Here is a 67,910-nt window from a genome sequence, read left to right as displayed (position 1 = left end):
AGAATATTCATCAGCTCTCCAGGTCGTGGTCTCCACTGATTGGTCGGCGCCAAGCGGAGGGTCCTTAGTCGACGTGGCTGGTCCCGAGGTAGCTGTGGGTCTCCCTGTCTGGTGCTGCTGCTCTTCTGGGCCAGGAGCTGAAACTCAACTGAGGCCCAGACGTCACCTCTACTTGGACCAAACCTCTGTCTGTGGTCAGCAGACCAGAGACCGTTCCTAAGATGATCTGGTGCTGACCAGAAACTCCGTGTCCTGACGGCCTGATGATTAAGGGAGTGGTCATCTTAAAGCTTGTGTGGGAGCCGTCTGAGACTCTCCTCCTGCTCCCTTCTTCTTCTAAGGGGGGGTCTAGGCCTCATGATTAGTGACAGGAAAGGGGGAGGAGGGGTCACCCTGGGGGCGAGGTCCTAGCCTAAAAGATCTGTTCTCCCAGTTTTGCCCATTTCCAGGCACCGGAGCTTTCTGTCCCCCGTGACCTTCTGTGCTCAGCCTGCCGTTCCCGGTCTGCTCACGCCGGGCTGAGTCCTGTATCACAGGGACCCCTCCTCAAGGCTGCCCGTCCTCCTGGGGAGGGGTGGGTGGAAGGCAGAGTCCAACGGCCTCAGGAAGCTGCTGCCCACATCCCCAGAGTGGCACGTCCGACCACGCACAGAGAGATGTGCCAGCTGCCCATCTCGTGAGAGGTCTAGCCTGCACCTTGTCCCCTGGACGCCACCAGAGAATGCTGACCGGGAGGTGACACCCCGGCATACGCCTCTCACAAGCGAGGCGCCACCGCCTGGCTCTCGGAGCTCTGCCACCCACAGTGCCCACCCGCAGCACCTGGGACGCCCTCTGGGTTCCCGGTCTGCGCAGACAGGCTGCCCCTCACCGTGTCCCGGGCGCCTGCTGGGTGTCACGAGCTGGCGGCCGTCCACTCCGCACAGAGATTCCCAGACAGAGTGCCCCCTGCTCTCCTCCAGGTGTTCCGAGCAGAGGGACCGGAGTCCCTTATCTCTGGCCCCTTCTTCCTGCAAGCGGCCAGGCCGGGTTCTCTGTGTCACCCTCAGCCGGCGCCTGGGGCACCAGCCCCAGCTGTGCCCCCCCCCTCCGGCCTGCTGCGCAGGGTGAGGTGAGGTGAGGCCACCCGCGTGCTCAGCAGGAATCCCTTCCTGCACTGGGAGGCTGGCAGTCCCTTTGAGATGGAGATGGGCACAGAGGGGTTTCCAGGGGTTCTCCTCACAGCTGCCCTGAAGGGGGGTGAGTGAGGCAGGGTGGGCAGAGGGGCAGTTTCTGTGACCCAGGGTGCTCTGCGCTGGGTGACGTGAGCAGCCAGGCCGGCTATTGGACATGCAGCCTCTGAGATCCAGTTGCTAAAAGCAGTTCTGAGGGTCCTTGGGCCGCGGCCCCGGCGAGCAGCGGGCACTCCTGTCCTGAAGGGTCCCCAGACGACACCCACTGTGTCCACTATACGTTTCCATCTTGACAGTGCAGGTGCCTGGACCTCTGACCTGCAGCTGCAGGCCTGGAGCCTTCTCCACAGGCGCTCTGCTGCCGCTCGAGGCCATGGCAACGGGCAGCGCTGGCCAAGGGTCCCCAGGTTCCCCTGGATGCAGGTGGCTCACTGCCAGCCCTGAATCCTGGGGTCTTCCTCTGCAGGGCTCCCCAACGGGTGCCCATCACGGCTGCCCCAGGGAGGAGCAGGAGGAGCACCACCCAGCCAAAGCAGGCCTGCGCATGAGGGCGTGGCGGCCCCGTGTCCAGCAGGCCTGCGCATGAGGGCGTGGCGGCCCCGTGTCCAGCAGGCCTGCGCATGAGGGCGTGGCGGCCCCGTGTCCAGCAGGCCTGCGCATGAGGGCGTGGCAGCCCCGTGTCCACCCGGCCTGCGCGTGAGGGCGTGGCGGCCCCGTGTCCAGCAGGCCTGCGCATGAGGGCGTGGCGGCCCCGTGTCCAGCAGGCCTGCGCATGAGGGCGTGGCGGCCCCGTGTCCACCCGGCCTGCGCGTGAGGGCGTGGCGGCCCCGTGTCCAGCAGGCCTGCGCGTGAGGGCGTGGCGGCCCCGTGTCCACCCGGCCTGCGCGTGAGGGCGTGGCGGCCCCGTGTCCAGCAGGCCTGCGCGTGAGGGCGTGGCGGCCCCGTGTCCACCCGGCCTGCGCGTGAGGGCCTGGCGGCCCCGTGTCCAGCAGGCCTGCGCGTGAGGGCGTGGCGGCCCCGTGTCCAGCAGGCCTGCGCGTGAGGGCGTGGCGGCCCCGTGTCCACCCGGCCTGCGCGTGAGGGCGTGGCGGCCCCGTGTCCAGCAGGCCTGCGCGTGAGGGCGTGGCGGCCCCGTGTCCAGCAGGCCTGCGCGTGAGGGCGTGGCGGCCCCGTGTCCAGCAGGCCTGCGCGTGAGGGCGTGGCGGCCCCGTGTCCAGCAGGCCTGCGCGTGAGGGCGTGGCGGCCCCGTGTCCACCCGGCCTGCGCGTGAGGGCGTGGCGGCCCCGTGTCCACCCGGCCTGCGCGTGAGGGCGTGGCGGCCCCGTGTCTAGCAGGCCTGCGCGTGAGGGCGTGGCGGCCCCGTGTCCACCCGGCCTGTGCGTGAGGGCGTGGCGGCCCCGTGTCCACCCGGCCCCAGGTTTCAGGCTGCCACAGGGCTGTGGTCAGGAAGGAAGGGTGGGCGGGTGTCCTGCCGCTGGCAGGTCAGGGTAGCAGGGGCCAAAGGGGCCAGGAGGGAGCCTCTGTGGGCTGCAGAGAGATGTGACCCCACCCATCGGCAAAGGGCATAAAAGTGGTGACCACAGCTGTGGGGCTCGACCCAGCCTGAGCAGCCTGGCTGTGTGCAATGTTCCCAAGGCCCTGGCTGTCCCAGATCGGTGAGTCCATCCCAAGCCAGGCCTCTCCCTCTGAAAGGCCCATCCTGCCCTCACCCCCCGGCCGCCCGCCCAGGAGCAAGCGGGGTGTCAGGCTGGCCCTCGTGCGTCCTCGGGAGTCCCAGGCTGGGGCTGTGCCTGAATATGGGAAGCTGGTCCTGAGCTCCCAGACCAAGCAGGTGGGCGTGGGGGACCCTGAGTTTTTGAAGAAAGACCATGGTCCAGTTCTGACACCCCACCCCAGAGGGACCGTGGGAGGGTGACCCTTGGACAGGCCCACACAGCCCAGGGGGACAGGGTAATTGGGCAGAGGCCCAGGTCAGCAACGGTTCTGGGTTGAGCTAATGTCTCAGGTCAAGAGGCCATGGGAGGAGCCCCCATGGAGCCCCCTGACTGGCAGGGTGTCACCGGGCAGGACAGGGCAGGTGGCTGATCCACACTCTGGGGGAGCCCCCATGGAGCCCCCTGACTGGCAGGGTGTCACCGGGCAGGGCAGGTGGCTGATCTACACTCTGAGGGAGCCTCAGGCGAGCCCCCGAGGTCAGGAGAGGAGGCATCCGGTTCCAGGCAGCGTGGGAGCCTGGGACAGGCCCAGGGAGTGGGGGAGGGGAAGGAGAGGTGGGGAGGAAGAAGGGGGGAGAGGCTGCCACATGTCCCTCCCGCCCCCAGGAGAAGCTGGGCCTGGCTGGTGCTGCCCTCACTGCTGAGCCCGCTGAAGCTCCCACCCTCCTCCCCTCCCCCCAACCCCAGGAGCTGGCCTGAGATGTCTGTGGCCCACGGCCCCGGGAACCGCTCTAACAGCTGCTGCACGGACAGGAGCTTCCCGTTGCATACGGCGAACAGCGTCTCCATCGGCCTCATCCTGGTGCGGGGCCTGCTGCTCAACAGCCTGGCACTCTGGGTCTTCTGTTGCCGCCTGTGCCTGTGGACGGAGACCCGCGTCTACATGGTCAACCTGGTGGCGGCCGATGGCCTGCTGCTGAGCCTGCAGGGGTCCTGCACACGCTGAGCAAGGGGGCGGGGTCTGGGAGGTGCCCACGCAGGGTCCTGCACACGCTGAGCAAGGGGGCGGGGTCTGGGAGGTGCCCCATGCAGGGTCCTGCACACGCTGAGCAAGGGGGCGGGGTCTGGGAGGTGCCCACGCAGGGTCCTGCACACGCTGAGCAAGGGGGCGGGGTCTGGGAGGTGCCCCATGCAGGGTCCTGCACACCCTGAGCAAGGGGGCGGGGTCTGGGAGGTGCCCACGCAGGGTCCTGCACACGCTGAGCAAGGGGGCGGGGGTCTGGGAGGTGCCCATGCAGGGTCCTGCACACGCTGAGCAAGGGGGCGGGGTCTGGGAGGCGCCCCATGCAGGGTCCTGCACACCCTGAGCAAGGAGGCGGGGTCTGGGAGGTGCCCATGCAGGGTCCTGCACACCCTGAGCAAGGGGGCGGGGTCTGGGAGGTGCCCACGTAGGGTCCTGCACACGCTGAGCAAGGGGGCGGGGTCTGGGAGGTGCCCACGTAGGGTTCTGCACACGCTGAGCAAGGAGGCGGGGTCTGGGAGTGCCCCACGCAGGGTCCTGCACACGCTGAGCAAGGGGGCGGGGTCTGGGAGGTGCCCATGCAGGGTCCTGCACACCCTGAGCAAGGGGGCGGGGTCTGGGAGGTGCCCACGCAGGGTCCTGCAGAGCTTCTGTCATGTCAACACCTACATGAGCAGGTGGCTCCTGACGGCCATCGCCGCCGACCACTATGCCGCCCTGTGCTTCCCCCTGCGGGGGCCTGGCCCACCCCCCCGCCAGGCCGCCCTCGCCTGCGCGGCCCTCTGGCTGCTGGTCACCGGGGCGGTGGCTCCGCCCGCGGCCTGGCTGTGCCCGGGGAAGACTGCTGCTTCGGGCGGGGCCGCACGAGGGGCCCCAGGGCCCTCGTCCTCTCCCTGGTCCTCTTCTTCCTCCCGCTGCTCATTCTGAGCTTCCGTTTCGGCCGGGTGCTCCGGTGTCTCCTCCGTGAGCGGGCCTGGGCGCAGCCTCAAGGCCCTCCACGTGGTGACGCCGACCTGGACACCTTCGTGCTCTGCTTCCTCCTGCTCACGTGGCCTTGCTGGCCAGGCTCGTGACCCAGTGGACGGAGGACGCCTGCCCCACCGTCCAGAGGGTGGCTGCCCTCGTGCAGGTGGCCTCCTGCCTAGCCAACGCCAACGGCTCTCTGGACGCTGTCTGCTACTATTTTGTGGCCACGGAGTTCCAGGAGCAGTTCCAGGAGGGAGCCGTCCTCGCCGGGCCGTGGCCTCTCGGGGGAGGCTGCTGGGTGCTCCTGCGTGTGACCGGCCTGGCCTGGGTGCCCAGGGAGAGGCAGCCACGGAAACCGGAGCAGGAGGGGGTCCCCGCGTGGCCCTGCAGCCTGTGGCCCGTGGCGTCCTGGGCCCCCCAGAGCCGCTCTCTTCCCACCGCCATGGGGTCTGCAAGAAACAGCCTCGCTGAGTGTAGCATGGCGTGGGTGCCGTCTCAGGATTATGGGTCCAGGGGTGGGGTTGGGGGCTTCTCCTCTGCAAGTAGAATGTAACTAAAACGTTAAAGGCCTGCCAGCCCGCGACCTCTTTCCTCCAAGTGCAGCCTCTCGGGCGCTCTGCTGTGTCCAGCCCCCAAGCTCAGTGGTGTGGAATGACCCCATGGATTTCACCAGGAGGACCTCCAACCTCCATCCTCCACTCTCTGAGCACCGGGCATTCTGGAGTGTGTGTGTGTGTGTGTGGGGGGGGTTACAGAAAAACAAGACAGTATTTCTTCTGTCCCCTGCAGATCATGATCAGACACGAAAGTCCACTGGAGTTCAGGGTCTCTGAGCTAGCCCTCACCCCCACTGCCGCGTAACCTGGACACGGCCCAGGGTTGCCGGACATCGCTCTGTCTCCGTGCCGGGTCACATTAAAGAGACACAGACGGCCCTGGAAGGGTAACTTCGTTGCTTAGAGTGTCACCCCGACACCGTAGGGTTGCAGGTTCAATCCCTGGTCAGGGCACATACGGGAATCAACCAATGAATGCATAAATGAGTGACAACAAATCAGTGTCTCTCTCTCTCTCTCTCTCTCTGTCTTCCTTTTTCTCTCTAAAAAAAAACCAATAAAAGAGTAAAAAAAAATAAAGAGACACTACCGCCAAATAACGTTAAAGAATTTTTTAAAAGTTTTTTCATTGATTTGAGGGGGCGGGGAGAGAGAAAGGCAAACATCAATCATTGTTTCACTTAGCTGTTTAGCTGTTCCCTTTAGTTGTGCACTCGGTGGTGGCTTCTCTCGTGTCCCTGAGTGGGGATTGAACCTGAGACTTCTGGTGTGCTGGTTGATGCTTTATCCACTGAGCCACCTGCCCAGGGACTAAAAAAAATTCTTTTTAAAAAAGGCTTTTTGATTTGCCCTGGCCAGGTAGCTCAGTTGGTTTAAGCAGTGGTAGTCAACCTGGTCCCTACTACCCACTAAGTGGGCGTTCCAGCTTTCATGGTGGGCAGTAGCGGAGCAACCAAAGTATAAATAAAAAGATACATTTAACTCTAGTAAGTTGTTTCTGCCAAACTTAGCAAAAATCCAACATAAAGTACTTGGTAAGTAATTATTATTATATGCTTTAACTTGCTATAACTCTGCTTTTAAATTTTATAAAGTAAAGCCTTGGCCGGTTGGCTCAGTGGTAGAGCATCGGCCTGGTGTGCAGGAGTCCCGGGTTCGATTCCCGGCCAGGGCACACAGGAGAGGCACCCATCTGCTTCTCCACCCCTCCCCCTCTCCTTCCTCTCTGTCTCTCTCTTCCCCTCCCGCAGCTGAGGCTCCATTGGAGCAAAGTTGGCCTGAGCATTGAGGATGGCTCTGTGGCCTCTGCCTCAGTTGCTAGAATGGCTCTGATTGCGGCAGAGCGACGCCCCAAGATGGGGAGAGCATTGCCCCCTGGTGGGCATGCCGGGTGGATCCCGGTTGGGCGCATGTGGGAGTCTGTCCAACTGCCTCCCTGTTTCCAACTTCAGAAAAATACCAAAAAAACAAAAATTTTTTTATAAAGTTACTTCCCTACTTTAGAAATCACCATTACTGTGGAACCAGTGGGTGGTTAGAAAATGTTACTACTAACAGAGATACAAAAGTGGGCGGCAGGTATAAAAAGGTTGGTTTAGAGCAGGGGTCTCAAACTCGCGGCCCACGGGCCGCATGCGGCCCGCCAAACAATTTTGTGCGGCCCGCAGACTAATCCACGAAGTTCAAAATATTTTGGATAAAATTAAGTAAGCCTAGGGGCCTAGTTGTATTTTTCATTTCTCTAGCATCCTAGCTAGATATTAGCTTAGTTAACAGCAGTTGTGATGCGAACTACAGTTTCTGGTCGTTTTGTGACACTGAGTAAACTGCATGTACGATTGTGCTTGTTGTACTGATTTTTTTTTGTTTTCAACTGCAGTGAGAAAAGTGTTGCGTAACAGTTGCCTTTTGTAGACCTAGTGCAGCCCGCCGAACGGCTGTGATCTTGCTCTGCGGCCCACATGCTGAGTTGAGTTTGAGACCCCTGGTTTAGAGCGTCGTCCTGATACACCAAGGTTGTGGGTTCGATTCCCTAGTCAGGGCGCAAACAAGACCACCCTGCGAACACAGGGCAGCTCTGACCACCAGGCCAGCTGACCACCCTGCGGACACAGGGCAGCTCTGACCACCAGGCCAGCTGACCACCCTGCTGACACCTGCAGGCACAGGGCAGCTCTGACCACCAGGCCAGCCACTGAGTGGCTAAATGAGTGGACAACAAATTAGTGTTTTTCTCTCTCCCATCCTCTCTCTCTAAAATCACTCACTCATTTATATTTGAAAAAAAGGTTTAATTTGGATTCTTGAAGAGCGTCAGAGAGGTCTCCTTACTTACCACTGGGGGGCTGCTCAGGCCCCTTTTCCTCCCCACGCCCCCTCCCCGGGTCCACCCCCCATGTCCCCTCTCCACAGCCCGCTCAGCCCACCGTCTGCAGGTTCCGGCAGGGCATGGGACACTCACACGTCTCCGATGAAGGGCTGGGGACCCTTCCTGTCCCCGCGACCCCGTGGGTCTCAAGTTGTGTCCACCCCGTCTGGGCCAGACCTGAACTACGGGGTCAGCACTCACACTTCATCTCCGCCCTGAGGAGCCCAGAGGGGAGCCTGTGGACACCGGCCTGGGGCTGGAGAAACAGAAGAGGGTGCTCCTGATGGCCTCAGGTGACCAGGACACAGGAGGGAGAATCGGAGCCAGACCCCGCCCCCTCCTCTGCTCCACTTCTCTCCCTTCTCCTGCCCCCACCCCCGCCCCGGACCTGACCACAGCATCCGCCCGGCGGTCCTCCTGGAGGGCACTTCAGGACCCCTCGTCAGTTTCCCTCGCTGCCCAGGGGCCAGTTCGGGCAGAGTGAGGGCAGACCAGCCTCCGGCCGGGTGGGGAGCTGGGGCACCTGCAGACACAGGGCAGCTCTGACCACCAGGCCAGCTGACCACCCTGCGGGCACAGGGCAGCTCTGACCACCGGGCCAGCTGACCACCCTGCGGACACAGGGCAGCTCTGACCACCAGGCCGGCTGACCACCCTGCGGACACAGGGCAGCTCTGACCACCAGGCCGGCTGACCACCCTGCGGACACAGGGCAGCTCTGACCACCAGGCCGGCTGACCACCCTGCGGGCACAGGGCAGCTCTGACCACCAGGCAGGCTGACCACCCTGCGGACCCAGGGCAGCTCTGACCACCAGGCCGGCTGACCACCCTGCGGACACAGGGCAGCTCTGACCACCAGGCCAGCTGACCACCCTGCTGACACCTGCAGACACAGGGCAGCTCTGACCACTAGGCAGGCTGACCACCCTGCGGACACAGGGCAGCTCTGACCACCAGGCCGGCTGACCACCCTGCGGACACAGGGCAGCTCTGACCACCAGGCCGGCTGACCACCCTGCGGACACAGGGCAGCTCTGACCACCAGGCCGGCTGACCACCCTGCGGACACAGGGCAGCTCTGACCACCAGGCCGGCTGACCACCTTGCGGGCACAGGGCAGCTCTGACCACCAGGCCGACTGACCACCCTGCGGGCACAGGGCAGCTCTGACCACCAGGCCGGCTGACCACCCTGCGGACCCAGGGCAGCTCTGACCACCAGGCCGGCTGACCACCCTGCGGACACAGGGCTCTGCAGCTTTGCTGGGACTGAGGCTGGTGACCTTACAGGAAAGCAGGTCTACCTGGGAGGCACCCCCGTTGTGACAGACAGCGGAGAGAGCTCTGATTAAACAGTCGCCTTTGCCGAGGCTGCTGCCCAGAGATCAGGTGGCAGTGCCGGCAGCAAGTGCAGGGTCCTTGTCCAGCGGGCGGGCAGGGCCCACCTCTTAGGGAAGCGGTGGCCCATCAGAGGCCCTCGGTGGCGGGAGCCCAGGCCTCGCTGCAGGACTTGGGCTGTGGGAGGTGGTTCAGGGCGTCTGCTCCGGGTTGGGCGCTGTCGGGCGGTGGGGAGGGTGGGTGGAGTGAAGTCCTTGTTTCCTCACAGACGGGGAGACGTCTCCTCCAGGCTGACCTCCAGGGCTGACCTCCTGCAGGGGCCCGGCCGTGGGCGCGAAGGTTTCTGGCAGGCACGCGGGAACAGAGGGGGACGTAGGTCCGTGACGTCAGGGTAGCCCCCGGTCGCCGTCAGCGCAGGTGATCCTTGCAAACGCGGTGACGTCAGTCCCTGTGCTGCCCTGAAACCCGGCGTCCGGCCCAGCAGGCAGCGGGCCTCCCTGGGAAGAGCCAGGGCGTGAGCAATCCTAGTCTCCTCTGCAACCGGTCAGCGCGGGCGTGGCGGCGGCCTGAGGGCAGCCAGCTGCGCCACGGGGCGGGCGAGGCTGTGCTCCAACCAGACGTGATTGACACACCGAGGCTGGTCCACACGTCCGGACGCAGTGGGCGCGGCCAGGGCGCCTGGCCAATCCGGCCACAGGACAGCTCAGCCTTTTTTTTTTTTTTAATGTAAATGTGTTGGGTGACGTTGGTTAATAACGTTACCTAAACTTCAGGTGTGCGGGATAATCTGACCTCGCTGTGCTCGACTGGGCTCTCCCCACCCTGTATTCCATCCCGTGGCCCCCGCTTTGCTGAAATGCAAGCCCCTCCCTCAGGAGCTAAGAAGGAGCTGAACTCCCCGTTTGTCCAGGACGCTCGGCCAGGGGATTTTTTTTTTTTTTTTTTTTGCATTTTTCTGAAGCTGGAAACAGGGAGAGACAGTCAGACAGACTCCCGCATGCGCCCGACCGGGATCCACCCGGCACGCCCACCAGGGGCGATGCTCTGCCCATCCTGGGCGTCACCATGTTGCGACCAGAGCCACTCTAGCACCTGGGGCAGAGGCCAAGGAGCCATCCCCAGCACCCGGGCCATCTTTGCTCCAATGGAGCCTTGGCTGCGGGAGGGGAAGAGAGAGACAGAGAGGAAGGTGTGGTGGAGGGGTGGAGAAGCAAATGGGCGCTTCTCCTGTGTGCCCTGGCCGGGAATCGAACCCGGGTCCTCCACACGCTAGGCCAACGCTCTTCCGCTGAGCCAACCGTCGGCCAGGGGATTTAAGGACAGCTGTGGGCTTCAGAGCAGCGACCACAGCCCGGGGCACAGACATGGGGTTCGGGTCTGATTTCTGACCTGCGGGGCTGCTCCCGGGCGCCCAAGGGCCGGGCAGGGGTCTCTGCCTGGAGGTTTGCAGCCCCCGCCCTCCCCAAACCAGCCGCCTGACACGGCCCCGAGCCCACAGGGAGCTTGTCCTCCTGTGACACTTGTCAGCTGAGAGAGAAGCGTCTCAGTACAGCGATTTGGTTCATTTGGGATCAAGTCCAAGTTTCTGAGACGGAAGGTTGGGATGAAAATAGGAGGGAACTCTGAGAGCCAATGGGGACGGGGGCAGGTGGGGGGGACCCTGCCTTCTGAAGCGTCTAAAGGAACAGCTACTGCGTCTGTCAGTGGGGTCCAGGGGCGTCACCGCAAGATCAGTAACAAGACAGACGGACGGGGCTCCAGGGTCCGTCCTCTGAGGGGGACCGCCTGCCGTGCAGCAGGAAGGGGTGAGGGGCGAACTCGGCCTGTGGCCTCGGTGTCTGTGGGTCACGGACTCACCAGTGCTAGTCACCCCCCCCCCCCGGGGAGGGGCCGGTCACTGAGCCTGTGCAGTTCCCCGGGTCCTGCCAGAGGTGACCAGGCCGGGAGGCAGGGCAGACCTGAGCTGTGGGTCACGGACTCACCAGTGCTAGTCACCCCCCCCCGGGGAGGGGCCGGTCACTGAGCCTGTGCAGTTCCCCGGGTCCTGGCCAGAGGTGACCAGGCCGGGAGGCAGGGCAGACCTGAGCGTCTGTGGTCGGGAGACGCCACGAGGCTTTGGAACGTGGAGGGCTCTCGGGATCGCGTGTGTGTCTTTGAGAAAGTCCGTCTGGCCACATGGCTGTGCAGGTGAGACGGAGCGGGGAGCAGGGCAGGGTGCCCCGGACTGCAGGGGACACTGGTACATGGATCCCGGGTGACATGAGAAGAGGGGGAAAGCAGGTGCACAGGGAGATGTGGGGGTGACATGGTGGTGGGAGGGGAGGGGACAAGAATGTCCCCTGCCTTCTGCTTTTTTTTTTCTTTTTTGTATTTTTCTGAAGTTGGAAGTGGGGAGGCAGACAGACAGACTCCCGCATGCGCCCGACTGGGATCCACCTGGCACGCCCACCAGGGGCGATGCTGAGAGAGGCCACGCTGCCCACGGTCAAGCCGGGCAGGCAGGGCCTCCGGCCAGCTGTATCTCAAGCCCTGCCCCGCAGTCTAGACTGCCCCCTGGCCTGGCCAGGCCACGGCTGAGGTCAGAGGGGCCCTGCAGGGGTGAGGAGCTGACACAGTGACCTCCGAGGTTCTTTCTGAAGGCAAGGCCAGACCTGCGGGCAGGGGAGGGCAGTCAGGGGGTCCTGGACCATCTTGGTCACCTCCCTCATTCTCCTGGGGCAGGTCTGGCTGAGGAGTGGCCGTTTGACCTGTGAACTCCGTGTGGGACCAGCTGGGGCACTTCTCCGTGCTGAGGTCAGGGTTGTGTCCCAGCAGAGGACCCTGGCAGCTGGGCCTGCACATGCTGGGTCACCGCTGAGCTCAGGGCCTCGCTGGACGGCCCCAGGGCCCCCTCATCTGCAGGAGCCCCTGATGTGTGCCCTGGGAAACCCCGTTCTGAGAGGTGCCACTCAGGGTCAGAGTGGGGCGGAAGGAGACAGCGCCCTGGGGACACACGTTTGGGAGAAGGCAGTCCTCGCCCGGAGCCGGATCTGGGCCTGAAGGATGGAGGTGGGCGGCAGCGTCCCCCGGGCGGGCCCCCCAGAGCCGTCAGCGTGCTCACACGATGAGTCCTCACAGTGTTGCCTCAGCTTTGTTTAGTCCAAAATTTACTTAGCTGACCATGTTAGTCTTCTGAGCTAATCCTACTCTTGGTCCACCCCAAAGTTCCCGTTCTGGGGCCTGCAGAGCCAAGCACACCCAAAAATGGTCCTTCCCTGTCCTGGGTGGGGGAGGGGCGGGTGGGGACGGCCCTCGTTGTCCCCCCCCCACCCCCACCCCGTCCAGAAGAGCGCCGTTGGGAACCGCAGCCCTGCAATCACAGTGATGTCCGGCTTTGGCGTGAGCCCGCCGGTCATCACCCGGCCACAGCGCTGAGATCACGGGTGGGGGACATGTCACGGCTGCTCTATATGGGAACCAGACAGACGCCTGCGTGTCTGGGTCAGCAGAGGGATTTATTTGAATGACCCTGATAAAAATGTCCCATCGAGAAACCAAACAAGATGCAAACGACTTACTAGTGAGAGTCACGCTGATAAGAAGGCCGGTCTATAAAACACACCCCGTATGGTCCTTCTCCGTGTGAAAGGCCCGGGGAATCACGTGCGTAATCACAGTATAAACCAAGAGGAAAACAGCAAGGCTGGTTTGTTTTTTTTTTTAGAAGACAGCTCGACATCCTAGTGACGTTTCTGGGCCGTTTGATCCCACTGGTTAGCAACGATGAAAGACAAACAGAATGACCGGGGTGGGGGAGGGGGGCCCTCCAAGAGTCGGGTCCAAGCTGCCTGCCTGGGTTCCAGACATTGCCTGAGAATGATCACCTAAGTGGTGTCCATCGGAGCCACTGAGCGGTCACTTAGTAAGAGAGAGAGGAAAAGGAAAAGACAGAATGAAGACCGTGGCAGGGGAGAAGTGTCCGGCCGGTGACATCTGGGACTCCCTGAGGTGGGAGCCCGGGCACCGGGACTCCGAGGCCTCGGGACAGAGTCTCTCAGGAAGCCCAAGTCCGAGCCCTGGCCGGTTGGCTCAGCGGTAGAGCATCGGCCTGGCGTGTGGGGGACCCGGGTTCGATTCCCGGCCAGGGCACACAGGAGAAGTGCCCATTTGCTTCTCCACCCCCCCCCCTCCTTCCTCTCTGTCTCTCTCTTCCCCTCCGGCAGCGAGGCTCCATTGGAGCAGAGATGGCCGGGGCCCTGGGGATGGCTCCTTGGCCTCTGCCCCAGGCGCTAGAGTGGCTCTGGTCGCGGCAGAGCAACGCCCTGGAGGGGCAGAGCATCGCCCCCTGGTGGGCGTGCCGGGTGGATCCCAGTCGGGCGCATGCGGGAGTCTGTCTGACTGTCTCTCCCCGTTTCCAGCTTCAGAAAAATACAAAAAAAAAAAAAAAAAAAAAAAAGAAGCCCAAGTCCGGTCGGGAGGCTGTGGGACTGCAGGGTGGACGGGGTGGACGGGACCACGGTCAAGGCAGGGATGCAAACTGGGCTGCGGGCGGAGATCATGGGAGGCGAAGGGTTTCCGTCCTGGGGACCTGGCGTGGGGACTGCCTCCCCGCCGGACACTGTACAGCAGAGGCACGCGCCCCGCCCTTGGGCAGCATTGATTGGACCTAGACGTGCTAAGTGGGCCCCGTGGGCTGGCCCGAGCCCGTGGAGGTTGGTGAATTGCAAAGTATTCGAGTATCTGCTGGACTAAAGGGGTTTAGCGCTGTTATTAACAGCCTGTGAGACTCAGACAGGTGGGGACGCACCGGTCAGTCCTCTGTGCTTGGCCCTGCGTGGAGCAGGTGGACGGCCTCAGGGCAAGCGCCGGTGAGCGCCACCCAGTGGTGACCACTGGGATACAGGACGTGAAATTTTCCACTGGAGGCCGCCAGCTGGCTGTTTGTTGATGGAGACTGTCCCGTGACCAAACGGAGGTCAAGTATTCCCAAAATCTGAAAGGCCCACACGTCCTCAGTGGTGGCAGAGGGATGAGGCAGTGGGAGGTCAGTGAGCAGAGCGCTCTGGACTGAGATGGACGATGTATGTGCTTACACGGTGCTCACGGCCCTAAGCAGGGCGCTCTGGACTGAGATGGACGATGCATGTGCTTACACGGTGCTCACGGCCCTGAGCAGGGCGCTCTGGACTGAGATGGACGATGCATGTGCTTACACGGTGCTCACGGCCCTGAGCAGGGCACCTCTGCCCCGGCACTGACTTGGGGATCCCCTGAGGAGCTGCGGGTTCCGCTGCCAGGTGGCCCACGCCCTGGGGGCGGCTCTGCGGTCACCAGCTGCTGCCTGGCTTGTGGACTGCAGCCCGGCTGTTGATCTCACCGTCCCTGGGTGAGCCCCCAGGTCCTGCCACGGTGCTGGGCGCCAGGAGACACGGTGGCCGGAGCTGCACCTGGAACGCACTCGACTGGGCTCTCTCTGGACACGCAGTTCACCCCCGCCCGGGCTGCACCCTTGCCCTAGGCACGGGGAGGCAGAGATGTGGCCGCTGCCCAGCCACTGCCTGTGTCCATCCCGGCTTCGAGCTGCGGCCAGGCCCCCACCCCCCAGCGCACCTGTGCATCCCAGTCACCCCGACTGCGGTTCGAGGGCGCCCCTACCTGCATGGGGGCAGGAGAAGGGCCCTGGCCTCCCCCTGGGGGAGCGGAGGCCCCATCCAGGGGTCCCCAAACTTTTTACACAAGGGGCCAGTTCACTGTCCCTCAGACGGTTGGAGGGCCGCCACATACAGTGCTCCTCTCACTGACCACCAATGAAAGAGGTGCCTCTTCTGGAAGTGCGGCGGGGGGCCGGATAAATGGCTTCAGGGGGCTGCATGCGGCCCGCGGGCCGTAATTTGGGGATGCCTGCCATGCGCTGGGTCCCAGTACAACAATGAGATCGAAACCTTTTCACAGGGCAAGAAAGGGGGGCTGTGAAGGTCCTAAAACAGAGAAAGCTTTTCCCTTGACGCATCTGCGGAGGGGACCATTGCTGGAGCTGCGCAGAGGACTTAGAGGCTGTGGCAGCTTCTGGGACCCTTTCTAAGAAATTAATGTTGCAACATGAGTCTTAGTACATGTAGTGTGGTTCTGACAGAGCAATTTTTTTTTTTTTTGTATTTTTCTGAAGTGAGAAGCAGGGAGGCAGAGAGACAGACTCCTGCGTGTGCCGGACCGGGATCCACCCGACATGCCCACCACGGGGTGATGCTCTGCCCATCTGGGGCGTCGCTCTGTCGTGACCAGAGCCACTCTAGCGCCTGGGGCAGAGGCCAAGGAGCCATCCCCAGCTCCGGGGCCATCTTTGCTCCAATGGAGCCTTGGCTGTGGGAGGGGAAGAGAGAGACAGAGAGGAAGGAGAGGGGGAGGGGTGGAGAAGCAGATGGGCACCTCTCCTGTGTGCCCTGGCCGGGAATAGAACCCGATACTGAGCAATTAAAAAGAAAAAAAGATTTAACTCTGTACAGATCAGTCTGGGTAAGTTTAAATTTAATTTGAAGTGCAGATCAACACAGTGTCACTTTAATGTTCCCTCTGACATTTCTTGTAAGGCGTGGGGACCATGTAAGAATCCCATTCATGCTTACGTACAATTGGAAACGGTGGCTGGTACATTTTATCCTTGACGCTTTATCATGGAAAAAACTCATTTCCACGGTAGCCCTTGGTCCAGCGAAGCTCTCTGTGAACAATGTGTTCCTCTCCGTCAAATGCAGAGGTTCTTACATTTAATTTGAGTTTCCCCATCTTAGTGGGCTCTGCTTTTACCAGGTTGAAGTCTTCTGTAGTAGAGATGCTAGCTCCTCAGATAATCCTAACACTTTGCCGATGGACCCGCTCTGTTGCAGTGTCCACGTGTCTTTTTCTTGCACTAACTTTACTGGTGAAGTTTGCCGCCTGCACACCGGCAGGTTCTGCCTTGGCAACGGCTGTGCAGAGACCGAAGGGAGGCAGACGTGACCTGGTGCTGTCCCCCCAGGAGCCCCTGTTTCTTCCCGGGCTACACCCCCTGCTGGGAGGGCGGCTGCCGTGACCGCCCCCAGCCCTCCAGCCTGGCCCCTCCCACCCTCCCGTCCCACACAGACCCTCCCTCCAGGGCGGCTGGCAGGCCCCCACCTTGTCACTGTCACTGCCCCTGTGTGCTCTCTTTCTGGGAGCCTGTGCCCAGCCCCGTCAGGACCCCTGCAGGACACACAGGGCCGGCTCTCGGGCCCTCAGGGGCCCTCAGGCAGGGTGTCCGCTGTCCACCCCCTTCCAGGCGGCCACTCCGAGGAAAGGAGGAGGCTGGGTCTCAGACAGAACAGCCGCACAGCCAGGCTGGGAGGGGAGCCCCAGGAGGAGGGGTGGGGGTTCTTTTTCCTCTCCTCGACCTCCACTCGGCATCCCAGAGAACGGCTGACCTGGGCCTGTCCTTGGGCCTCTCTCTTGTTTCTCTCAGCTGGACAAGAGAGTGGGAGGGTGGGCATCGGGCTGGCTGGGCTTCGGGACCCCAGCTGAGGGGTTCGTCCTCTCGGGCTGAAAGATTCCAGCCCCACTGTGGTCTCTGGTCAGCAAATAGGCGCGTGGGGGGTCTGCACTGAGGGCTCTGTGATGGACAGTGCTCACCGGGCGTGGAGGACCTGCGGGTCTGCTGCGTGAGGGTCACGGTGCTGGCGGGTGGGGGCAGTAGGGACCGTATATCTAGCCCAGTCCCCTGCAGTCTGGGCTCCAGGGACCACCCACAATGTACCGACAGGTTTCAGGGTGTCGTAGCCTCTCAGACCTCCCTGGGCTGTAGGTGCTGTGCTGTGTCCAGGGCCGCCAGGGGCCATCTGCGGAACCCACTACCTTTGGGACTTCTTGGGACCCGGTTGACCACCTGCACTTTGGCCTTGCCTCCTAGGTCTTACCTTTGACTCTGATTCTGTAAAGAGGAGGTAGAGATGCCTGAGGCCCGCCTCCACCGGGCACTGCCCCTGCAGAAGCCTGTCGGCCAGTGAGACAGGCAGGGCTGAGGCTGTTTATTGATGGGTGGTTTTGGGGGGAGGAAACAGGGGTGGGTCTCAGTCCAGGGAGGTCCCAGGGTCCAGCCAGCGACCTGGCCCCCTTACAGAGCACACACGGGGCACGTCCACTCAGCTGGACCCTAGCGGCTGCCGTCCCACCCCCCTCCGCCCGGGCTCCTGGCCTCGGCTCCCCTCGTCAGGTCCTGGGGCTGGCTTCCCTTTGGGGGTTCGATACTTGTTCTTCTGACTGTAGAATAGGTTCCTCTGGAAAAGGCGGGGAAGGTGGCCACGGTACAGCAGGACAGCCAGCAGCATCCCTGCAGGACACAAGCGTCAGGCCACAGGACCCCCAGGCTCGCTGCAGCCCAAGACAACCTGGACATTCACACACAGACGCCTCCAGCTGCCAGGGCTCCAGAGAGCGCCCCCTGTGCCCAGTGTGCCCGTAGTGTGCCCACAGCGTGCTGCGCCTCCTTTGACCCTCGAGGTGGACGCTGTCACCCCTGCCACCCAGGTCGGACAGGCCCAGAGGTGCACCACTGCACTCCCAGATCCGGCCACCAGGGGGCGCTGCCTCCAAGCCTCCCTTGTTCTTAAGGCAAATTCCCCTTTGTTTCCTGAAACTGCTCTAAAACGAAAAAAAATAAGATTTCGTGAACGTCGTCAGCGCACCACGATGGCGTGGGCGTGGGGTGGGGGTGGGGGCGCCTGGTTGAGAAGCGAGAGGAAGACGGACCGTGGGAATCAAGGAGGCAGGTTCCTCCATCCGTGCGTCCGTCCGCAGGGTAGAAGGCAGCCTGGGAGGCGACCCCTCCTGGTCCGAGTCCCAGCAGGGCCAGCCCAGCCCCCGCAGGAATGGGGCACACCTGGGGCAATCCTGGGAGGATGGGGTGCCAGTCTGAGTCCCGAGGCCCGTTCCTATGGAAACGGCCGGGGTCGCGGTCCTGACCCTGGCAGGAGATGGCCGTTCTCCCAACGTGTGTGGACGTGAGCTCCGGAGGGGGGTTCCCCTACCAACTAAGGGCGACGTGCTGAGCCTCCGGCCTGGCCCACTCGGCCCCGAGGGCTCCCTGGCAGCTTCGGACGACCCAGGGCGGGTCTGGAGGCCGGTTACCCCAGCTGGCACGCTGCCCCGCAAAACCCAGGTCCTCACAGAGCCTTGAACTGTGACCTTGTGTGACGTACACCCTTGGCAGACGCAAGCGGTGGAATTAAAACGAGGTCATGCTGGAGCAGAGGGGACCTTAAATCTCATCTGACTGGGGCCCCCCCAGGGGAGAGGCCGGGCGGAGTCTGGCAGAGAGCAGGGTGATGCGGTCACAAGCCAAGGGACGCCACGAGCGAAGGCCACCACAGAGGACAGGGAGCCTCTGGGGCCCTCAGCCTGCAGAGAGAGCACGGCCCGCCCCCGGTTCTGCGTGCTTGCCACAGGCCTGTGTGGGGGGCACAGCCTCCTGTCCACACACGCACCTCCTAAATTTGAGGGAGTGTGACCCCCACCCAGCCCAACAGGCAACCAAGCGGGGGCAGAGCCCAGACGTGTGGAGCCGGCACTGCCAGGACCCCGGCTCAGGACACCAGCTGGGAAATGTGCCTTCCGCAGAGGAAAAGTGACCCAGATCGGACACGGGAGATGCAGCCCAGGACTGTCCCCCAGAGGGGAGGGACGATGGGTCCATGCATCCCGGGTGACACTCACAACAGGAGAAACACACAGCCCCACGGAGCAGAGGGGCCCGGGCCCAGCCTGCCTGCGGGACGAGCACCCCACCGCTAGGGGAGCAGGGACTTCGGGGTCCTGTCAGCCCCGCTGTGCCCAGTGTGCCCCGTGGGGCCCCACCTCCACCCCCGAGTGTGAGCATGGAAGGATGGAGGCGGAGGGGGAAAGAGCCCCGACCCTCCCCGCCGTCGGGAAGCAGCCCAGCTGGACCCCACATGCCAGTCCACCACGAGGCTGTGTGCGTCCCTGTCCCCTACCCAGGAGCCACTCACTACCCAGGGCCAGCCTTGCCCCCTGCCCCTGGGAGCTCCCGTGGACACCAGTGACCCCCGCCAGCCTTTACCTGTCAGAGGGCCCAGCCAGTACACCTGGGCGTACTCCAGCAGGGTGTGCCCCGAACAGTGGAAGGTGACCGAGGCCGCCAGGGCGGGGTTGAAGAAGGCGGACGTGAAGGGTCCAGCTGTGGAGGAAGCAGGCGGGGCCGCGTCATGGTCCTGCCTGTGCCTGGCCCGGGCGGGCTCTTGGCACACAGGCCAGGGGCTCCAGCCGTCTTCACCCCCTTGTACTGACGAGGATGTGGGCAGGAAGTTTGCTCGGCCAAGCAAATGCTTTCGTGGTCAGGACGCGGCCAGGGGGAGCCTCTCTAGGGACATCCAACACCATCCCGGACTCTCGAGGGACATCCAACACCGTCCCGGACTCTCTAGGGACATCCGGCACCGTCCTGGACTCTCTAGGGACATCCGGGTCATCTGCCCGCAGACCCCTGCCCCTGGCAAGCTCTCCGCTCAGCTGGGCCTCAGTTTTTCCACCTGCACGGGGGCTCTAGGGCTGTTTTCTGGCCCTTGGGGGCCCAGGTCCCACAGACTGTGCCATACTCTGGGTGGGGTCAGCAACACGGCAAGTGAGCATCAGCTGGCTCTGCCTCCCCGGGGTCCCCTGAACGAGGGCCACAGGCAGCTCAGCCCCTGCCCCTCCCTGCTGCCCCCCCCCCCGCGGGGAGCCCCCCGGCCGGCTGCCCGTGGATCACTCTGCAGTTCAAGGCCGAATGTGGGTGCCCTTCCCAGGTCGCCTGACGAGTGCAGGGCTCCTGTCCAGCCCAGCACAGCGGGAGCCGCGGCCACCTTCCTGGAAGGCCCTGCAGTCTTACCCCAAACCCGCCCCTGGTGCTCAGGGGCAGAGGCAGCATGCAAGCCAGCAGGAGCCCCCTCGGGAGCAAATCCCACGGACAGACGGCTCCCCTGCCCGCCGGCCAGCTGTCCACAGCCCAAGCACAGCTGGCCAGTGGCTCTCCGCTTCTCCACAAGGGTGAGAATCATGCCCCTGTCATGCTGGGGGGGAAGCCCTCCTCGGGCACCCCAGGACAGGTGACTTATGTCTAAGGGCCAGATGCAGAGCCGGGTGCTGGCTGAGGCCACGGCTGGGGGTTCAGGGTAGCTGCCACAGGCTGAGGGGCCCCGTGAGAGTTAGGTCAGGAGGCTCGCCTCGGTGTGGGGGGGTTGTCACCCCAAAAGAGAGGGAAGGCATCCGCTGGCACCTCAGGGTTAGGGTTCAGATCAGTGCCGAGAGGGGAGAGGGAGGCTCAGGTGAGGAAGAAATGCCAGGACCCAGTACTCTGGGAAGAGGTGACAGGGGCCAGCAGACCAGAGCCTGGGCCGGGCCCCAGGGAAGCTGCCCCGGCCACCCGCCTGCCCGGGTGTAGACCTTCTGGGGTGAACACAGAGAGCTTAGGCTGTGAAGCAGCCCAGCCAGAGAGGACGGCCTGACAGGCTGTCCAGCCCCATGGGTCACCCCCCCCCGCCCAGAATGGCCCCCGAAAGCCAGTGGCTGGCCCGCAGACCCCCTCTGCCAACAGCCCTCTCCCAGGGGCCCACAGGAGCCAGCGGCAGGGCAGCCACGGGGGCAGAGGTGCTGAACGGCCCGGCAGGGACCCGCAGGCCTCACCTACGTAGGCCATGGCGGTGACCAGCAGGGCCACGGCCGGCACCCTGTAGACGGGCAGACTGCTCTGGAGCCGGAGGAGGGTCAGGTGGAAGGCGAAGGCGCAGGCGCCCTCCACCAGCGCGCCGTGGGGGACGGTGGTGCGCAGGGCCGAGCTGCAGTGCGCGGCCATCAGGTTCTGCAGGACGTGCAGGTCGCTGAGCTCCCAGGCCCAGTAGAGCTGGGTCAGGGTGCCGGCCGCCCGCAGGCCCAGCCCCTGGGCCGCCAGCTTCAGCAGCGTGCTGGGCAGAGAGGCCTCAGCCAGCAGCAGCTCCTGCAGGGCCACGGCCGGGTTGGCCGAGGCGCCGTCGAAGGTGGCCCCGTGCGCCAGGAAGAGCAGGAAGAGCAGGGTCAGCAGCAGGTCGGGCCCGAAGCCCCCGGCCCAGGGGCCCAGCTCCACCAGCACCCGCATCTCCAGGCAGCAGGCCCCCAGCTGGGCCGCCCCCGCCGCCTCCCGGGCGAAGCTGGCGTAGACGCCCGCCGGGAGCAGGGCCTTGGACCCCCTCCTGGCCACCTGGCAGAGGGCGATGGTGGCCAGGAAGAACGAGAGGGACACGTTCAGACCCGCCATGGGCCTTGGGGCTCCCCGAGGAGCTGAAGGGAACAGGGGACCTGAGCTGCCTGCCGGGTCAGGGGCTAACCCCACCCCCACGCCCCAAGGGCGGGGCAGCCGTGGAAGCGTCCACCTGGGCCGGCATCCCTGGGAACACCACACCTGCACCCTCCCCTCCTGCCCCCCTGCGGCCCGCCCATCCCGGGAGCAGGGCCAGGAACGCCCACAGCGGCCTCGGTCAGGCGTCTGCCCCCAGGGCGTGAGGCACACCAGGACGCTCACCCCACTGGGCCAGCCCCGTGCTGCAGCACGGCCCCAGCTCTTCAAAGCCTGCGCGGGGCTCCATGACTCACTCACGGGGCTCAGCCCAGGCTCCGGGCTCCACAGCCACGCTCCCTGCACCTGGGCCGAGCCCCGTGGGTGGGATTCAGCCGGCTCACCCTGGTGCGGCAGAACCGACACCTAATTTTTGCTGAGTTCTGTGAACCGGCGGTTACAATGGTGCTTGTCATCAGTTCTCTCTGAGGTGGGCGCCTGGGCAGCCGCCCTATGTAAACATCACCAATTGTCATTTCTTACTCTTTTTCAACGTTCATCTGCGCAACAGTGTATGTTCTAAATGCCCATAGGAATGTTCATTCCGTCCACAGGTGAAAAAAAAATTGCAAGTGAGGACGCCAATCAAGAAGTAATATGGAGCCCTGACCAGTTGGCTCAGCGGTAGAGCGTCGGCCTGGCGTGCGGGGCACCCGGGTTCGATTCCCGGCCAGGGCACACAGGAGAAGCGCCCATTTGCTTCTCCACCCCCACCCCTCCTTCCTCTCTGTCTCTCTCTTCCCCTCCCGCAGCCAAGGCTCCATTGGAGCAAAGATGGCCCGGGCGCTGGGGATGGCTCCTTGGCCTCTGCCCCAGGCGCTAGAGTGGCTCTGGTCGTGGCATAGCGACCCCCCAGAGGGGCAGAGCGTCGCCCCTGGTGGGCGTGCCTGGTGGATCCCGGTCGGGCGCATGCGGGAGTCTGTCTGACTGTCTCTCCCCGTTTCCAGCTTCAGAAAAATACAAAAAACAAACAAAAAAACAAGAATATGGAAACATCTTAAATAGCAGTTTCATTGTTTTTTTTTAAATCAGGTATTATTTAATATTTTTTCATTAATATTTTAAAACTCTTATAATCTAGTTTTGTGTAACTCTTTTGTTGTTTTTATTTAAGTATTAAACGCACGAAATAATAAAGTACCTTTCGGTATATCTTTTTTTTTTTATTGTGTTAACATGGATTCAAGTGTCCCACTGAATATAACACCCTCACCCCCCACCCTATGTCCCCCCTCCCTTTTTTTTTTCTTCAGAGACAAAGAGAGTCAGAGAGAGGGATAGATAGGAACAGACAGACAGGAATGAAGAGATGAGAAGCATCAATCATCGGTTTTTCGTTGTGACACCTTAGTTGTTCATTGATTGCTTTCTCATATGTGCCTTGACCGTGGGCCTTCAGCAGACCGAGTAACCCCTTGCTTGAGCCAGCGACCTTGGGTCCAAGCTGGTGAGCTTTTTGCTCAAACCAGATGAGCCTGCGCTCAAGCTGGTGACCTCGGGGTCTCGAACCTGGGTCTTCCGCATCCCAGTCCGACGCTCTATCCACTGCACCACCGCCTGGTCAGGCTCATTTTTTTTTTTTTTTTTTTTAATTAAATACTTAAAACAGTCATTAGGGCAGAGACTCGGTGGTTAAATTATTTGAATCCCACCACCGGCCCTGACTGGGTATTGAACAGGCATCCTCTATGCTTCAGGGTGATGCTCCAATCAACCTAGCTATCCCGTCAGGGCAGAATTTTTTTTAATTATTATTATTTTTTAGTGAGAAGCGGGGAGACAGAGAGACAGACTCCCACAGGTGCCCCAACCGGGACCCACCCGGCAAGCCCACTAAGAGGCGATGCTCTGCCCATCTGGGGCTGTTGCTCTGTTGCTCAGCAATGGAGCCATTTTTTAGCACCTGAGGAAGAGGCCATGGAGCCATCCTCAGCGCCCCAGGCCAACTCGCTCAAACCTATTGAGCCATAGCTGCGGGAGGGCAGGAGAAGAGAGAGAGAGAAGGGAGAGGGGTGGAGAAGCAGATGGTCGCCTCTCCTGTGCGCCCTGACTGGGAACAGAACCCGGGACATCCCTGCTCCACTGCCCTACCACTGAGCCACCCAGCCAAGGCCGATTTTATTTGTTTAAATCGAGTTGTTCTGTCTTGTTACCGAGTCATGTCTTTTCATTTTCTCCGCAGCGTCTGTCAAATAGGAGCACTTTTCTGTTTTGATGAACCCTGCTTTCTCTCTGTACTTTTTCCTTTTATGGGCCATGGCTTTTGTTTCCTACCAACGAGGTCTTCATTGACCTCAAGATCGCAAAGCTTTTCTCCCAGAAGTCTGATAGCCTTTGAATTGACATTTATAGCTATGACCTAGTTTGAGCTGATGTTTGAGTGTGATTCTTGGTTTATTTTTCCACAGACATTCCAACACCAATTAAAATAATAAAAAAAAAGACTGCCCTTTCTTCATTGAACTGTTTTTAATTTTATTTTTATAGTTTTTTAAAAATTTTTAAAATTCATTTTAGAGAGGAGAGAGACAGAGAGGGAGAGAGAGACAGAGAGAGAAGGGGGGGAGGAGCTAGAAGCATCAACTCCCATATGTGCCTTGACCAGGCAAGCCCAGGGTTTCGAACCGGCGACCTCAGCATTTCCAGGACAACGCTTTATCCACTGCGCCACCACAGGTCAGGCCTGAACTGCTTTAAAAAAAAACAACATTAAATTTTGGCCCTGGCCGGTTGGCTCAGTGGTAGAGCGTCGGCCTGGCGTGCAGAAGTCCCGGGTTCGATTCCCAGCCAGGGCACACAGGAGAAGCGCCCATCTGCTTCTCCACCCCTCCCCCCTCCTTCCTCTCTGTCTCTCTCTTCCCCTCCCGCAGCCAAGGCTCCATTGGAGCAAAGATGGCCTGGGCGCTGAGGATGGCTCCATGGCCTCTGCCCCAGGCGCTAGAATGGCTCTGGTCGCAACAGAGCGACGCCCCAGAGGGGCAGAGCATCGCCCCCTGGTGGGCAGAGCGTCGCCCCTGGTGGGCGTGCCGGGTGGATCCCGGTCGGGCGCATGCGGGAGTCTGTCTGACTGTCTCTCCCCGTTTCCAACTTCAGAAAAATACAAAAAAAAATTAAATTTTTAAAATGATCAAGAAGTGACTTTGTGAATTTCAAAATACATATAGAAAAAGGCCACCACCAGCGCGACCAGGGTATAAAATCATCCCCTCACCTAAAACACATTCCCCAGCCGTGACGCCAGTGACCACCACCAAGGGGCTCTCTGCTGCTACAGCTGGTGTCCTTTTCTGAGAACGTCATACAGGTGGTGTTCTACAGAACGCTACCATCAGGGACGAGCTCTCTGACTCGGTGACATGCCCTTGGGATCACCCACGTTTCCGCCTGTGTTTTCCACGATGGGTGGGCCGAACCGCCCACCCGCTCACTGCTGACAGACGGGCGGAGCGCCCCTACGTGCGGAGAGCAGGCGCGTGCGGAGGGAGACGGGAGGCGGGCACTGCGGCGGGAAACGCCCCGTGGGGCCCGCCCGCCGCCCCCGAGGTCCTCCCCTCTCCCTGTGCCGCCCTCGGGCGGTGCCGGACACCTAGCTTCTACGACCCGACGCGTAAATAACGCACAGGAGAGGCCGCGGCGGTGGCGTTGCGTTAGGAACCACGTTTATTTCTTAATTGGACAGAGCCTTAGGTGCACACATACAGAGCACAGGGGCCTAACACTCGGGTTCAGGACGTCAGGGAGCTAGAGTCGTTACGTCAGGAATGGTGGTTACGGTACAGGGAGGGGGGCCCGAGGTGTCCCACACAACCACGTATGTACAAGCCACAGGGGACCTCAGGGGGACAGGCCTCTCCTGCAGGAAGCACAGGCCTGGGAAGACGTCACAACCTGTTGTGTTTGGAGGACCGGCATGGCAATGGTGCTCACACCCACCCGCCCCAGAGGTGCCGAGGAGAGACCGCCTCACTGCAGCCCCCGGGGGGTGTGCCTGTGTGTGAGCCTGTGTGTGTGTGAGCCTGTGTGTCAACGAATGAAACGTTGGCGTCTTGAGTGGTCACTCAGAGCGGGGAGGCCTGGCAACTCACGAGCATCTCAACACACCCTGGACACCAGACAGGTCCTCTTCCTAGAGCCACAAGGAAGGAGCTCACCGGGGCCTTGGAGGGGACAGAGAGCCCGCTCCCGACGAGAACGGCCGTCCCTCCCACGAAACGAGGCTGCAGCCCGAGCAGCATCGAGCATTCAAACAAGAACCGTCAGGAGGAGACGGATTTCGGGGTCTCTCTCCCGGTCCCCACTCAGCGGAGACAGCAGCCACAGCCAGACCTGACCTGGCCCTCAGGGACCTCCCTCCGGATCAGCCTCGCTGGTCACAGATGTGGACACTGCGTCCTAGTTTGTTAAACAACTTGTCCCAGCTGATGTGACGTGTGGGGAGCTTGGGGCAGGGCTTCCTGGTTCCACATGGCTTTTCTCTCTAGCAGCTCGGGGTGTCTGGACTCTGGGCCAGGACCTCCCACTGCCAGGGCCTGAGAGGGGACTCCCGCTAGGTGGGCACCGTGACAAACAGTCCCCGGGGCCTCCATGGCTGTGGAGGCTCCTGAGTTTGGGGCAATCCCTCACGTGGGCTCCGTCCCTCCGCCCTGCCCAGGAAGTAGGTGCTCTGCAGGTTGGGGGGCCTGAGACACCTGCACGCTGACACAAGGGCCTCGGACCCCCCAGAAACCATGGCATCAGGCTGGTTGACCTGATTGGGCCATGGCATCAGGCTGGTTGACCTGATTGGGCCATGGCATCAGGCTGGTTGATCTGATTGGGCCATGGCATCAGGCTGGTTGACCTGATCGGGCCATGGCATCAGGCTGGTTGACCTGGTTGGGCCATGGCATCAGGCTGGTTGACCTGATTGGGCCATGGCATCAGGCTGGTTGATCTGATTGGGCCATGGCATCAGGCTGGTTGACCTGATTGGGCCATGCTGGGGGAAGCCGACTCAGAGCCGCCCGCCCCTCCCTGTGTCTCCTCCCTGCCCACAAGGCTGTCACGGAAGCCAGAAAGAGTCCCTGCCCCAGACCACTGTCACCTCTTCTCTGCATCTCAGCCCAGCCCCAGAGAACACGTTTCTGGACGCTTGAGCTCAGTCCACAACGTGACCCTCGCCTGGAACCTCTCGAAACAGCTGCTGAGCCCTGCACTTCACAGACATGGTCCTGGCTTTTCCACCAGGAAAAGCTGTCCAGGATGGTGAGGAGGGCAGCCAAGGTGGCCGCCGCTGGCTGTGCCCGAGACCGGGCATGGAGATCGTCTTGTCCTCCGGTCGGGCTTGTGCCAGCTGACGGGCACAGGCCCGGCTGCCACAGGGGCCCGGCCGCCTGACCCCGCGTCTGAGCCGAACCTTAAGGGGCCTGAACAACTTTCCCACAGGAAAACCTCAACTGGAAGCTCATCAGTCGGATGGGAGCCACCACGACACGTACCCGGAGGAGAGAGCCGGGCACTTCTGGTCTCAGCACACAGAATCGCAACAATGTCCACGTGCCAGTGTCAGCGCCACAGGGACATGTGGGACAGACAAGTCTCAGAACCACGGACTTAAAGGGTCAGCTGGGGTCATCCGAGCCAAGTGGAGGTCAGGGGCCAGCGAGCGGCGCCCAGCAGGAGCTGGCGAGGGAGGCGGAAGATGCCGCAGGACGCCGTGGGCCCCCTGAGGTTGGGCATGAGCGTGGGGCCGAATGAAACCGGTTCTGGCGGGTCGTGGTGGGGGCAGTTTTACAGCTCCTTGTGGAGCTGAAAAGAGGCCCAATGTGCCCTTGGCTGTGGGGACAGGAGACCCCAGGTCCCGTGGTTGCTCCAGTGGCTTATACCGCCTGGGCATGCCCTCAGCCAGACTCTGCGCCTGGGCTGACTCCTGTGCCGTCCTGGCGACCCTCAGTCTCAGGGGCTTCCGAGGGGACCAGCGAGGCCAGAACAAGACAAGGGCAGCACCTCCAATGCACAAGGGGAGCCCTGGGGGGCAGGTGACCCCACCGCCGTCCACTGTCACTGTACCTCAGGGCCTCTCCTCACCAGCACGCCCGGGAATGCTCTTCTCTCGGGATCAAGAGGGAACGTCACCGACTTTCTGCCCAGAAGCAACCTCAAGCTCACCCCACTTCTCACAGTACCTGCAGGGGCTGCACCCCAAGCCACCTGGACCAGCACCCCGGACAACCTCTAACCCCTGCCGGCCTGGACATGTGACCCAACCGCGGGATCTGGCCTCTTCCGGCCCCCCCCCCAGCCCCGTCTGCCTCCCTCGCCACCCACACGCCCCCAGGAGCGGCGCTGGCACTGCCCAGGGGGTCGCATCTCCGGCAGCTGCCCCGCAGGTGAGCTGTGGATTGCACCCCCCGCTAGAAGTGACACACGCGACCTTCTGTGACACACGACCTTCTGTGACACACGCGACCTTCTGTGACACACGCCACCTTCTGCGCGGCTCGGACTTGTGACACCAGGTCCCAACACAGGCACGCAGCCCAGGACGAGGGCCCGGGCGGGCACTCCCCGCGGGGTGCCAACCTCACCGTGGTCTTCCGAGGCGGCTGCCCTGCCCTACCCTGTCTGTCTGTCCGTCTGTCCCTAAGAGGCTTGGGGGATGTGGTGAGAGCAAGCAGGAGTGGGATCCGTCTCGAGCCCTACGGGTCGTTAGAAATAAATAATAAATAGAACACAGTCTTATCGCTAAGTTCCGAGCGGACTGCCTCCCGGTCGCTAACTACTGAATGTTACTGATAAATAAGTCTGTCTATGCTTAAAAAAATATCCGGCCGTCCGCGACGCCCCCTGCCCGATGCCCTGCGGCCTCGCCGTCCGCTCCTCCCCCCCAGCGTGCGATCTCCAAGAGGAAATGACAACAGACGGGCGTCCACCAGGAGCAGCACCAGTCCTGTGGTCATGCGGTGCGAGTCCCCTGGCCCAGCGGGCGTCCCCCGGAGGAGGGGCTTGTGGCTGTCTGGTGGGGAGGGCTGGGCGGCGAGGACAGACGGACGGCGAGAGGGAGCAGGCCGGGCCTCGCTGGCCGTCCAGAGGCAGGGTGACTCCACTCAGACCCTCATCTGGGCAGACCTCCTTCTGGAGAGCTTGGACCTGAGGGGGACAGAAGCAGAGGTCAGCATGGGAGCGGGCACCGCAGGCCTGCGCTAGGGAAGGTGTGACAGCTCGGTGGCCCGGAGAGGAAGTGACCTCCGCGTCTGTCACTGTGACTCCTGTAAGACATGATGTCGGGGGACGGTGCTGGCTATTGACTCCCTACACAAAGGTGCTGTCCCTACAGGAAGGTCCACCCCAGGAGCATGGGAAGTTGTAAGATCTTGGTATTTTTATACCCTGCTTGGGCAGCAACGACGAGGCCATGCAAGGAACCCAGACGCCCTGGAGGACGCCCCGCCCCCTGCCCCTGCCCCGCCCCCAGCTCCCCGCCCCCCCGCCCCCTCCTCCGCACCCAGGTCCCCAGCAGCCCTACCGGATGGACCCGGCCAGGAGGGGGTTGAAGGCGTAGAGCCAGTCGTGCATGTCCTTGTCGCTGCCGGCCTGCAGCAGGATGCCCCGGTGCTCTGTGCACACGGCGAAGGTGTGAGGCGTCTGCAAAGCACCGCCCTGTGAGGAGGCGCCAGGCTTGCGGGTCGGCCCTCTGCCCCCCCCCCCACCGGGCTATCACGTCACGCGGGGGCGGGTGGTGTGCACGCACGGCCCGCCCCAACCAGACAGGCTGCGCTCCCTTCCGGAAGGTTCTGCCGCCCTGTCTGTTCTCACGCCCTGGGGCCACCATGCCACTTCGGTGTCCCCACCCGACAGGCCCAGGCTCCTTCTCCCGGGACCCTGGCACAGCCGTGGTCCAGACGTGTCCACTGGGCCCCCCCAACCTGGCAGACGCTTCCCTCAAGTCTGAGCCCTTGCCTGATGGGTTGAACTCCCACCCCAGGGAATCAAAAGTCATCTAGTGGCCACTGCGGTGGCCGCAGGAAGGGGCTGGGCTCCCGGCAGTCTCACCCAGGGCTGCTGCTTGCTCCAAAGAGGAGCAGGGCCCCGAGACAGGGGACAGGGGGCTGGGCTCCCGGGCTCACAGCACCTCAGTGGCTCAGGCCCACCCACGTGGGCGTCCCCAGGAGGAGCGGACAGACTTATTGGCTCTTGAGTGGAAGAAGGTGAAGCTTGTCCCACCCACCACCCCTGGTGGTCACCAGGACTATGAACCCCAGGGGCCAGTAGAGACCCCGGTATATGAGAGACAGAGGGACAATGAGACTGCCCCCATGTCCCCACGCAGGAAAGACAACACTGGGTGGCTGCAGGGCCCGCTGAGGAGGATGAGGCCTGGCCCCTGGCTCCCCCACCCCATCTGGGACTCCGCGCCCTGGCCAGCCAGGGCCCGCCCACCCCGTTCCTGGGGCCGCACCTCGAGCATGGCCTGGCGGTCCTCGCTGTACTCCACCTGGGCGGTGGAGAGGTTGAGCACAAACCTCTCCACGGCGTCCTTGTCACTGTTGTACATGTAGGCGTAGGGCCGCCGCACCACCACGAAGCGCTTGGCCCAGCCGTCCGTGTGCGGCTCCCGGAACTGCAGGTAGCCCTTCTTGGAGACGATGGGGCTGCGGGGGGGCAGGGACGTCCGCTCACGCCTGCCTCCTCCGCAGCCAGCGGGGGCGATCCCCACCCAGGAGCCAGCCGTCCACCCCAGCCAGGCCTCCCGCCACGCCAGGGGCAGACCTGGCAGGACCCCCGCCCGGGAGGCCAGAGACCAGAACCACCGACCCAGCCCTGAGCAAAACGGAGAAACATTACAAAAGCTGCCCTGCCCTGTCCACCACATCCCACGACCACCGTCCGTCAGCTGGACGCTCTCAGGGCCGCAGGGGCCCACAGGCATTTGCAAGGTGGACAGACTGGCGGTTTGTGGACGCATCCCGACCGCCCACCTGCAGGGCTGTGTCCGGGCCTCGGCACCGACCCCCCCCCCCCCGCCCCAGGGCAGGAGGCAAGGCTCACGGGTGAGGCTCCAGCAGAGCCCGTTCTGGGCAGCACCCCTGCGCACCTGACCCGGACCTCCTGGATGTCGGGGACCAGCAGGCGCTGGGGCTCCTTCTCTGCTTCTGCGGCCCCGACTGGGGGAGGGGACTTCTTGGAATCCACCTCTGGCACGGGCTCCGGTTCCGGGCTGGCCGGCCGGGAGATGGGCTGGGGGGTCCTGGGAAAGACGAGAGTGAGGCTGGTGTTTTCCCGCTGAGAGGCCGTTCTTGGCCAGGCCCGGGACCGTCCCCACAGGGCTCCCCAAGGGAGCGCGTGCTCTCGGAGCCGCTGTGGGCACCTCTGACCGTCTGCCGCCCACACCCACCGTCTGGCCCACCCGCCTGATTCCATGATTGTGCCAGACACGGTGGGGAGGGTCCCAGCTGCAAGAGATTCGACACCCTTCTCCTGTGGCTCTTTCCACACACCCCGCCCCCCCCGTAAGTGTCTGCAGCCACTTGCCACCTCCAAAACGGAGCTGACGTGGACATGTGGCTCTCAGGGAGGGCGCGGCTGGCCTGGGACACCTGGCAGGCCCCAGCGATGGGACCTGGTGGCCGCGAAGGCCGTCTCGGGATGACGGCCAGAGGACTCAATGCCGTTGTTCTCGTGTTCAGAGAAGAACTTGGAAATGCGGACGGGTTTCAAGATCGGATCATCAGATACAAGCAGTGTCAGTGGCGTGGGTGTATTGGGGGGCCCTCCCCAGCACTGCTCAGAGGCCGCAGGTCCCCGTGGGCCGTGGTGGGCTCAGTGGCTCTCGCAGCTCAGGGTGTATCTCCTGAGCTCCGTGAGGCAGGTTTTTTGATTTGTGCTGTTGTGTTGCCTTTTTTTTTTCTTTGATATATAACATTGTATCAGTTTCTAGTGTACCTACCGACATAATGATTCCATATTTATACACGTCATGAAATGATCGCTATCATGAGCCTGAGCCCAGTTAACATCTATTTCCAGATAGTTACCCATTCCTGCTTTTATTCACGGCTGATTTTAATGTAGCAGAAAACGGTCTCAGAAAGGAGGTGAGGACCCAGGTTCGCACAGGGACAGGGGGCGGGTGCAGAACAGGCTCTGGGCACCGTGCCTGCGGACTCCACGCCTCCACCCTGGATGTTTGTGGCCGTCCCGAGTTACGGGACCACCCGAGTCCCCGTCTCTGCGCTCCGTGCGGGGTGCACTCACCTCAGGTCGGCCACTCCGTACCGGCCTTCAATCAGAGAGGGGCAGGTGGAGGAGGGGGTGAGCGTAGCCACCCCTAGAGGGGACATGGATGGGTCCCGCATCAGGGTGACAGACATCTCAGAGAGCTGTGGAGATGAGAGAATGTTTGGCAGGGGACACGGAGGAAGGGACAGTCTCCGGGCCCTCGTGATGGGGACAGCCATGCACCTTTGCTGGCATTCTAACTCTCATTTAGGGCACCACCACCCCAACGGCAGGCACCCTTTTCCTAGTCCTCCCGAGCCCCCTCCCAGCCCACCAGGGGCTTGCGGCTACAGAGCTCCCAAGAGCAGCGAGGCCCCCAGTGAGTGAGACTGGGAAGAGGCGGTGGAGCCCCCAGCTCAGGGCCGGGGGGAGAGGCCAGCAAGCACGCAGGCCGGCATGGCCAGCAGACTAGAGGGCCAGGAGTGAGGACCCGTGACACCGGAGTGCCGTGGGGACATGGGGCGTGGAAGGCTGGGGGCCAGGCGGGGGCTCGGGGGGCTCGGGGGACGTGGGGCGGGGAAGGCTGGGATCCAGGTGGGGGCTCGGGGGACGTGGGTGTGGAAGGCTGGGATCTAGGCGGGGGCTCGGGGGGCTCGGGGGACGTGGGTGTGGAAGGCTGGGATCTAGGCGGGGGCTCGGGGGGCTCGGGGGACGTGGGTGTGGAAGGCTGGGGGCCAGGCGGGGGCTCGGGGGACGTGGGGGGCTTGGGGGATGTGGGTGTGGAAGGCTGGGGGCCAGGCGGGGGCTCGGGGGACGTGGGGGGCTCGGGGGACCTGGGGTGGGGAAGGCTAGGGGCCAGGCGGGGGTTCGGGGGACGTGGGGGGCTTGGGGGACGTGGGTGGGGAAGGCTGGGATCTAGGCGGGGGCTCGGGGGGCTCGGGGGACCTGGGGTGGGGAAGGCTGGGGGCCAGGTGGGGGTTCGGGGGACGTGGGGGGCTTGGGGGACGTGGGTGTGGAAGGCTGGGATCTAGGCGGGGGCTCGGGGGGCTCGGGGGACCTGGGGTGGGGAAGGCTGGGAGCCAGGCGGGGGCTCGGGGGACGTGGGGCGGGGAAGGCTGGGGGCCAGGCGGGGGCTCAGGGACGCGGGGCCCACCTTGCTCTCGCTGGCGCTGATGCAGACGTGGCTGTGTGTGTACTCTCTGTTGAACGTGTGCGTGAGGAGGCGTAAACACTGCAGGGACAAAGAACGTCGGGTCAGGAGCCCCCCAGGGTCCAGTCCAGGGGAGGGCTCAGTCCCCAACAACACAGTGGTCGGCCAAGCGGCCTGGCACTGGGGGTCAAGGCCCACAGCACCTCCAGGCCTCCCCAAAGAGGGGTGGGCTAGGACGTGGTCGGCAAACCGCAGCTCGTGAGCCACATGCGGCTCTTCCGCCAGCTTAGGGGTACCCTAATTAAGTTAATAACAATGTATCTATATATGTTTAAAAAATTTGGCTCTCAAAAAAATTTTCAACCTTTGTACTGTTGATATCTGGCTCTGTTGACTAATGAGTTTGCCGATCACTGATAGGAAATCCTCTCAAGGAAGGTAGGGGGTGCTGAGACGAAGGCCTTCTTGGAGGGCCCCCAGTGGCAGAAAGGGCCGGGATGGGTGGTGAGCTCCCCGTCAATGTGGGTATTCAAGAGAGCCCATGCCGCTGCGTGGGGAAGAGGCTGCAGAAGACCCCCCAGTCCCAGTGGGGGCAGCGGGCACGGAACCACGCCTTCTCCCAGCTCCCGGCCGGGCCAGGAGCCAACACGGACCAGGTCAGGTCCATGGAGCCCTGCGGGGGCCGCGTCCTGGCCGCGCTGCCCGCCCACGCTGCGCGCCCGCCCACGCCGCCCACCCGCAGCCCTACCTTGACGGCCAGCTCCCGCTGCCTCTCGCTGGGAGCCTCCAGGGGCGACGGCCGTCCGTCCGCCGAGAGCGGGGAGGAGGCGGAGGACATGCTGTGGGACTCGGAGTCCTCGCTGGAGGCGGGGGACAGCGCCTCGGGGCCGGGCCGCTGGGCCGTCTCCAGCTTCTCCCGCAGCAGCAGGTAGTGTCTGGTCTTCTCGACCTGCACAGGAGCCGGAGGAGGGCCTCACCCGCCGCCCTCGAGGGCAGGGGCCTGGCCGGCGGCCCCACACACACCAGGGCCCCAGGCCAGACCCCGGGAGAGCCGACCAACCTGCTGGCGGCACACGGCCCCGGCCGGAGCAAGCCCTGCGCCCAACGCACTGCCCCCCTCTCTGCATCCGGGCCTCGCGCCCGGCATGTGCGGCCGTGAGCAGAAGGACACCTGGCCTCCCAGCACCAGCTTCCTGGTGTCCACTGTCTCCCTGACCTTAGCGAGGGAGGGCCTCGCCCACCCCGATGTGCTTTCTGGTCGCTGTCTGCCAGCCAACCGCCCTCTGCGGCCGGGTCGCGAGGAGCCCGGCGCCCAGTCCGACCTGGTCTTGGTCCCCGGGCCCCCCACAGACTCACCTCCTGCAGCAGGCTCAGCTTCTCCAGCTCCCACTGGTGGTCCAGGATGAGGCTGTCACTGCGAGGTCTCCAGCCCGCCAGGTTCTCCTCGCCTCGCACGTAGGCCACGGACGTGTCCAGCACCCGCCGGCGCCGCCGCTGCATCCCTGCCGGGGGCGCCCGTCCACCACGTCCACCCCTGCCCGTGGCCGCCAGGACAGGGCTCCTGGGCAGCCCCTTCCCGGACCCCCCCACCCGCCCTGGCCCACCCCCGCCGCCCGCCCTGGCCCACCACCACCGCCCGCCCTGGCCCACTCCCCCCCGCCCGCCCTGGTCCACCCACCCCCGCCCGCCCTGGTCCACCGCCACCGCCCGCCCTGGTCCACCCCCGCCGCCCGCCCTGGTCCACCCCCCCCCGCCCGCCCTGGTCCACCCCCGCCGCCCGCCCTGGTCCACCCACCCCCGCCCGCCCTGGTCCACCGCCACCGCCGGCCCTGGTCCACCGCCACCGCCCGCCCTGGTCCACCCCCGCCGCCCGCCCTGGTCCACCCCCGCCGCCCGCCCTGGTCCACCCACCCCCGCCCGCCCTGGTCCACCCACCCCCGCCCGCCCTGGTCCACCCCCGCCGCCCGCCCTGGTCCACCCCCACCCCCTGAAGGGGCCTGCACTGCGTCCCCATGGGGGTCCCCGCTGTGGCCCTTGGCGTGCTGTGGTGGACTGCAAGTGGCAGAAGGCTGAGTGCTCCCCCCTCCACCTCCATATTGGCTGTGAGGCTGAGTATCGGCACTCACTTCACTTGCTTCCTTAAGTTGCTGGAAGCAATTTACATGCCCTTCCTCTCACTCTTTGTTCAGATGTTGGTTGATTTCACTTATGCAAGGTGGGGGGATTCCACTTTATGCCTTAGGAGAGCTCCTGTTTTTGCCTCCAATGTGTAACTTTGTATCAAGGACTTCCTTGATTTGCATGTAGCTATATAATAAAGCAAACTAGGGCCATGGGGCACTCGGATATTGCTATCAGCATTGAAGAGTCCTCCTGGTCCCATCCTGTTTTCTTAATACTGTAAGTCTGTTTTCTTCATCCGGCACCGTTCTCCCTCCAGACCCAGAATTTCTAGCCGCACTGGTTTGCAGCAGCGAGCCCTCCCCTCGTGGAACCCTCCCCTCGCTGTCCTACAGCCCCTCGGAACCCTGGAGAAGTGCGTGCGTCTCACGGGGAGGGAACTCCCCCACAGGGCGGCTTTGCGGAGGTCACTCAGAGTGACGCAGAGAGCCCCAGGGAACTCTCAGCAAAGGGCCACAGCGAGCAGGGCGGACGCCTACCTGGGCTGCCCGCGTCGGCCACGTAGCACAGGCTGAGCTCATACAAGCCCGTCACACGGTTGCTGTGGGAGGCAGGGGACACACCGTCACCGGGCACGGCGATACCCAGAACCGACAGGCACGGCTCTCCAGCGCACACAGCGCCCGCCTTGCCGCGCCCACGCAGGCAGCCCTGCATGGACAGCTCCCACTCTAGAGCCCCCTTTCCGCGGGACCCCAAGGGGCACCCCTCCGCCGTCCCGGGGACTTCCCGGATGACAGGGTCGTGACCTGACCTCCTTCCTCCCAGCTGTGCCCAGAATGGCCTGGATGTGGGGCCACAGACAGAGTGTGGGGAGCCTCCCGGCGTGGCCTCGGCCCCCTCAATGCCAGCAGGTGGAAGCACAAGGTCCACTGGTCCTGGCGTCTGAGTCCAGCTCTGGCGCCACCGGCCTCGGCCAGCACCCCCTCCCAGCCCAGCCCCACACTCATCCATCCCGTCCTGTGTGCAGCCCAGCAGCCCAGATCCCCAGGACCCCAGGACCCCAGGGGAAGAAGGTCGCCTGGCGGTGGGGTGCAGGGCGGCTCCCCAACACGCCATTGGTGTCCCCGCACGTGCTCTGTGACCTCCAACAACCCCAACATCGGGCGAGGGAGGCAGGGAGGCGGGCCAGCCAGGCCGCTGTGCCGGGCGCTCCCCAGGAAAGCCCGGTCCGGTTCTCGCACCACCAGGACGCCCGGCCCGCCCGGGCCACTCACCTCTCCGAGGCCCGCAGGCTCCCGCTGCCGAACAGGTTGCGGATGGAGCGCGAGGCGGGCAGCTTGGCGTCGCGGGAGTAGAAGACCATGCAGAAGTCCTTGGTGATGACGGCCGGCTGGGCACAGTTCTCCATCTGCGGGGGGCAAGGAAGCCGGGGTTCAGGCACAGGGACGCCCCCACTGGCAGAGAGAGAGCCAACAAACACACTGACCACACACAGCCCAGGCCTTCCTGGCCCCAGTGTGGCCCCAGACCGGGCGGGAGAGTGTCCACTCCCCACTGGAGCCAGCCCTTGGCCGGGCCCCGCCTCCCCAGGCCGCCGAGGGCCCAGTTACTGTGCAGGGGCCCCGAGGGTGCCCGACACGCACCTCTCCGTCTCAGGCCTCAGAGCTGCCTCACCATGACAATGGTGACACACAGCACAGAACACCGCCTGGGAGGACGCACCCACGCTGTGAGCCTAACACCACCACTGCGTCCCGGGACAGACGCGGCACCCTGCTCTTTCCCTGAAGCTCCGCCCTAACTGCCACGGAAGCGGAGGGGCGCTGGGGGTTTGCCCAACAAAGACCACGTGACGGGCAAGCAACAGGCCCCGAGGGGAGGCCAGCCGCCCACCCTAGACCTCCAGACTCCCGGCTGAGCCTGGAGAAACGGCCCCTGCCAGCCTGCTGTGCTCAGACTCCGGGGGTGGGGAGGACACTTATGCTGCCCGGAACACAGATGCGACGTCCAGTGGGCTGCGGCCACCTCACCACGCCAAGAACACACATACACGGCCGAGACGGTGGAGCGGGTTGACTGGGCACTGCCCTTCCGAGGACATGGGCGTCACGAGGACTGGGAGACAGCCTGGGCTTGCCCAGGGCTCACTTCACTCTCTCCGCCCCGGGCAAGCACCCCAGGCTAGGGGGACGGGTGATTTCAGGGGCGCGTCCTGGGCTGGGGGGGGGGGTCTTGCCTCAATGTACGCAGAGAGGGTCATGTAGATTTTCTCTCGGTACGGGGTGACCCGGTTCAGGAGGAGAGAGTTGTGCATGGAGCTGTCCCACGCAGCCTCGAACTGGTAGAAGGTCCTAGAAGGGAGCAGAGAGAAGATAATAACAGACAGGCCACGCTAGGCTGGGATGGGGACACGCAGGCAGACAGACGGACAGAGGCGAGTGGGCAGCCCCCAGGGAGTGTTGCTGGGGCCCCAGGTCCGGAGGCCTGGGTGGCCATGTCCCAGAGGACAGACCCCCTCCTTACTCAGGACCTGGGAGGGGGGGGGCTCCAGGTGCCACCAACAGGCTGAGCCAGCTGTCACCCCCACCGTGGACAGATGGTGGCATGTGGAGCCCACAGCTCTCAGGCTGAGTTGCCGGGAGGGTAGAGAGGAGAGAGAGGAAGGGGCACAGGGTGGGGACAGGGTCTGAGTAAGGAGGGGCCATGGTCTCTCCTGGGACCCCGAGGGACCTGCCCAGGTTTGCAGAACCCACCTATCTCCTCCACCACTGACTCGCCCTGGGGGGCAGGGGGCCCCCCTCGGGGAGGATGCTGGGAGCAGAAACCAGGCCACCCACTGCGGAGGCTCTGCTGCCCACGACGGCAGGGTCTGCCCTCAGGCAGGGGGGGCTCTCCCTTCTGCCGCCCGTGTCCAACCCAGAAAGCCAGGGGCCCGCAAACCCCTCCCTGGAGAGTTGGGGGGCAGCTCGGGCCATCGACGGCAGAGCTCCTGAGCCCTCGCCTGCACACTAGAGGCGGGGAGGTGCCTCAGTGCCCCTGTGGCCGCCCTGCCTTGCCCGGGTTCCATCCCAGCATCCTCAGACACAGCGGAGAAACACATCAACACGGCAGCCAGGCAGCAGCCCGGCCCCCGCACGGCCAGGCCCAGGGGCGCGGAGGGCGCGGGGAGCCCAGCCGCGGGCAGGGCTGCTGTCAGACACACGTCACCGAGGACAAGACCCGGGGGGAGGGACGGGAGGGAGGACAGCAGGTGACAGAAAGGCAGACGGCGGAGGAGGAAGGAAACTGAGAAGAGGAGAGGGCAGACCCAGCGAGTGCGGAGGAAGAGACGGCTGTACCTAGTGTCGTTTCCGAGTGAAACGCTAAAGGCAAGGCAGGCAGGACACACAGGTACACACAGAGAGATTCGTACGTCAGAACAGGCGCCGTCCCCTGCCAGGCACGGGCTGACACGGCCCACGCGCCGCTCCAAGCCCGGCCCACACACCGAGTCCACAGGGATGGCCGTGGGTCCGACCCCAGCAGGACCCAGGCAGGCACCCCTTAGCTGCAGCCACGACTGAGGGACGCCGCCCGTCCTGGGGCTCCCCGAGGCCCAGGCTCTGTCCGGGCACAGCCAGGTGCCCACTGCAGCCCAGCCGGGCACGAACGTCCCCAGGCCGCCCAGCTTCGAATGCCACATCGCGGCCACGTGACCTCGGCGGTCAGCAGACATCTCTCCCGGCCTCACCGAGCTGCCCCGCGGGTTAAATGAGCCCGTGCTCCAGGGGGTTGGCCCAGGGCCTGAGCGGCACATGTTAGTATCACCACGGTCGTGACCAGCCCCCCAGGAAGCCCCAGACACACTGGGTACGGCCTGGCCTGAGGGCCCCGGCCCGGGAGGCCAGGATGGTGGGCTGTCAGAACCTGGGTCCAGGCTGCGAGAAGCAGCAAGCCCACCTGCACGCGAGGACCGCTGGAGAGGCCGGTGGGGGGGCCCTCTGTCTGGTTGCATGTGCTTTGTCCTGAATGGATGCTGGTGACTTAGAATGTCTCCAAAAACCCAATTGAGGTGGGTCTCACATGTGGGGTGCAGTGGTGGGTCTCACATGTGGGGTGCAGTGGGGGGTCTCACATGTGGGGTGCAGTGGTGGGAGGGACCCTCCTCGGCCTTTCACTGCCCCACCCCCCAGGTACCAGGACCCAACATCTCCCCCACTCTCTGCCAACGGACCCGGGCCCACCCTTGCACAGCCGTGCTGCGGCCCCTGCTTCGTGCTCTGACCTGCAGACCAGCCCTCGGCCCACAGCCAGCGGCGACCTCACGGACCACAGGTGCCAGACCCTGGGTCCAGCAGGAAGGGTTCTGGACACCTGCCCTGAGTCCCATGCCACCCGAGGCCTCTAGAGCAGGGGTCCCCAAACTTTTTACACAGGGGGCCAGTTCACTGTCCCTCAGACCGTTGGAGGGCCGGACTATAAAAAAAACAACTATGAACAAATCCCTAGGCACACTGCACATATCTTATTTTAAAGTAAAAAAACAAAACGGGAACAAATACAATATTTAAAATAAAGAACAAGTAAATTTAAATCAACAAACTGACCAGTATTTCGATGGGAACTATGCTCCTCTCACTGACCACCAATGAAAGAGGTGCCCCTTCTGGAAGTGCAGCGGGGGCCGGATAAATGGCCTCAGGAGGCTGCATGTGGCCCGTGGGACGTAGTTTGGGGACCCCTGCTCTAGAGACTAGGGGAGGGGGTCTCACCCAGACCCCAAGTGACAGCCAGCAGACGGTGGCGGGTGCACAGGAGGTGGGGCGGGTGGCAGAGCGCGGCCACACGGGGCGCCCCAGGCTCGGGGGGCACAGAGTGCAGCCACACGGGGCGCCCCAGGCTCAGGGGGCACAGAGCGCAGCCACACGGGGCGCCCCAGGCTCGCGGGGCACAGAGCGCGGCCATGCGGGGCGCCCCAGGCTCGGGTGGCAGAGCGCAGCCACACGGGGCGCCCCAGGCTCGCGGGGCACAGAGCGCGGCCATGCGGGGTGCCCCAGGCTCGGGGGGCACAGAGCGCAGCCACACGGGGCGCCCCAGGCTCGCGGGGCACAGAGCGCAGCCACACGGGGCGCCCCAGGCTTGCGGGGCACAGAGCGCGGCCATGCGGGGTGCCCCAGGCTCGGGGGGCACAGAGTGCAGCCACACGGGGCGCCCCAGGCTCGCGGGGCACAGCGTGGGGGTACAAACGGGTGTCCCTCGTCACACAGCAGGAACGAGGGCCAGAGAGCCCAGGAGAACGGGGCTAGGAGGCCAGGCCAGGACCACTGCTCTGGAGCAGCAGAGTCCTCTGGGGGCCTCTCCGGGCACCAGCCACCCCAGGAAGGGAGCCCTACTCCCACAGCTCCCATCACTGTCCCACACGACACCCAGCCGTCCCCAGACACAACTGTAAGGAGAAACGCACGAGCCAAACAGAGTCCCTGGGCCTGCGGCACCAGCATCAGTGGGGACTCGTTAGATGCTCAGACTCCCAGCCGCCGTTCCAGACCCCCAGGGACCCTCTCCCCACCACCCACCAGGCACGGGGTCTAAGGTACAAAGTCTCTAAAAAGATCCCACGTCTGTCTGGACCCTTCCTGGTGAGGCTGGGGCCGCCTTCGGGGTGCCAGGCTGGGCCTCCAGTTCTGGGAAATCAGATCCCACACCTGCACCCGGTGGGGGTCACCAGGGGCCACGGGGCTGTACCCCAACACCGCGGAGCTTGAAAAGGTCCCGTGAACCCTTCTGCTCCAGGTGGGGTGCGGGCCCTGGGTAAGACAGAGGAAGGGGTGGTGGCCCGTGCCCGCCCAGTGTGGGAGACCTCATTTCTCTGTGTGTTCCCTCGGGCAAGATAGAGTAGTTAGCACAAAGAAAAACCCATACTTTTTGCCTGAATTAAATGCTAACTAGGCACTACTGACAGTCACGGGACTTATAGTTACATATAGGTGTGCAAGTCCCCATGCTGAGAGCTTTTCTTACATCATGTCACTTAATCTCTCAGCCTCACGCAGGGGCTGATATTACCGCCATGGGGGGAGGGGGGGACAAGGTTCCAGAAGGTTCTGCCACTCCACCACACTCACACAGCCAAGGGCGCAGCCGGGCTGTGCTGGGTCCCACCTCACTCCAGGCGTCCCAGACGAGACCCTACCTCCATCGCGCCAACTGTCCACTTGCCCCCAGAACTGCCCAGCCCTCCTGTGACTCCTGCCCCATGGAGTAGGCTCAAGCCCGATCGTGGGGACCCCCTTTCCTCTCAGTGCCTTGAACCTCATCTTGCAGGCCCAGCCCCCAGGGCCAACGAGCCACCCTTGGAATGGGGAGACGGTTCCTGCTCGGGTGCAGGGGCAAGGCTGATAAAGTAGCGGGGGTTGAAGGCAGCTCTACTGACAAGGAACTCAGATCCCCTCTCCTCCCCAGGTGTCATGCCCCCCCCCGGGCCACGGGGTACCATCAGTCCTTTACCCAGAGCCCTCCTGGAGGCCACCATGTCTGAGAGGGGATGTCTGACATGGCCACACCACCCAGGGACCAGCCTGAGCGCCCCTCTATCACCCTGAGCTGGTTGCAGAAAAACAAACAAACAAAATATTCACACACACACACACCCCATGCAATCATACTGACAGGCCTGGAAGTTTCCATTCATCAAGGAAATAGCTCTGACATTGGGTCCCTTTCGGAGATGAGACGGAGGCAAGGAGCTCTTGCCCACACCCTCCGAGGACAGGGAGCCACCTGGGCCAGCCCGGCCCACCTCCAGGACCAGCTGGCAGGACACCGCCTCCTGCAAGCCCTCTCCACTGCCGGGGGAGGCAGGTCCCAGCTGCAGGCCCTGCAGGACCGCCTCAGGGCAGCCTCACCACTGCAGGTCTCTGCCTCCCCAGCTGGTGCCCAGGGGGAGACACACAGCCTGTCACTGAGCAGGAGCCTATGTGGGCATGTCTTCATGGACACACCTCAGGGACCATGCACACACAGTAGCCATGGGACCGACCAATCACAGCCTCAGACGGTCCTGCTGTGCACCCACCCCACCCCCCTGCAGCTGGAAATAAATCTTCCTGCTACCCATGTCCTCTTTGAAGACAGCAGACAACAGGGGACCCCCCCCTTGGGACCACCACACAGAGCCTGGCCACACCCACAGGGACCCAGGTGACAGCCTTGACCCTCTGCTCGGAACAGACCCAAGTCTCACGGCACGGTCCGGGTTGGGGATTGGGGACTGAGGATGCACGGCCACCCTCAGGGCCTCGAGTGGGTTCAGCAGAGAGCGGAGGCCCCCAGCCTGGGACCCGTGTCTGCAGGGCGTCTGGACCTCGGATCACCCCCAGTGAGTCCAAAGACTTCCTGGGCTCCTCATAGCCTCAGCTCTCACCCGCATCCTAAAGGGTGTGCGGCGGCCATGCCAGGCGAGGGCTCACACCAGGGCTGGAGGGGGCACCGGGGAACGCCTGGTGGGCAGCTCCTGTCTGCCCCCCCCTCCCTCCTTCTTTTCCCTGTCACCTTCCAGGGGAGCCTGGCCAGCATGCGGGCACCTGCTGCCCTCCGGCAGGGCGGGGCAGGGCGGGGCGGGGCGGGGCGTGGTCGGGTCAGCACAGGACGGGACAGGGGCAAGGTCAGGTCGGGCGGGAGGAGCAGGAGCCAGCCAGCGTCTATCTACGGGAGGTGGGCATCGACCAGAGCAGCCACAATCAGGAGTGGGGCAGGAAGGACTCAGCCAGGGGCGGAGAAGCAACCACAAACCAAAGGATGTATTCCAAGAAAATAAACTATAAAGATGAAGAAACAGGCAGGTGAGAGGAGCAGTTGTCAAAGGATCCAGAGAGCGGAGACTGAGTTTCAGGGCTGGGGGGGGGGGGCTCGGAGGGTAAGGGGGGGTCAGGGAGAGTCTGAGGGGGAACCAGGGGCTCCAATGGTACCTAGGCATGTCCGAATCAAGAAACTGCCTGCAAAACACAAACGTCACAGGTTAGTGAGGCGCGGGGCAGCGGGGCAGCCTGGAGGGACAGCGAGGGCAGGACGGGGGTGGGGGGGTGGGGGGGTGGAGGTGACAGTGAGGAGAAAGAGCAGGGGGGGAACAGCAGGGGAGGGGAGGGCGGGGCGGCTGCCGGGGGGAGGAGAGGGTGGGGCAGCTGCAGGGGGTGGGGCGGGGAGGGCGGGGCAGCTGCAGGGGGGAGGAGAGGGTGGGGCAGCTGCAGGGGGCGGGGCGGGGAGGGTGGGGCAGCTGCAGGGGAGGGGGCGGGGTAGCTGCAGGGGGCGGGGTGGGCGGGGCAGCTGGGGGTGGGGTGGGGAGGGCGGGGCAGCTGGGGGTGGGGTGGGGAGGGCGGGGCAGCTGCACGGGGAACAGTCCAGTCCCAGCTGGGAGGCTGCAAAGCATGAAGCCTTTCAAGCAGGGGCCTCAGCTGCTGCGAAGCCTGTGGTGGGCGGCCCGAGGCTGGAGCCGGGCCTGGGGCCGCCGAGCCTGAGCATCTGAGCGGGGAGAAGGGCCCCCGGTCTGCCCACAGAGCAGCCAGGTCCATCGTGAGGACATCAGCCAAGGTCCCGGAAGAGGAAGGCCCTGGGGTGGGGGGGCTGCTGGCCTGTCTGGGGCTGCCCGCTGAAGAGGACCCCCCTCTTCAAGGACCCCCCTTTCCCAGGGCAGGGTGGGACCTTCCTCTGTCCTGGGACCAGGACCCTGACCCCAGCATGGGGGCTGATGGGCCCCAGAGCTGCCCTGGGACACCCAGGGTGCAAGAGCAAAGCCCACGCGAGATGGATCCGGGGCCACCAGGGACAGGGACAGGGAGAGCCTGTTCAGCTAAAGCCCCGCTGGCCCGAGGTCCAGTCAGGAGCCGCGGCCTCCTCAGCTACCCTGGATTAAGCGCAGGGCCCAGGCCCCCAGTAGCCGGAAGACACACACACCCCTCAGTGCAGGGAGCCCTCACCCCTTCCCTGTGCCTCCCACTCCCTTCCTGCCCCGAGAATCTAGAAGTTGCCAGAGGTTGGGGGAAGGCTAGGTCACCCCCAGATCCAGAGCATCACTCAGCGTGGCCCACAGATCCTCCCCAGGGCACACTCCCTCCTGGGGGACCCAGTCCCACGGCCTGGCAGGTGGCCCCGTGTGGGTGGGTGCCAAGCCTTTGCTGCCAGTCTCGCTGCCAGTCTCGGGTGCGTTCTCAGTGACGCCCCGCCCACTGTCAGCTGCGTTCTCAGTGGTGCCCCGCCCACCACGGGCTTCACCCTCTCACTCTCTCTGGTGCCGCCCCGCCTGCGGTCGGTGCTGCCACCCATGAGAACTCCCCCAACGCTCCCCCCCCCCCCCCGCCCAACTCCTCCCTCCTCTGGATACGAGTGCAGGGTGAGTTCCTTCTGGAAGTTCCAGGGCAGGGCTGGAACCAGAGCTTCATCTGCCCCCCAACCCCCAAGCTGCCCATCTGAGAGACAGCCCCCTCTCCGGTCGAGTCAGGAGAATGGGAGGTGACTCCACCAGGACCCTCTGTCCCTTTGATCCTGGCTCTCCCCGCACGCGGGCCCCCCCACACCTGGCGAGCGCACGCAGGCTCGCAGCCATGGGGACCCATGGAGACACGCAGCTCGAGCTCCGAGGGCCAGGCAGGGGGAGCCCTCGGAGCAGCTGGCCCGACTGCAGCACCCTGGTCATCTCCCCACAGCCCTGGACAGCAGTCCAGACACATAGCAGACCCGCCACCGTCCCCCAGGCCACGGTGGCCGTGAGCTCCCTGCCCCTAGCGGGCTCCAGCGACTCCCCTCACACCCCTCCCACCTGGGCTGGTTTGTCCTGGGGCCTGTCCACTGCCCCAGATGTTAGGACTTGACCATCACCTGGGAGCTTGGAAAGGAATAGCCCAGTGACAAGGAGTGACCGGTGGGCTCACCCCCACCCAGGATGCTGGACCGCCACCCCAGTGCGCCCCTGAACCTCCTCCAGGACCCCTGGCTCACACAGCTGCCTCAGCAGCACACTTGGAGACATAGAGGGTGCTGGGCTGCCCACTGCCCATGCCGTCCACCCACCCACGAGCTTCCCAGACTCAGCTCATCCCCCACAGCTGCCCGCAGCCCCTCTGCCTGGCGACCCAAGGAACACAAACGCACAGACTGCACCAAGGGGCTTGGAGGCCACCGGCTCCCTCCCTGCCCCACCCCTGCGGGCGTCAGAAAGGGGGCCTCAGAGCTTCAGGGTCAGGTGATGCGTCCTGAGTGGCTGGACCCGCAACACGTCCATGCCGGCCAAGGGTGCCGCAGGCCGACCTCATACCCGCTGGGTCCCGGCCCGGATGGACCCACCTCAGGACTCCAGGACAGAGCCTGCAGCCGCGGGGGGGAGGGACTCACCGGTCGTCTTGGGCTGGGCGGATGTACCCAGACGAGAGGATGTTGAGTGACAAGATGTTGGGGTCGATCAGGGACTCGTCTGTTTCTGGCGTGTTTCGGATGCGACCTAGGGCAAAGGTCACGGGTCCGCGTCACTTCCGGGGGGGGGGCAGGGCAGGTGGGGGTGCTGGGTCCCTGCTCACCGCCTCCGCCTGGGCCACAGCTTGTGAGCTGAGACCCGTCAGGGCTCTCCCGTGGCCACCAGAGCACCTGGTGGACAGAGACACTACAGTGGACAGGGAGGGACTGCGGGGTCTGCAGCGGCCGCAGCCCTCGGACAGGCAGCGCACGGTTCTCTCGGGGATCCTCCTCCGCAGTCTGAGCTCTGGGCTCCTTCTTCCTGCACCTGTCCCCAGACAGAGTCCATCACTCAGCCCAAGATGCACAGCCTCCCACCCGGTGGAAAAGAAAATCTTAGCAAGATGAGTATCCAGTGTTCCCTCTTCTCGTTATACTTTAAAAAAAGAGGAAAAAAACCCCGCTGTGTCCTGCGAGCGGCATTTCCGTCAGAGCCCCCTCAGCCACCCCCCCTCACTGGGGAGGGGCGGGCAGCTCAGTCTGTGGCCACTGAGTCTGGAATCCTGCCGGGTGGGGCTGGGGGACTCTCTCATCACTTCCTGCTCTGGCAGTGACAGTGAACTTGACCCCTCTGCTTCCTGGAGGACGCCACATTCCTGCCGCTGGGCCCTCAGAGCCCCTCTACAAGCCCCGGGGACACAGCTGCAGACACGCCCAGGGCGGGGCTTCCAGAGTCACCGGTCAGCTCAGGCTGACGACACCCGGGAATGGATCGTCTGTCCGTGTCCTCGCACAAGAAGTCTTTACAGGTTGGCGAAGGAGGTGCCTCTGGCAGACCAAGTTCACGGCGTGACGTCACAGAAGAAACCAGACTAGGGTCCCGGAAGAACTGAACTGTGTCCCCCTACCCCCACCCTGGAAGACACGCTGCAGCCCTAGCCCCCGGCACTGTGGAATGTGACCTTCCTGGAAACAGAAGGCCCTCTGTGGCAGGTGCAAATAGCTAAGATGAGTTCACCCTGGAGGTGGGACCCTCACGTAACCTGTCTTTCTAAGAAGAAGACACATGTGGACGAAGGATTGGAATGATGCGTCTACAAGCCACGGAGAGCCAAGGACTCCCCACCAGAAATGACCAGAACCCACAAGAGGCAGGAAGGGGAGGGGGCGTGGCTGCCTGCCAGCCCCTCTGTCCCGGGTTTTCGCCTCCTGAGCTCTGTGAGACCTGTCTGTGGTGTCGAGCCACATAGCGCGGCACTTTGTCGGGGAAGCCTTTGTGAGCTAACAGAGTGACTAGAGAGGTACCTGGAATCACCACTACGGCCCCAAGCTCTCCTTTTCAGGTGAGGGACTGAGGCACAGAGAGGGTAAGTGACTTGGCCATCGTCACACAGCCACAGGGGCAGAGCTGTGGTTGAAACTCTAGCATGTGACCTGGTGCTGGTGCTGGGGAGGTTCCATGTTCTTCCCACCGCCCCAGCCCCCGCCCCAAGGCCGGCCCACCGGCCGCACTCACCCACCACCAGCTCGCGCACTTCTCTCCAGCGGATGTGGCTGCCCGTCTCGTGCAGCAGCGTCACGGTTATCCGTCTCTGGATGCCCTGCCAGGAGCCAGAGGAGAGGACACTGGTCAGGAAGCCTGGGCAGGGGGCCATGGAGGGGCCGGGGAGGGGGCACGTGGCAGGCTGGGGCAGGGAGGGTCTCGAACCTGGTGGAGCAGGAAGGTCCCCATGCAAGGCATGCCGCCACGGTGGTCCACCACTGCAGGGATGTAACTGGGGAGAGGGAGAGAGAGAGGGGAGAAGGAGGTGTGAGAGAGAGAGAGGTATATGTGGGAGGCTGGGTCTCCCTCCTCCCCGCCACGGTGGTCCACCACTGCAGGGATGTAACTGGGGAGAGGGAGAGAGAGGGGGAGGAGGTGTGAGAGGAGAGAGGTATATGTGGGAGGCTGGGTCTCCCTCCTCCCCGCCACGGTGGTCCCAGGAGGGGGAGGGGTGAGGACAGGAAGAGGTCAGGTGTTCTCACAGGTGAAGATGGGGTGGCCCAGTCCGGGGAGACCAGCCAGAGTCAGGGGGCAAGGAGCCCACCGTGTGCCACTTCCACCAGACCCCGGGGCCCTCTCCTCCCCCAGCACAGCCCCTCGGGGCCCCCCACCCCCCCACCCCGGGGCCCTCTCCTCCCCCAGCACAGCCCCTCGGGCCCCCCCACCCCCCCACCCCGGGGCGGGCACACTGGGCGTGGGGACGCACTCGCCGTCGGCCTCCAGCTCGCAGATCTCGAAGTGAACCAGCAGGTCGTACTTGCAGTGGCGTGGCCCGGGGCAGGGCCGTGTCAGCGTGCTGAGCTTGGTGGCGGGCACTGGGGGTGACAGGACAAGAGCCCGTGCTGACAGGGGGGGGCTCGCTGAAGGGGGGTCTGCGGGGGGGGACAGCTCCAGGGCAGAGAGGGCGCTTCGCTCCAAGAAAACCCACCGTGGCCCCTCCATGCCCCAGCACATGACCGTTCTGGGCACAGTTAGGCCACAGCGGCCACTCACTGGCTCAGATCAGAGGTGACCACTCACTTCCCTGTGCCCAGGGAGGAGCACGCGGCCACACACCCGGGGCCTTGAGGAGAGGATGCCAGCCTGAGATGTCGTCGGACCAGCAGGCCGCAGGAACCGGCTTGCTCAGAGGCCCACAACCCGCCCGGGAGCCCCTGCTCGGCCCCACGCTGACCACGGCCCGCCGCCCGGGAGCCCCTGCTCTGCCCCACGCTGACCACGGCCCGCCGCCCGGGAGCCCCTGCTCTGCCCCACGCTGACCATGGCCTGCCGCCCGGGAGCCCCTGCTCTGCCCGACGCTGACCACGGCTCTGCCCCACACTGACCACGGCCTGCCGCCCGGGAGCCCCTGCTCTGCCCCACACTGACCATGGCCTGCCGCCCGGGAGCCCCTGCTCTGCCCGACGCTGACCACGGCTCTGCCCCACACTGACCACGGCCCGCCGCCCGGGAGCCCCTGCTCTGCCCGACGCTGACCACGGCTCTGCCCCACACTGACCACGGCCTGCCGCCCGGGAGCCCCTGCTCTGCCCCACACTGACCACGGCTCTGCCCCACACTGACCACGGCCTGCCGCCCGGGAGCCCCTGCTCTGCCCAACGCTGACCACGGCTCTGCCCCACACTGACCACGGCCTGCCGCCCGGGAGCCCCTGCTCTGCCCCACAGTGACCACGGCCTGCTGCCCGGGAGCCCCTGCTCTGCCCCACGCTGACCCCGGCCCGCAGCCCGGGAGCCCCTGCTCTGCCCCACAGTGACCACGGCCTGCTGCCCGGGAGCCCCTGCTTGGCCCCACGCTGGCCACGGCCTGCTGCCCCTGTCCGGCTAGCTCGCTCCAGCTCAGGCACGTCCTGCCCCTCAGGTCCCACTGGCCCCTCCTCCTGCGCAGCTCCTGACAAACAGGGGCAGATGGCCCCCAGCCCTCACTGCCGTCCCCTCTGGGCCCCCGCACCCCTGTTGTCTGCTCTAGGAAACCCCTGGGGGGCACGGGCAGGCACCGTGACCGCCACCCGCCTGCTCTGTGACAGCTGAGGGGCAAAGGACACCCGGGTCCTTCTCTGCCTTCGCTCGGTGTCCTGGATAGAACCGTTTACTCGGGGGGACTCTGTGAGGTCTGCTGGGTGCAGCGCGGCTCCCGGAGCCCAGGAGGGGACCCTCCTCAGCGGCAGGGGGGCCGCCCACCCTGGCACCCTGAGCGTGGGCACTGCATTCCCCCGTGGGTGGACTCCCCAGAGCCCGACCTACCTGGCTTGGACAGCGGCATGACCCGCGGGAAATGGCGGCGAGAGGGCCTCAGGGGGCTGCAGAGAAGGACGCGTCAGCGTGAGGCCACCCAGCAGGCGGGGGTCCACAGGGGCCGGGGCTGCAGCGGGGGGCCCTGCCTGCCTCCCCGGGGGCCCCACGAGACCAGGAGGACGGGGCGGGGACCTGAGCACGTCCTTGCAGAGCGGCGGGAACGGGTGCTGCTGGTAGTGGCCAAAGACCTCGAACACAATGGGCTGGCTCCTGATGTACTCGACGAAGGACCTGGTCACCTCCACCGCGATCTGGGGACCAGGGGGCACGGTCACAGGGCAGACGGGGGACCAGGGGGCACGGTCACAGGGCAGACGGGGGACCAGGGGGCACGGTCACAGGGCAGACGGGGGACCAGGGGGCACGGTCACAGGGCAGACGGGGGACCAGGGGGCACGGTCACAGGGCAGACGGGGGACCAGGGGGCACGGTCACAGGGCAGACGGGGGACCAGGGGGCACGGTCACAGGGCAGACGGGGGACCAGGGGGCACGGTCACAGGGCAGACGGGGGACCAGGGGGCACGGTCACAGGGCAGACGGGGGACCAGGGGGCACGGTCACAGGGCAGACGGGGGACCAGGGGGCACGGTCACAGGGCAGACGGGGGACCAGGGGGCACGGTCACAGGGCAGACGGGGGACCAGGGGGCACGGTCACAGGGCAGACGGGGGACCAGGGGGCACGGTCACAGGGCAGACGGGGGACCAGGGGGCACGGTCACAGGGCAGACGGGGGACCAGGGGGCACGGTCACAGGGCAGACGGGGGACCAGGGGGCACGGTCACAGGGCAGACGGGGGCGCTGGGCCTCCACGGAGAACCGAGCACTCCCGGCCCACGTGGGAGGCCTCCCTGCGGCGGACCGCTGCCCGCGACGTGGACGAAGCTCCACACCCAGGTCCTCCAGCCCTGTCTGCTCTCCATCACCACCCAGTGGACAGAGCGCCGGGTGGGTGACCTTCGGACACTCTTCCCCAGGACAGATGGGGCCCAGGCCACAGGGGTCGGCTGCCCTTTCAGCACACAGAGCTCAACCAGGTGGCCCAGGCCAAGGTGCCTCTGGTCCGGTCTGACCCGGCCGGGGCCTTTGCTTAACTCACCCAGAGTTATGGGTTGAATTGAGTCCCTCAGTCACCCCCTCACCACCAGTTTATAAGTTGAAACCCTAACCCTCAGCACCTGGATTTAGAGACAGGGTCTTCACAGAGGTCATCAGACTAGAATGGGCATTCGTGTGGCCCTAACCCAACATGACCGGCGTCCTCGTGAAAAGGGGAAATTGGAAGACAGAGACAGGTACGGGGGGGGGGACCCTGTGAGGACACGGGGGGGGGAGGAGATGGCCGTGTCCACGCCTTGGGGCAGGACTGGGACCAGCTCTCCTGCTCGGCCTCAGACCAGCCCTGCTCACACCTCGACCTTGGGCCTCTCTCCTCCAGACCGCATGTCTGCCCGGTGCCGGAGGCCTGTATCCTCGTGCCCAGGCCGCGTCCAGCACTCACTGGTGCCCCCAAGGGGGAGAGGGGACCCCGGGGGCGGGGCTGGATGAAGCTGCTTCAGGGCCGGGCCGGGGAGGGCCCTGTGGACGTACGTTCTGGACGTGGTAGAAGCCGAGTGGGGGGCCCCGCCCTGTGTTCTTCAAGGGCTCTGTGGAGAAGGCCTCGTCATGGCGATGGATGAAACTGCAACAGGAGGGGACACTGGGCTGGGCCCCCGGGACACAGCCCCTGCCCGGCCGAGAGCCATCAAGGGGACACTGGGCTGGGCCCCCCAGGACACAGCCCCTGCCCGGCCGAGAGCCCATCGAGGGGACACTGGGCTGGGCCCCCCAGGACACAGCTCCTGCCCGGCCGAGAGCCCATCGAGGGGACACTGGGCTGGGCCCCCCGGGACACAGCCCCTGCCCGGCTGACAGCCCATCGAGGGGACACTGGGCTGGGCCCCCGGGACACAGCCCCTGCCCGGCCGACAGCCCATCGAGGGGACACTGGGCTGGGCCCCCCAGGACACAGCTCCTGCCCGGCCGAGAGCCCATCGAGGGGACACTGGGCTGGGCCCCCCGGGACACGACCCCTGCCCGGCCGAGAGCCCATCGAGGGGACACTGGGCTGGGCCCCCCGGGACACGACCCCTGCCCGGCCGAGAGCCATCGAGGGGACACTGGGCTGGGCCCCCCGGGACACGACCCCTGCCCGGCCGAGAGCCCATCCCCCCGCTGGCCCGCCCAGGGGGCCGAGGCTCACTTGAACTGGCAGAAGATGTCGGCGTACTCCGCGGAGATGCTGGACGCCTGCAGGACGGTCACGCGGAAGGTGAAGGTGCTGCCCAGGTGCAGGTGGTCCAGGGCGGCCTCCAGGGGCCCGTCCAGCGCGGCCTTCTCGGGGCTGTCTAAGAGGAGGCCTTCCGGAGGCACCGCTGCTAGGGGCCAAGGGCACAGCCACGTGGCAGGACCCGGGGGCAGGCTCCAGGCCCACACAGCCTTCCCCCAGGGACCGGGCACGGGGAGACCCCCCATCGGCCTGGGCCAGGTCGGGAGACACGGGGACCCACCTCCCAATGTCCAAGGGCCGTGTCCAAGCCCCGGGCGGCCCCAGCGACCCACCTGAGCAGGTGTTGTTGTTGACCTCGTCGGCCGAGGGCCCCGCGTCCGCGCCCTGGCCCTGGCCTTCCACGATGCGCAGCTCTTCCTGGGAGGTCCCGGAACGTGACATCCCCACCACGGGGCAGGACTCGGACTGGAACTGTGAGGGGCGGGGCTCAGGGTCAGAGAGTCCAGCTTGGGAGGGACCCCCACAGCCCGCCGAGGGCCCGGAGGACAGAGAGCGATGCCCCCCACAGCCCGCCGAGGGCCCGGAGGACAGAGAGCGATGCCCCCACAGCCCGCCGAGGGCCCGGAGGACAGAGAGCGATGCCCCCAGAGCCGGAGGAGCCGTCACGGACCCGCCTTCCTCATCGGCCTCCGGGTGGTGGAGGCCCAACTCCCAAGGCCTCGGTTTCCCAGGCTGTCCTGGCCTACGCTGGCCGCATGGCGGGAGAGGTCTCCAGGTCTGCCGCCTCCCGGACCCTCCGTCAGCCCCTCCTCCCACGGGCGGGACACAGGGAGCCCCTCTGCTTGGCTCACAGGGGCCGCACCCGGTTCCCCGTGCCAGGTGCCCACACCGCCTCCCGGTGACCCTTTGCCCTGCACTCTCCACCTCCTCTCTGTCCCTCCTGCGTGTCCCCAGCACTGGCAAGCCCCTCTGAGAGGGGCCTGTGGGTGGGGGTGGGGCAGATACACTGCCCTGGACTTGAGGCGTTGGGCACTGTGGTCCAGGACACGGCGGCCAGAGGGGGCATGACAGGAAAAACCCCCAAGGAGAGAGAAAGAGCCACCTGCCCGGTACCTTTTCAAAATGCTGGTCATCGAAGGAGATTTTGGCAGTTCCCGACTGACGGACACCTGAGCCGTAATCGGGGGCCTCCTCGTCGGCTGGAGCAGAAAGGAGCGGACGGTCAGGGCCCCGAGTGTCCCCCGGTGCCCCTGGTGAGCGGACGGTCAGGGCCCCGAGTGTCCCCCGGTGAGCAGAGGGTCAGGGCCCCGAGTGTCCCCCGGTGAGCAGAGGGTCAGGGCCCCGAGTGTCCCCCGGTGAGCGGACGGTCAGGGCCCCGAGCGTCCCCCGGTGAGCGGATGGTCCGGGCCCCGAGCGTCCCCCGGTGAGCAGACGGTCAGGGCCCCGAGTGTCCCCCGGTGAGCGGACGGTCAGGGCCCCGAGCGTCCCCCGGTGAGCGGACGGTCAGGGCCCCGAGCGTCCCCCGGTGAGCGGACGGTCCGGGCCCCGAGTGTCCCCCGGTGAGCAGAGGGTCAGGGCCCCGAGCGTCCCCCGGTGAGCAGAGGGTCAGGGCCCCGAGCGTCGCCCGGTGAGCAGAGGGTCAGGGCCCCGAGTGTCCCCCGGTGAGCGGACGGTCCGGGCCCCGAGTGTCCCCTGGTGAGCAGAGGGTCAGGGCCCCGAGTGTCCCCCGGTGAGCAGAGGGTCAGGGCCCCGAGCGTCGCCCGGTGAGCGGACGGTCCGGGCCCCGAGTGTCCCCCGGTGAGCGGACGGTCAGGGCCCCGAGCGTCCCCCGGTGGGCGGACGGTCAGGGCCCTGAGTGTCCCCTGGGGGTGGCCCCGCTGGGCTGAGCTGCCGGGTGGGGCGAGGGCACGGGGACCAAGCCGTGCTCTGACCCACCCGATCCCGACAGCACTGACCCGGGCACCATCCCGGGGGCCACGCTGACCACCAGCCTGTGTTGCCCTGGGGCCCGGGAGCAGCCACATCTTCAACACGGGCCGCTTCCAAAGGGGCCGTGACTCCACATTGTAAAAACCGAACTTGCGACCCCACCCCTCTCCCCGAGTCCTGAGCCCCGGCCTCCCCCAGACTCAGATGCTACAGTGTTGCCCAGGGTCCTCCCGGCCCCTCCCTCCACCTGACGGGGCCGAGCTCGCCGTGCTGGGGCCCCGGGCACTGCTCCTCTGCCTCTGCCCTTGCAAAGCCACTGCGATCGCCCACCTGGGCGCTCAGCACCCCACATGCTCCCAACACCCCTTCCTTCACAGTGGTCGGCGGTCTCCCACGGGGCTTGGGACAAAATCCAAACCCTTTTCCTGGGGCCTACAGAACCCTGAGCCCCAACTTAACCCATTCTGGCTAGATGTCACTCCAGGAGTCTCTGCACACGGGGGAGGGTCTGTCCCTCTGTGCGGGGGCCTGTGGGGGCACTAACACCCTGAACCCCCCCAGCCAGGCTGCCTGCGGCCACAGTTCTGTCCTGCCCTTGCCCGGGCTTGCGCACGGCTCAGGGTTCCATGCGGAGAGATCAGGGGAGTGGACCTCAGCCGTGGCAGGGGGTGGGGACCGATGTGACTTCTGTGACCCCCGAGTCAGGATACCCTGCTTGTTTGTTTTTTTAAGTTCCTTCTCCAACACAGCCACCAGTCAGAGGACATCAGGTGTGTCCCAAATAGGGGCTGCCCGCCCAGCAGGACCCCGCCCAACTGGGACAGAGCTGATGAGGAAGAGCCCCCCGAGACTGCAGGGACAGGGTCCCTCCGAGGGGCCAGGGTGGCACCGATGCCCCCAGCACCCCTGTCCCCCTGTCCTCTGTCCCTTCCCACCCTGGCCTCCCAGGGGGTTCACACCCCAGTGATGAGACTGGGGGGCTGTATGGAGCTTCAGAAAGACATGGGCAGCAGGGTCCTGGGAGGGGCTCAACCTCCCTGAGGATTAGGGGCTGCCGAGGCCGCGAGGAGAGAGCAGGGTCCACGGTCCACAGTCCCTGGAAGGCTGGGGTGGAGGGTCCGGCCCGGGGAGGGAGGAATGACCCCTACAGCAGGGCCAGCAGCCCCCGGTCATCCAAGAAAACGGACATCTGTGTTCTGGAATGACCTTTCATGCTCATGGGTAGAAGTTCACACGGGATCAACAAGGGACCAAGCCAGCTGGGATTCCAGTACAGGGAAGGGGCTGTGGGTGGTCAGTCTGCTTCCATAGCACTGACCCTCAGGGACAGGGGCCGAGGGGTGCGGAGAGGGCGCCCCGGACAGGACGAGGCTCTGAGGGTCACTGTGGGTGCAGCTGGGGCAGCCAGGCCTGGGGTTCAGAGACAGCCAGGGGTGAGCTCTGCCCAGTGGGGCCTCTGTGTCCACCTGGGGATGCCTGAGGGGCGGGAGGCCCCTGAGCGGAGCAGGCTCAGGCGGCCCTGGGCTCGGCCTGTGTCACCCTGGGAGAGTCCGGGGGTCCAGGCCAGGAGCTGGGCATCGACGCTTCTCCCAGAGTCCCTCCCTGGGGGCCGGCAGCTGGCCCCCAGCCAGGGGAGGGGCGGGAACCCTGTCCGTCAGCAGCCGGGGTGAGGCTGGCTGCAGGCTGACCGCTCGCCGTGTGGTGCCCGCAGAGGCCTCCCCGCCCGGGGCCGCGGCCCGCACGCACCTGAGATTGCCTGGACGGCCACGCGGAGGAAGCCCTTCACCTCGCCCTTCTCGCTGACGATGGCCACGCGGTGCACCAGGGGCACGGGGTACAGCAGGTTGCTCAGATACACGAAGGCCCTGGGGGAGGCAGGCCATGGTCAGGGCGAGCCCAGCCGGCGCCGTGAGAGGCGGTGGCCACGGCCGAGCTCAGGACACAACACTGCGAAGCACAGCGCGGGGCTGCCGGGCAGCAGGCGGAGGACAGACGGACGGACAGACGGACGGGTGGGGGGCGGCCGCAGGCTGAGGTGCTCAGAGGACACGGGAGGAGGTGGGGGGCGTGCACGGGGAGCAGACAGTGGCCAGTGGGCCGAGCACAGGGTGCAGCACGGCCGGACCCGCCGACTGACCGGAGAGCAGCGTGGAGGGCTTCAGCCTGCGTCAAGGAGGAGGACCTGGGGACCGGGCCGCGCTGAGCTACGACGCTGGCGCTGCTGTCTCCACGCCCACCCACACTGCCCAGCGGCCCCTGATGGTCGGGGGTCCCGGACGCTGGAGTAGGGCTCACGATTCCCGCTGAGTCCCCTCCGGGGACACAGTGTGGGTGGGACTCCATGATGTCAGCCAAGACAAGGTACGGGCCCCCTGCCCAGCGCCCAGGCAGGACCCGCTGAGCAGTCACGCCTTCCTCGCAGAATGCTCAGAGCCCTCCCTCGTCCCAGGTCGGCCAGAGGCCACGTCTCCCAGGGACTACTGCAGTCCCTGAGCTCGTCAACGTGCAAGTCACACGGGCAGCCGGGAGGACTCACAGGGCCCTGGAACACCTGTCCACAGGGGTGGGCAGGCTGACGGGGAGCGGACCCCCCCACACTGCTCAGGGGCACCCCCCTGGGAGCTACCAGGCACAGGAAGGGCCCGCCCACGCCAGCCCCTGGGGGACAGCCCCCCCACAGACACACACACTGCTGCAGGACCCTGCCTCCCGCCCTCCCCTCTCCTCCCCTCCTGCAGTCCGGGGGCAGCCCCAGTCCAGAGGTGCGAACACCAGTGGGCCTGTGGGGGTGGGGGACCCTGGAGGGGGCACAGAGGTGGGGTGAGGGAGGCAGGGGAAGGGGCCAGTCTGCTGGCCAGGTGGGTGCTGGCACCCAGGTCCACGGTGGAGGATCCAGGAGGGCAGAGTGGGGAGGAAGGGGTGTCGCACTTCACCCTCAGCAAGCACTCAGCTTGCTCCAAGGTCAGGCACCCCTTGAGCTGAGCCACTGGCCTCGCTCACACTGTGAGGTCCAGGACACCCCTCTCTGGACCCTGCTGTGACCGCAGCACAGAAAGGGCTGTGCCTGGTGGCCCCGACTCCGGGTCCCGGCCGCCCCTCTCAGGCAGGGCTCCCGTTCTTGACCCCCATGCCCTCGCCGGATGTCCCTCAGCAGGTCCAACACCTGAGCGCCGTCTGCTCTTATCCTGCAATCCCATCAGGTCTACCTCAGAAGTGTCTCTGAAGTCGTCCGGCGGGTCCATCACCCCCGGCCCCCCTCCTGCTCGCCCCCCTCCTCCGTGGCCCCCTCCTGCTCGCCCCCCTCCTCCGTGGCCCCCTCCTGCTCGCCCCCCTCCTCCGTGGCCCCCCTCCTCCGTGGCCCCCTCCTCCGTGGCCCCCCTCCTGCTCGCCCCCCTCCTCCGTGGCCCCCTCAGCACCTGCAGGGACTCGAGTGCAGGTCAGACCCCATCCTCGGCCGTGTGTGAGCTCCCGGCTTGACCCCAGCCCGGCTGCCCAGCCCCTCTCCACGCCCCCCCCCCTGGGCCCGCAGTCCAGCCCTGGCTCTGGTCACAGGGGAGACGCACATCGGGCACCTGGCCGGAAGGGGCTGAGGGGGCAGGCTGCTGGGGCCGCGGGTGGAAGCAGTGGTGCCCTTCCCTCCTGGGCGCCTGGCCAAGGGCCTTGGCTTGAAACTGGGGGTGGGCAGCGGGGCTGCCACAAAATGAGCAAAGCCGTGAGACCCGGAGGGGAAGTGGGGAGCCCGGGTGGAGGCCGTGGGGACAGGGGCAGAACCCACTCTGCCTCCTCGGCCGGGGCCCCTCCGTCGTTCCACCACACTGGAGAGAGCTGAGGGGACCAGGCGGGACAGCCCCACGCCGCAGGGTCCCCGAGTCAGAACCGAGCTCTCCAGCCCCGCCCACCCCACAGGGCAGGGCCCTCGGCAGAGAGGCCACAGGGGGCTCCCAGGGGCCCCGGACACCCTCGGAGGGGCCACCGCCTGTCAGCCCCATGGGCACACTCAGCAGGGCGCCCACAGGAGGGCTCTCACGGAGGGTAGGGGCGCCGTCCCTGTGGGCTAGGTCAGGGCACAAGGGCCCCTCATCAATGCAGCCTCCAGGAAAGTGGTTAAGGGCTGTCCAGGGCCCCCAGCCCACAGGGAGAGACGGGACCAGGGCCACCTCAGAGCCCCTGGCCGGCCCAGGGCGGGCTTCCTGTGGGCCTTCCTGCCCCCGGGGCTCAGACCGGAGCTCACCAGCGGCCAGCGCTGGGACACGCTGGGCAGCAGGGCACCCACACCTCCTGGGCGCTAAGGGGCCAAGTCCTCACATCTCAGCGTGGAGGCTGGGGCTGGCCTGTCCAGGGGGCACGGAGGCTGGGGCTGGCCTGACCAGGGGGCACGGAGGCTGGGGCTGGCCTGACCAGGGGGCACAGAGGCTGGGGCTGGCCTGACCCGGGGCACGGAGGCTGGGGCTGGGCTGGCCTGACCAGGGGGCACAGAGGCTGGGGCTGGCCTGACCAGGGGGCACGGAGGCTGGGGCTGGCCTGACCAGGGGGCACAGAGGCTGGGGCTGGCCTGACCAGGGGGCACGGAGGCTGGGGCTGGGCTGACCAGGGGGCACGGAGGCTGGGGCTGGGCTGACCAGGGGGCACGGAGGCTGGGGCTGGCCTGACCAGGGGGCACACCGCAGGTCAGCTGGCCGCCTCTTTCTTTCTCAGGGGTGCATAAAATACGGCTGGGACCCACGGACCCGGCTGCCGCTCCGGGGCCGGACTCAGAGAAGGCAAAGGAGCCTCCTTGGCTCTTCCTCCTCATCCCAGTCCACGTGGTCATGGTGACGGGCACATTCATCCAGAAGGGACCCGGGGGACCCGGGACCTACCGCACCGTCCTCGAGGGGCCGCACGCTAGGGCTGAAAGACCCCGCCCCCCGTACAGAGCCGCCGGGGCAGGAGGGCACGGGCCCGGGTGGAGCAACCAGCTGACGTTGGCAGTGCCCACCGTGGAGGTCAGCGCACCCCGTACAGAGCCGCCGGGGCAGGAGGGCACGGGCCCGGGTGGAGCAACCAGCTGACGTTGGCAGTGCCCACCGTGGAGGTCAGCGCCGCCCCAGCTCCGCCTCACAGGCGAGGGTCTGGGCGGAACAGCCCGGGACACAGTGCCCGCGGTGAGGGCGCAGCCCAGGTGCCAGCCCGGACATGGAGCAGGTCAGCCACAGTCCCACTCAGAGTCCTGGAGACTTCCCTTGAGCAGTCACCCCCTCTCCCTCACCCAGCCCCTCGTCTCTGAGACCCTGCACCCCAGGCCCTCGGCCCCCTGCCCTACTGTGTGCAGCTCCCCTGCCTCCCAACTCCGCCGAGCGGGGGTCCAGGAGAAGAGATTATGGGGGGGGGTAAGCACTTCTGCCTGCTCAGCACCCCACCCCCACTCGCCAGAGGGAGAGGCCCCCTCGGGGCGGACCCCTGGGCCGGGGTCAGGAGCCCTGGGTCAGCCCGTGGGAGGCCCAGGCTGGGGGCCTCGCCCACTCAGGTGAGCACACCTTGAAGCAGGCTGAAACCCACCCGGAGAGAGGAGGCGGCGGAGACGCAGGCCAGGGCCGCGTGGCAGGAGGGAGGAGGCAGCGCCGGCCACGAGACGGGTGAGGTACCAGGGTGCATGCTGGGCCAGGGCAGCTTTCCGAAAGGGGGCGCGAGAGTGGGCGCCCCAGCTCTGCTTAAGCTTCGGGGAGAGCCAGCAGCTACCGGAAGGGTGACAGACCACCCAGGCCGAGTCCTCACGAGGCCCGGCCTGCAGAGCGCGGGGCGGGAGAAGCCAGTTCTTGCCAAACAAAATGGTGGGGACGGGTCCACAGGAAGCGCTGGCCGCTGGCCCGCCGGGCGGGGTTGGCCCTCACGGGCGACTTTGCTCTGGTCGGGCTGTTCCCTGACACCTCACCTCCCCAGGGGCAAGTCGGAAGGACCCAGCTCTCTCCGGTGGAGCCTGCAGGGCCCACCCTGTTTCTCCCAGGGTCCTCGCTCCCCTGCACCCTGTCCCCTGAGGGACGCCCGGGCCCCGCAGACCAGAAGGCCTGGCCCTGGTGGCCGGGGCTTGCTGAGAGGCAACGGCTCCCTGTCATCTCAGAGGGAGAGAGCCACCCGTGTTGACCCAGCAGGTCACTGTGGGGCCCGACTGCAGCAGCCGGGACGAGTGCCCCTGGAGGCCTGCTTCCTCCCCGGAGGATTGGGAGGCTGCTTGCTTCCGGGCTGAACCCCACTACTCAGGGCCACCGCAGCCCACAGCTGTCAGTGCTGCTGCTCACGGTCAAGGCTTCGAGAAACTTCCACTGGCCCGGCCCAGCCCAAGGAAGCAATCTCAAACTCAAAAATCGGTGGCTATTAAAACTATCTCAGGCCCTAGCCGGTTGGCTCAGTGGTAGAGCATCAGCCCGGCGTGTGGAAGTCCCAGGTTCGATTCCTGGTCGGGACACACAAGAAAAGCAACCATCTGCTCCTCCACCCCTCCCTCTTCTCTCTCTCTCTCTCTCTCTCTTTCTCCTGCAGCCATGGCTCAATGGTCCAAGTAAGTTGGCCCCGGGCTAAGAATGGCTCCATGGCCTCACCTCAGGCACTGAAATAGCTCAGTTGCCTAGTAACGCCCCAGATAGGCAGAGCACCGCCCTGTGGGGGACCTGCCAGGTGGATCCCGCTCGGGGCACACGTGAAAGTCTGTCTCTGCCTCCCTGCCTCTCACTTAATAAAGAAAACTACCTTACACCTTCTTACATCCTCAACTCCGTGAATACCCTTGTCTCATGAGCGGCACTTCCTTCTACCACAGTGGATTTCTAGAACTTTCCTTCCTCCGTCAGAATTCCCTTCCACGACGATAACAAACGTGACTGGCCGCCGTGTGGGCCCCGTCCCCCTGCAGGGCCTCGCTCCACATCCTGACCCTGGTCTCTTTCTAAGCAGCCATTGGCTCCTCTCTGCAGAGGCTGCGTCCTGGGAGAGCGCAGGGGCCACATGTGTGCCTCAAGCTACGATGGCCTGGGAGGTGAGAGGGACAAGCAGTCCTCACCTTTAGACAGAGACCAGCTCGAGGAGAGAGGGTCTGCAGGGTCCACGCTCCAGAGGGAGGCGGGCCCTTTCACTGCCCGAGCGCCAGCCCCTCCTGCCCTGCCCTGCCCTGTGGGTCCTCCTCCTCCTCCAGGAAGGCCTCCCCAGAGGTCCCCATCTCTTCAGGGAAACAGTGGAGGGTGGGGAAGCTGCCCGACCTGGTGGTGGGTCTGATCCCCACGTCCCCAGAACCTCGGGGTGGCCTGCCCGCTGGCTTTCCAGACGTCCCCTGCAGGGGGCCCCGCATAAGGACTACCGTCCGGGTTCCAGGGGCCACCTCCCGGGTTCTGAGGACTCGCTGCATCACCGTCCCACCTGCACGGAGCCGGCGGCCACGCGCCAGGATGGCCAGCAGCCCTGCGACCCCTCCGGACCCCTCCATGGAGGCCAGCCCCTCAGCTTGCCTCTGCCTCTGCCCCCGCCCGGGCGGGGCAGGGCGGGGGTCACGCCCTGATGGCGGTCAGACTGTGCCCACAGCAGTGCCCCTGCGCAACAGCTGGCTCCTTCCCAGCATGCTGTCCTCAACCTCACCAACCTTCCTACTAAACTGAACAGGGGGGGGCCGGTCGTAAAACGGGTCCAGGCCGTCGCACAGCGCGTGCTCCGCAAAGACGTCGTCCTCCAGGTCCTCCTCCTCCTCCTCCTCCTCCTCCTCCTCCTCCTCCTCCCCCAGGCTCTGCTCCTCGGCAGGCTCTGCGGCTTCGGAGCTGGGGCTCGAGGAGGTGGGGGAGGGGGTCGGAGCAGCCATGCGCGCGCTCATGCACGTGTTGAGAGGGGAGCTGCTGCAGCCAGAGACGACCGAACTGGGGTTCGGAGGACAAGACAGAGAGAGGTTAAGACGCAGGCCGGGCGCCCAGGGCCGGGGGGGGGGGCTCCCAGCGAAACCCAGACCAGACGCACGGACCGCCCAGGGCCCCGCGCCCTAGAGGGCCGGAACCAAGAGAGCGCGCGCGCGCGCGGCCCACCCCGGGCTCGAGGGAAACCCCGCGTGGTGTCGGTGGGAGGTTCCGGAAGGTGTGGAGGCGCTGGTGGCGTGATCCCGGCCTGCCCTGGCCGAGGTCCCGGGAGGGCCTCGTGCGCTTGACCACGTCAAGGCCTCTGAACGCCAGGTCCCGTCCCATGAGCCCCGGGGGCCAGAGAAAGGAGGCTCTGGGGTGACCTGGCCCCCAGGTCCTCACTCACACCCGGCAGCCACCAGGTGACCCAGAAAGTCGGGCTAAGCTTCCCACATTCGCACATGGGGCCCTGTGTGACCTGGCGGCCACACCCCATAGGGGGTGTGATGGAAATGGTGAGACCCCCCTCTGTGGTCCCTTAAATAACGGGGCTCGCTGGCCAGACCAGGGGAGGACGAGAGCTGAGGAGCAGGCACCTCACTGGGTCCTCCTTTTGTGGGGCCAGGGCCCAGTCAGGGGGCCCCGCCTTGGGAGGGGGTCTGCTCTCTCTCTCTCTCAGCCCCGGGGGCGGGGGGGGAGGTGCCCACCTGCCCACCAGCCGGAACCAGGGGAACCGGTCGTAGAAGGGGTCTCCGCCGGTCACCACGTTGTCACAGTCCTCGAGGACGCTGGAGGGCACCTCGGCCGCCCGGTCGTACATCTCCCGCATCAGCTCCAGACGCTGCCTGCGGGGCACGGAGGTCAGCGCCCCGAGCGGCCAGCTGCCCTACAGAGGTCAGCGCGGGGCCCCCCTACCCCGCCCCGAGTGGCCAGCCGCCCTACAGAGGTCAGAGCGGGGCCCCCCTACCCCCGCCCCGAGCAGCCGGCCGCCCTACAGAGGTCAGCACGGGGTCCCCCTACCCCCGCCCCGAGCAGCCGGCCGCCCTACAGAGGTCAGCGCGGGGCCCCCCTATCCCCGCCCCGAGTGGCCAGCCGCCCTACAGAGGTCAGCGCGGGGCCCCCCTACCCCCGCCCCGAGTGGCCAGCCGCCCTACAGAGGTCAGCGCGGGGCCCCCCTATCCCCGCCCCGAGTGGCCAGCCGCCCTACAGAGGTCAGCACGGGGTCCCCCTACCCCCGCCCCGAGCAGCCGGCCGCCCTGCGCCCCTCCTCCGGGACACCATCCTGCTCAAGGTCCTTGGAGGCTCAGGCTGGCGTCCTCACAGAGCCTGCACGGTCCTCAAAATCGGTCAGCCGCAAGCAGAGGACCTGCAGTGACGCACACACGGCCAGCACTGCTGGGTCCCCCCCCCACTTCATCCAGCGACAGGAAGGTGGTGCTGGGGACCAGCCGTAAGGCGGGACCCAGAGCGGGAGGCCGAATGAGGGGGCAGGGAGCCCCGAGTGGCTCCGGCACAGGGAGCTCAGGACGATCCAGGAATGACGGGCCAATCGGTAACAGGACACAGAATAAGATACTTTTAGAAATGATTGCCCCAGGAAGACAGGAAAGGCAGTCACGTCCCCCAGAGCTCAGGTGGAACGAACCAGGGCTGAAGGAGGGACATTCATCCAAAGTCAGAGACGGCAGCCTCCCCCGGGAGGGTGGGGAGTGTGAGCTCGCATGAACGTGTGTGCAAATGCTCCCGACATCTGTGAGCGTGAGTGTGACCAGGGGGATAGTGTGTGTGTGTGTGTGTGTGTGTGTGAGTGAGTGTACAGAATGTACTGTATTAATTACACTTCTCATTCTCTGTATCTTAGGATGTTTTGACATCTTTGGGGCCTGGCTGGCTGGGAGCATGCCCCTCCCCTCCGTCACCCCAGAGCCGGGTGTCAGGCCTGTGCCCCAAAGCCCACCCTGCCCCCCACCCTGCCTCGCCTGTGATAACCTCAGCAGAGGCCGGGGCTGGGGCCCCTCCCTCGCTCCCATCTCCGCCTGTCCCCTGTGCCCCTCTGGGCCTCCCTCTCGTTTCGGGGGGGGGGGGACTGTGAACATTAAGCTTTTCCTCAGTGGCACCGCCCTGTCGTGTCTCGCTCAGTCACCTTTATACATGAAGGGCTGGGCACATGTCACGGTGCGTGTGTGGGGGACCGAGGAGGTGGACCTCTGGCAGTCGCACAGGGGACCCAAGGCCCCCTCCCTCCCTTCCGGGACCACGGAGGCGCCAGCCACTCCGGCCCTGCGTGCCAGCCTGTCCCCTGTGTGCCAGCCTGTCCCCCGTGTGCCCGTCCTGTCCCCTGTGTGCCAGCCTGTCCCCCGTGTGCCCGTCCTGTCCCCCGTGTGCCAGCCTGTCCCCTGTGTGCCCGTCCTGTCCCCTGCGTGCCAGCCTGTCCCCCGTGTGCCAGCCTGTCCCCCGTGTGCCCATCCTGTCCCCCGTGTGCCAGCCTGTCCCCCGTGTGCCAGCCTGTCCCCCGTGTGCCCGCCTGTCCCCCGTGTGCCCGTCCTGTCCTGTGTGCCCGTCCTGTCCCCCGTGTGCCCGTCCTGTCCCCCGTGTGCCCGCCTGTCCCCCGTGTGCCCGCCTGTCCCCCGTGTGCCCATCCTGTCCCCCGTGTGCCAGCCTGTCCCCCGTGTGCCCGCCTGTCCCCCGTGTGCCCGTCCTGTCCCGTGTGCCCGCCTGTCCCCCGTGTGCCAGCCTGTCCCCCGTGTGCCCGCCTGTCCCCCGTGTGCCCGTCCTGTCCCGTGTGCCCGCCTGTCCCCCGTGTGCCCGTCCTGTCCCCCGTGTGCCCGCCTGTCCCCCGTGTGCCCGCCTGTCCCCCGTGTGCCCGTCCTGTCCCCCGTGTGCCCGCCTGTCCCCCGTGTGCCCGTCCTGTCCCCCGTGTGCCAGCCTGTCCCCCGTGTGCCCGCCTGTCCCGTGTGCCCGCCTGTCCCGTGTGCCCATCCTGTCCCCCGTGTGCCCGCCTGTCCCCCGTGTGCCCGCCTGTCCGTGTGCCCGCCTGTCCCCCGTGTGCCCGTCCTGTCCCCCGTGTGCCCGTCCTGTCCCCGTGTGCCCGTCCTGTCCCCCGTGTGCCCGCCTGTCCCGTGTGCCCGTCCTGTCCCCTGTGTGCCCGCCTGTCCCGTGTGCCAGCCTGTCCCGTGTGCCCGTCCTGTCCTGTGTGCCCGTCCTGTCCCCTGCGTGCCAGCCTGTCCCGTGTGCCTGTCCTGTCCCCTGTGTGCCCGTCCTGTCCCGTGTGCTCGCCTGTCCCCACTCCCCGCTGCGCCCGTCAGCCCCCTCCATGAAGACACACTAAGCACTCCCACCGCGTCGGTGGAGGGAGGACATGGGCTCTGTGTGAAGCTGAGTCCTACGCATTTTTTGCTTCTGATTTTAAAAGAGATTCAGACGGGAGAACAAGCTCACAGACACGCCTGCCCTGTGCCCCCTCCCTCCCGTGGTCCCCGCCTGAGCGCCCACCTCGGCCGCCACCCAGCGCACCTGAGCTTCTCCAGCGTCCAGTAGTGGGTGGCCCCGTTCTTCTGGTCCTGGACCTCCACGGCCACGATGGTGCGGGGGAAGGGGCGCGTCTCGCGGTCTTTGGCAGCCTCTGGGGGCAGCAGGTCCGGCGGCAGGGGCGAGTAGAGCGTGTCCGTGAGGAGGACAAACTGGAACTGGACCTGTGACAGGTACAGGATGACCGCCGGTCAGCCCCCTGGGTGCTGGGAGCCAGGGCCCCACCAGGGCTTCCTCCCCACCTCTCGAGATCACGGCTGCACACGGAAACCTCCCGACCCACCGCCGGACAGCAGCGACACCGCTCACCTGCCTGCCCGAGCAGCGAGGGCAGGTGTCACCACGGTCAGTTCCCGGCTTCCCTCCTTCCGCCCACCCTGCCAGGGGCCCAGCTCAGGCAGCACCCCTTCCCCCACCCCCCACCCCAGGAGCAGAGGAGCCCAGCGTCCAGCCCGGCCATAAGCAGAACGGGTGACACCCTCCCTCCCGAGCGGCCGCTGGGGCCCACCTTCTTCTTGAGCTCGACGCTGATGGCGTTGGCCTCCTTGAGGAAGATGGCGTTGCCCCAGAGCAGGTCACGCAACGACGTGAACTGGTACCACTTCCACTTCCGGAAGGCCCACAGCGCCAGCTCACACTCCCTCTCCGTCCACGGGACTGTGGGGAGAGGCCACACGGTCACCGCGGCCACGTCACGACGTCCCACTCCGGGCCTGGGTCGGGGGGCCCTGTGTCTGGGTCCCCCAGTTTCAGACTAACTGTTCTGGGCGCTTGGAAAGACAGCAACCGGCAGAAAGATCGGACATGGAGCCGGGGGACCAGACAGGCCCCAGAGGCCAGTGCGTGAGCGGCTGAGAGTTGGGTTGAAGCTCGGTGAGGACAGAGGGGGACAGCAGTGAAATGGCCGGCACGCTGCCCTGTGGGGGCAGGGGTCACGCCTCTCCCCGCTCACACATCCTCTGTCCAGCAGGAAGGCTCCGTCCCTGCTCCGGGCTCAACCCCCCTTCCAGCGACACCTCCACCCTTTGGAACCTGAAGGGTCCTCACGGGTAAGTGCGTCCCACAAGCGGAGACCAAGGTCCCATCGGCACACAGGTGCTGACTTGCAGAGCAGAGGACAAGCGGGACGTGAACCCCACGGTCACCCTTGGGCCCCACAGCAGCATGAGGTCAGTCACAGGCCACCCAAGCAAATGACCAGAAAGAGAGTCCCAAGGTGAGGAGCAGAGTGACTCGTCCTGGGAGAGCACCAGCCACCAGCTGACAGGACAGGGGTGAGTGGACACAGGACGCCCACGCCGTCCGCCCCGGGTCCAGGCTGCTGCCTCCAGAACGGCGTGTGTGTGCACACGCGTGTGCGTGCATGTGAGCGTGCTTTCTGCTGCAGCACGGTCTTCCTGAATCCTGCTTCCCTGGGGACGGTCTCCCTGAATCCTGCTTCCCTGGGGACGAGGCCTCTCCCGGAGGGACAGGCAGGACCGCAGGACAAGGACACAAGGACGTCAACCAGCTGAGCCCAGGGATCGGCCTGGGGCTGCACCTTCTTGGAGATGCCGCCCTGGCCTGAGGCCCAGGCCCCACCCACCGCCAGGCTGGGAGCCCTCACCTTCGTCCTCCGGCTCCTCCTCCTCCTCGTTCACCTCTGGGAAGTACCTGGAGTCCATCTGCTTCTGCAGGGCCTCCAGCTTGCTCTCGTAGTCCTGCAGACAAGAGGCGGGGGCCGTGGCTCCATCTGGGCCCCCCGAGTTGTGGGCCCTTTGAACTGTGGACCCCAAGGCCTGCCCAGTGCGTCTGGACACAGAACCCCCACAGTGATGGCTCGGGGCCGCTGAGAGTAGGACCGTCTGCAAAGCGGGGCATGGGGGGGCCTGACAGGCGGGGGGCCTAAGGTTGTGGGGGCCGGGGGGCCGCCCTCACCAGCCTTTGCTGCTCCAGCAGGTAGGTGGCCTCCTCCCGCTCCCGGCGGTACTGGTCCTCCAGCTCCTGGAGCCTGCAAGGGCGGCGGGGTGACCAGGCACAAGGGGTGACCAGGCAGAGGAGTGGAGGGGTGTGGGGGAGGGGTGTGGGGGAGGGGCAGAGTGGAGGGGTGCGGGGGAGGGGCAGAGGGGGAGGGGTGCAGGGGAGGGGAGGAGCAGAGGGGTAGGGGTGCGGGGGGAGGGGCAGAGGGGGAGGGGAGGGGCAGAGGGGGAGGGGTGCTGGGGGAGGGGCCGGGGGGAGGGGCAGAGGGGGAGAAGTGGGGGGGAGGGGCAGAGGGGGAGGGGGAGGGGCAGAGTGGAGGGGTGCAGGGGAGGGGAGGAGCAGAGGGGTAGGGGTGCGGGGGGAGGGGCAGAGTGGAGGGGTGCGGGGGAGGGGCAGAGGGGGAGGGGTGCGGGGGAGGGGCAGAGTGGAGGGGGGCGGGGGGCGGGGGCACCAGGGCCGGCCAGCCTCACCTCTGCTCCATCTCCTGCTTCATGTCGATGCCCTGCTTCTCCAGCAGCTCACGTTGGGCGAAGGCCCAGTCCACGGGCTCCGAGGGCGTCTCAGCGCAGGGCGTGCGCTCCCGCTCCTGCCGCGCCTGCTCGGGGTGGTTGAACCGGAACACGTGGCTCTTGCCCATGATGATGCGGTTTCCTGGAGGACATGGGCCAGGCTGGACTTGGGGGACCTGCCGCCTCAGGGGGCCACAGGGGTGACGGGGGGGGGGAGGAGGAGAAGCCAAGTAGGGAGCAGGCACTTCCTCGACCTGGGCTCCCGGCTCGGCCGCCCTGGGAACCCCGCCCCGGGGTCCTCAGCTCTATGAACTCCCGCCCTCGCCCCAGACCCACCTCCCGGCCCCTCCCCTCGGCAGCCAGATGTTTGCAAAGTGCGGTCCTGGGCTTCTCCCACAGCCCCACCCTTTCCACAGCCCCACTGGGGCCACCCCCATGACAGCCTCTCCCCACAACCGGGCGCCCCAGGCCGGTCCCAAAACAACAAGGCAGAAGGAGCCGGAAGAGTGACCCATGCCCCCCACAGCCCTGGCGGCAGGCTGGCCCCATGCATAGAGGGTGGGACAGGGCCTTCCCCGGCTGTACCTGACCGGAGGATGCTGGGTTCTGTGACTTTCTTGCCATTGACATAGGTGTCTGCCCCCTCACAGGGTTCCAGGGTCACCACGGCTGCCGGACAGATGGGGGACAGGGAGAAGGGCCGTCACCGTGGG

The 67,910-nt window shown here is 65.5% G+C and overlaps 2 protein-coding genes across 2 annotated transcripts; both read right to left on the bottom strand.

Moving 5' to 3' along the window:
- Positions 1 to 16,181: 16,181 nt before the first annotated feature.
- Positions 16,182 to 21,418, bottom strand: LOC136387111 (aquaporin-12-like). The gene is made up of 3 exons (XM_066358179.1): positions 20,743 to 21,418; positions 19,142 to 19,258; positions 16,182 to 17,395 (listed from the first exon to the last, which is right to left on the bottom strand). Exons 1-3 carry the CDS (start codon positions 21,347 to 21,349, stop codon positions 17,208 to 17,210), a joined length of 912 nt encoding a protein of 303 aa, XP_066214276.1. The 5' UTR covers positions 21,350 to 21,418; the 3' UTR covers positions 16,182 to 17,207.
- Positions 21,419 to 25,064: 3,646 nt separating this feature from the next.
- KIF1A (kinesin family member 1A) lies at positions 25,065 to 67,866 on the bottom strand (the record flags this gene model as incomplete). Its single annotated transcript, XM_066358180.1, has 31 exons — positions 25,065 to 27,839; positions 27,876 to 28,555; positions 28,932 to 29,065; positions 29,865 to 30,057; positions 30,501 to 30,653; positions 31,661 to 31,785; positions 32,778 to 32,855; positions 33,523 to 33,723; positions 34,131 to 34,276; positions 35,435 to 35,496; positions 36,173 to 36,306; positions 37,135 to 37,249; positions 42,845 to 42,871; positions 45,261 to 45,366; positions 46,834 to 46,918; positions 47,026 to 47,092; positions 47,567 to 47,675; positions 49,104 to 49,159; positions 49,287 to 49,405; positions 50,747 to 50,837; positions 51,399 to 51,570; positions 51,758 to 51,896; positions 52,539 to 52,624; positions 55,101 to 55,219; positions 61,909 to 62,046; positions 64,715 to 64,893; positions 65,238 to 65,386; positions 66,336 to 66,429; positions 66,647 to 66,719; positions 67,159 to 67,339; positions 67,783 to 67,866. Coding segments are annotated over 30 exons (3,458 nt in total), but the record flags the coding sequence as incomplete, so codon positions are not given.
- Between the last annotated feature and the right edge of the window lie 44 nt (positions 67,867 to 67,910).

Source organism: Saccopteryx leptura, unplaced genomic scaffold (genome assembly GCF_036850995.1).
Source record: "Saccopteryx leptura isolate mSacLep1 unplaced genomic scaffold, mSacLep1_pri_phased_curated manual_scaffold_84, whole genome shotgun sequence".
Classification (NCBI taxonomy): domain Eukaryota; kingdom Metazoa; phylum Chordata; class Mammalia; order Chiroptera; family Emballonuridae; genus Saccopteryx; species Saccopteryx leptura.
This window is presented reverse-complemented; position numbering and strand designations above follow the sequence as displayed.

Bases quoted from the DNA above. Each gene is read 5' to 3' on its own strand.
- LOC136387111 (XM_066358179.1), bottom strand. From the start codon at position 21,349: ATGGCGGGTCTGAACGTGTCCCTCTCGTTCTTCCTGGCCACCATCGCC. The intron at 19,259-20,742 runs GTGAGGCCTGCG...CTTCCTCCACAG, and splicing joins CACCGCCATGGCCTACGTAG to CTGGACCCTTCACGTCCGCC. The intron at 17,396-19,141 runs GTAAAGGCTGGC...TGTGTCCTGCAG, and splicing joins CTGGCTGGGCCCTCTGACAG to GGATGCTGCTGGCTGTCCTG.